We start from the raw sequence: 72,089 nt of genomic DNA on the forward strand, positions 1-72,089 counted from the left end.
TCTTCATCCACTTGTTTATCGAATATTAGGCTTATGTTTTGTTTGTTTAGTCACTAAGTCCTGTCCGACTCTTTGTGGCCCCATGGACTGCAACACGCCAGGCTTCTCTGGCCTTCACTGTCTTCTGCAGTTTGCTCAAACTCATGTCCATTGAGTCAGTGATGCCATCCAACCATCGCATCCTCTGTTGCCCTCTTCTTATCCTGCCCTCAGTCTTTCCCAGCATCAGGATTTTTTCCAATAGGTGGACTCTTCGTATCAGGTGGTGAAAGTATTAGAGCTTCAGCATCAGTCATTCCAATGAATATTCAGGGTTGATTTCCTTTAGGATTGACTGGTTGGTCTTCTTGATTCTCTTAGGCTTATGCCTGGCACAAAAATCTCATCTAGAATAAAAGCCAGCGTCTTCACCATTATTGACCTCTTTAACACTTTGATATCTACCAATTCTGTTCTTCCTCTTAACCTTATTAATAAATTTATATCACAACTAAAATTTCAGAATTATCTTCAACTCCTTATTTTTCATTCCTCTAACTCAACAATATATAGGATTACCTTACCATCTCTCGCACATAACTGATTCCCTCTCCTGACCCTTTTAAAATATTATCAACACTCAGTTTTCCTCTGCTGCCCCGTTCAATTCAGTTCAGGTAATTTTTACCTCTTTTTACATTTACCTCTCATTTTAGTCTCTTTCCTAGAATACTGAAGTTGTTTCCTGACTGGTCTCTTTGTTTCCAATCTTCCCTAATGTTTAGTCTATTATACTCATGATATAAGAATTTCCTTAGAAATCAAATTCCGTGGTTTTTTTTTTTTCAAGTTCCTTAAAACTCTGGATCCACCTGAAGTTCAAAACTATTTAATGACTAACAGGACATCAAGTTAAAGGTGACCTCTGTCATACACTGAGAATTCTCATCTACATGAGAATTCAAGATACATGAAAAAAATAAGTCTGAGAGGAGTATAATACTTATCATGTTCTAGTGAATGTACTGCATAGGACTTGGAAGAGCGTTATTTTATCTTAATGTATATATATTCATTTTAAAAATTATGAATTATTTTAATATGCTCTAAAAATGGGACTAGTCCATTAAAGTTATGGTTGCTTGGTGTTAGTCAGAGAGAAGCCTAAGTAAGAATAATGTCAGATATAAATCAATTTATAGAAAAATAATAATAACAAGGATAAACAAATATGCAAAAATTGGCAAAGTAATGTGAAAATTGACAAGTTTTGCATCTGATCTAGTAGTGACAGCTTGTAGAAAAGATGGAAAAAATAGGAGACAAAACTTGAAAGGCAAATGTATCAGGCCGATTTTAGTCTGTTTCTTCCACAATAGAGGAGCTCAAAACAGATAAAAATTAGTCTTAAAACAACAACCAGTTATTATTTAGCTGGTGATTCTGAGAGTCAATCAGTCAGTTCAGTTCAGTTGCTCACCAACTCTGCGACCCCATGAATCACAACACGCCAGGCCTGTCTACCACCAACTCCTGGAGTTCACTCAAACTCATGTCCATCGATTCAGTGATGCCATCCAGCCATCTCATTCTCTGTCATCCCCTTCTCCTTCTGCCCCCAATCCCTCCCAGCATCAGAGTCTTTTTCAGTGAGTCAGCTCTTCACATGAGGTAGCCAAAGTATTGGAGTTTCAGCTTTAGCATCAGTCCTTCCAATGAACACCCAGGACTGATCTCCTCTAGAATGGACTGGTTGGATCTCCTTGCAGTCCAAGGGACTCTCAAGAGTCTTCTCCAGCACCACAGTTCAAAACCATCAATTCTTCAGCCATCAGCTTTCTTCACAGTCCAACTCTCACATCCATGCATGACCACGGGAAAAACCATAGCCTTGACTAGATGGACCTTGGTTGGCAAAGTAATGTCTCTGCTTTTTAATATACTATCTAGGTTGGTCATAACTTTCCTTCCAAGGAGCAAGCGTCTTTTAATTTCATGGCTGCAATCAGCATCTGCAGTGATTTTGGAGCCCCCCCCCAAAAAAGTCTGACACTGCTTCCACTGTTTCCACATCTATTTCCCATGAAGTGATGGGACCAGCTGCCATGATCTTTGTTTTCTGAATGTTGAGCTTCAAGCCAACTTTTTCACTCTCCTCTTTCACTTTCATCAAGAGGCTTTTGAGTTCCTCTTCACTTTCTGCCATAAGGGTGGTGTCATCTGCATATTTGAGGTTATTGATATTTCTTCCAGTAATCTTGATTTCACCTTGTGCTTCTTTCAGCCCAGCATTTCTCATGATGTACTCTGCATATAAGTTAAATAAGCAGGGTGACAGTATACAGCCTTGACGTGCTCCTTTTCCTATTTGGAACCAGTTCATTGTTCCATGTCCAGTTCTAACTGTTGCTTAGTTTGTACTTTTTCTCTGCTGGTGGTTCTTCTGGCCTTGGCTGAGCTTGTTCACCTACCTATGACCATCACCTGGGCTGGCTGGGGCAGGGTGATCTAGGAAGGCATCCCCCAGAGAAGCTCATCTCTTCTGTCCTTGTCTCCATCTTCCTGCAGAGCAGGAAGTGGGCTTATTTAAGTGTGGGCTTATTCACTTGGAGAATAAAGGATCTCAGTGGAGAAGAAGCAGAAGCAAGGCCTTCAGGCTTAGAATTCATGCCTGGATGCTTTTGTGTTATCTATGTATGTAAAATACTGTCTTTATCTACACATCCTAGACAAATACTTAGGGTGTTTCCGTATCTTGGCTATTATAAATAATGCAGCAACAAACATGGGAATGTAGCTTATTTCCTTCAGATATATATTTAGTTATAAGATTGCTAGATCCCATGGTAGTTGTATTTTTAATTTTTAAAGAAATTACATATTGTTTTTCATAATGTCTGTGCCAGTTTACATTCCCAACAACAGTTTTGAAGGATTCTTTTTTCACCATCACCATCCCTACCTTCACTTGTTTTTTTATTTATAGAAGTCACTCTAATACATGTAATTTTGGCTTTGACTTGCATTTCTCTAATGATTAATGATGTTAAACACCTTTTCATGTACCTGTTGGACATTTGTATGCCTTCTTTAGAAAAATGCTTATTCAGTTTGTCCTGAAAAAGTTTTTGCTATTGAGCTGTGAGAGTTTTCTTACATATTTTGTGTATTAACGACTTATCAGATACATGGTTTGCCAATATATTCTTTTTTTCTCTAGGTTGACTTTTCATATTGTTGATAGTTTCATTTGCTATGTGGAGCTTTTTAGTTTGATGTAGTCCCATTTGCTTATTTTTGCTAGCTTTTCCTTTTTGATGGAGGAGGTACAAAGTCACATTTTAAAGGCTGTGGTCATAAGAAGAATGAAAGATTGTGTTCAAACACAACATGCTTATTTTAGGATGACTCATTCATTATAAACCATTAAATGTGAAATGTACTATAGAATTAATGGGGATCAGGAGGGATCCAAGGCACACTCACCATTGAGAAGATTAATATAATAATAGGCCAGGGAGAAATAATGTGAGACAGGAGCTGGGCCAGTGGGTGTGTAAAGGATGTTTGAGGTTTTGTGAAGGAGAATCCCAGGATTTGCCGGGGTAGTGTGATGAAGAGGCGTGTGGTGTGGTGCAGGGTGAGGATACACTGGATGATGATGCCAATTAGTTCAAATGAGAGATGGGAGCAAAGGCGCCTTGTTTGGGGTGGCTGGTAGGTGGAAGAGTTGAGATGCTCGTGTGTTATATATGTGGCTGTGTCCAGAAAGACGTTTAAATTTTGGATCTGGAGCTCAGGATACAATCAATAATAGAGACATTAAATTTGGGAGTTCTTAACCTTTTGGTAAGAACTTGCATGCATAGGAGTGAATGTGGCGTGGAAAGAGCATGTGTTTTGCACCCCAACCACACTGTACTTTGTGCACAGTGGTTACCAAACTGATACTTGTCTAACTATCAGCCGAAGGAAGGGCGGTCTCCTCCCTTTCTTCAACACTCAGGTCAGGCCATTCCATTTCTTTTTCTTTTTAAAAAAATATTTATTTGATTCCACTGGGTCTTACTTGCACCATGCAGCATCTTTGATCTGTGGCATGTAGGATCTAGTTCCCTGACCAGAGGTCAAACCTGGGCCTCCTGCATTGGGAGAGTGGCATCCATTGGACCACCAGGGATGTCCTAGGCCGTTCCATTTCTTGATGAGCTGATTGTAATGTAAGAATGATAAGAAAAGTCAATGAGGTGCAGAGCCTAATATATTGGATTTGGGGGGAACATCCACACTGTGGGTTCGTGAGCTATGCTCTTTTCTTCATGAATCTTACTAGTAGCCTTATCAGTGGGGGTACTCCTGTCCACCTTATAGATGAAGGGCCTGAGGATTACAGATTATTGGTGCTTCTGAATATTTTCCAGGTCCTAACCCACATGGAATTTGATACCAGTCGTCTAGACCATGGGAGGAAGTGAGGGGGGCTTAAGGTTATGGGTCCCCAGACCAATCAACCCATCCCTATGGCTGAGGACATCAATGCACATGTGTTGTAGTCATATGCCACCACAGCGGACCTCAGCCTACCAGCTGGGAAATCTGGGTTAAATAAATGGCCAGAGTAGCAGAGCTAATAAGTAACAAAACTATCAGAAGAATTCAGTTTTGCTTGACTCTGAAGTTGAGATTCTTTCCTCTATTTCATGCAATGATTCTGCCTGGGTTTTAAGATCGATAGACTATAAAAATAGTTTACCATTTGAGAGATAACTCGAGACTCTAAGCTAAGATGCATGATGTCTTTTGTTTTTTAATCCCTGAAGTCAGTTAAATATTATGGGATAGACAAACAATGATAATATTTCCTTTTCTTGCAATTTATATGGGTAAATTATTGAGAAAATAAGCCATTCATTTTCCTTGTACAGTATATGTATATGGACTTGTAGATACATCTTAGTGGCCAACATATGTGTTTTATGTTTTATTTCTGAAATAATCCTTTCCATTTCACAATATTCATTAATTTCATTGAAATAAACAAACCTTGGTTTAAAGAGATGAGGTGAATTACATGAACTATTATCAAACCAGGGATTTTTGATAGTTTTGAATCTCTGAATGACAGATTTGTGTCTTCTCCAGGGCCAAGCCTGACTTAAGCATCGGCTGAGTCTGGAAGGTGCTGGAAGGGGATGGCCACCCGTGAGTTACATCCTTACGTCTCTACCCTCAATACTTACTGCATTCTGTCGTGCCTTTGCAGATGTGTGGGAAAAGTATAGTTACTCTGTTTATAGTGACTTTCTTCCTTTTATAGAATGGTCATGATTCAGTAGAACAGAGAAACATGGCCTCAGACATGTTTGGAGTGGAAATTTGCTTTCTTTGTATGTTTGATTTGGAGCAAGTGACATAACTTTTCTGACTTTCATCTGTAAAGTGGGAAGTGGAATGCTCACCTCACAGACTTCCTGTGGGAATTAGATAAAGGTGATAGTTTTAAGTACTTGCATTAGCTCCTGGCTTACAGATCCCCTAGTCTAGTAGCAACGAGGATGCAGTGATGGAGGTGGTGACGGTGCAGGTGGCAACAGTGGTGGTGCAGGTGGCGTGCTGCGATGCTGGTCAGTGGCAGAGTCAGTGGGGGCAGTGATGCTGGCAGAGGTGCTGACATGACAGTGGGGTAGAGGTGCTGATGGAGAAGGCATGCATGGAGGGCGTCATGGTGGAGGTGGTAGTAGCTAGTGGAAGTGGAGGAGTTGCTAGAGTTCATGGAGGTTGTCATGGAGATGGGGGAGGTGGTGATGGAGGAGGCAGAGATGGAGTTGGTGGTGGCAGAAGAAGTGGATGTGGTTTGGGAGAAAGTGATGAACGCAGAGAAGGTGACAACAGTGGAATTTGTGGAAGCAGAGGTGGTGGTGGTCAAAGTGGAGGTACGCACGTTAACGGTGGAAGTGAGGGGAGGTGGAAGGTGGTGAGGTAATAGACGTGATGGTGGTGGTGTTGATAAGGGGTATTGATGCAGATAGAGGCGAGCTGGCAAACAGTGCCAGTGAGGGTGGTGGTTGCAGGGTGGTGAGAGTGGACATGGTGGTGACAGTGGGGAGGTGGTGGTGGAAACGGAAGTGGGGATGGTAGTGGTCGAAGAGTTGTTGGAGCTGCTACTGATAACAGTGGAGGCGGAAGTGAAGATGGTGGTGGATTGAAGACAAGGAAGACGGAGGTTCTGCAGAAGTGAAAGTGGCAGTGGGAGAGAGGATGATGGTGAAACTGATGGTCCTGCAGGAGGTATTGTTGGGAGTAAAGAGGGCAGAGATGGCAAAGCAGGGTGGTGATGCTTACAAGGATACTGGCAGCTGGCATGTGGCTAATATTCTTCTCTAAGAAACTGAGAACAAAAGATGGATATTGTCCATATCCTCGGGACAGCTGTTTCATCAGGTGAGGTTCAGTTGACACTGGATGAACAAATGGTATCTTTTCCCAGTTAACCTTGACAACCGGCATCATCTGAGAGTCAAGTCGATATTCCTTTTACTTTTGTGTTCTGCCACTAGCCTCTCAATTTAATTCCCTTCCTTTAAATTTACTGTTGGTTAGACAGTGAACTCTTTCTTGCGTGTAGGTCATGGTAAACTCAAATCCCTCTTGTAAGCACTTGTCTGCTTACCTGGCTCTCAGTGCATGAATTCCTATGGTAAGATGATTGATTAACTGAGCTAATGTGGTCTTTCGTTGAACCTTTCATCATCACTAGGGTGTGCTAGCTTGACCCATGGATGTGGACCATCCAGTGTGTCTGATCTTTGTTCTACCTGTATCTAAACCCACAGAAAACCCAGCCTTACAACTCCGAGTCCTGGCTTCTTGGTCCTTATGTTTAGTTGTTCTCTTTTGCTCTTAAAACTGTTGCTTCTTGGGCTGCCTGAGGCACTGATTTCTAGGTCAGTGATAAATCCCACTCAGTGAAGCCACATATATTTCCTCTACCACTTAGCAAACAGCATTTCTTGGACTGTGCCAGCCAGCCATGGGCTCTGTCACTGGCATCAGCAGAGCCCGCTCCTTTCTGGCAATCTGCTGCTTTTGCAGTTCAGAAGGCCATGGCCCCAGAGCCCCAGCACCGCGATCTTGCATGAATCCTGGGGACCTGCCAGGCTGCCCGGCATTTTGTCTGAGCAGTGTTTGTGCTTGCCTTTCACATTGGCAGGTCTGAGAATTTCCACTGCTGTTGATCCGCCTCACACAGCCACAAAACAGACCAGGACCTGTGTGGCTCTCCAGGCTGGGAGTGGCACTGCAAAACATTTCTGGTCCCAAACTGTGGCATGTGTGCCCTGCCAGGACCCAGGACGTTTTGGGAAGTGCCGTCCTTGTCCCAGTTAAAAGTGTTTTATTGTTCAGAGCCGGCTACTCGCTGTAGCTCTTCTTTCATCAGCCTAACTTTGTTAAGCATTATTGTACCCACTCATCTTCTCTTTCTGACAGCTCCTGGCCAACAGAATTACAAGTTCAAGCTATGGAAACAATGCATTTTATTTATTATACTCCTAAGATGTTTTCAATAACGCAGACAGCGCCTGTTTTGCCAAGTGGGTGTTGTGACTTTCCAGAGGTTTGGCTAGTAAGCAGTCTCCGGTGAACACACATGCTGTCCTCCAGCCCTGTGGTGGGTGTCCTTCACCTCAAATGGAGCCTCCCCCATTATCATCTTTGGCCTCCAGTGTAGACAGACAGAAATGCTTTGGACCAAGGCAACCAGCTCCGTATAGTAATGCCATCTAAGGTGATTCGTCCAGTCTGCGCTATGACTACTTCTGTCCTTCCCTTGGGAATAATCATAGCAGCTAATGTTTACCGAGCATTTACTAAGTGCCAGGCACTGGTCTGACAGCTTTATGCAGGTTCTCACATTTAGCCCTCCAACTATGGCAGGAGGCGGGCACTGGTCTTGCTTTTGTTTTGTAAGTGAGGAAGTAAGGCACAGAGAAGTTAAATGAGTTCCCTGAATCACACAGCTGGTAAGGGATGCCTTTGGGATTTGGATCTACTTAACCACTCCATCAGACTGTCTCCCAGGTTTGGTGACTGAACGAGAGAAAACAGGCAAATACAATACAAGTTAAATGATCAATGAGATCTGGTTATATGAGTAGAAGCATATCTCTTGGCTTTTCAGTCAAGGAAATGCATTTTTTCTCTTTTTTTGAGAAATGATAAAGGAGATTCTCTCTGCCACCAACCTTATTTGCAGGGCAAGGAATAGAGATGCAGATGTAGAAAATGAGCTTGGGCCTCAGGGCGGGGTGGGGCGGAAAGGATGGGACTCATTGACATCCATGCATACACACTACCATGCGTAAAATAGATGGTTAGTGGGAAGCTGCTGTGTAGCAGGGGCTCAGATGGGTTCTCTGTGATGACGTGAGGTGGGGGGGGAGCGGTGGGAGGGAGGTTCAAGAGGGAGGGGATATATGTATACATGTTGCCGATTCATGTTGTTGTACAGCAGAAACCAACACAACACTATAAAGCAGTTATACTCCAGTTAAAACATAACTTTAAAAATAAAAAGAAGACTAGTGAAAGTCTCCCTACCCTTTAGGGCACAGTGCATGCCGTGGCCACAGCTCCGGGCCTGCAGGCCGCCCAGGTGATGCTCTTTGCAGAGGCAGTGTCTCTTTGGTTGCCTGATTCTGCTCTGCTTGTTCCCCCTGAAAGACTGACAGTCTGTTTCCATGACGCTTTCCTCCTTTTTTCCGTTTCATGCCTTGTATGTTTCAACTTGTCCAGTTTGGGGTAGAGGGGTGGGGCGGGCATCAGATAAATTCACTTCTTGAATCACCTTGAAGATGCCTCTTGATAAGTTCTAAGGGGGAAAAAGAAAGATAACTTCTGAAATCCTTAGGTGGGGGCAGCTATGCACGAATTGATTTATTCAGAAGCCCAAACAGGTGTCTTGACCTCAGGTGGTCAAGGCAAGAAGTTGCCTCTCATGGTGGTTTCAACCAGGTGAAGGGAAGGGAAAGTTGGTGTAGAACAGGCCTTCCCACAGTTAACTTCTTGTTGGATGGATTTGAACAGAAAATTTCCACTGCTATCCAGGGAATGTATGTGAAATTGATTAACATTTCTAGGACAAACCGGGCAACTGTATTCAGTTCTGAGACGCTTTAGATCTTTGCAACAGGATACCTGGGAAGCATCTCAGAGAACACTGATGCTTTCAGAGACATTATCGGGGTGTTTGTGATGCCAAATCACCATTGGTATTCACGGCAAAGAGAGTGCAGCATTGTCGCTGGTCCAGGTCGCCTTACAGAAGGATATTATCCTCCGTCTAGCGTCCCCTAGACACTCACACACAGGAGAACGCCAGCATTTGAGTCACAGAGAGGAACTCTGAAGTTGGGTGACCTCAGTAAAGCTTGCAGGGACAAGGGAAAGGTGGAGCTATTCTCAGGTTAAGAGAAAACATCAAAAGTTTGCAAGAAACCTAAGACACAAAGAAGCCAGCTAAGAACTAGGTTTTATAATCTTGGAAAAAATATAGTGTATGTCTGTCTACATGGTGGCCAGTCAGTGTGTGAAACACTCTCTCTGCTGTTTTTTTTTTCCCCAAAAAACAGGTTTAAAAAAAAGAAAGAAAAGAAAAAAAGAAGGAAGAAATCTCCAACAGTAGCAGATTTGGGTCCACCTGAATCAGATGCTTGTTTGTGGGATTTGAGTCTGGCAGGAAGCCATCCTGGGGAGGTAACTGTCTGATATAAATGTGGCTGCCTTTCCATAGCTTCAGTCCTCAGAATGTTGGCTTTCTTTACTTTCTCCCTGCTGAGGACCAAGGAGAGGAAGGAGGTGGCCCCCACGCTGTTTCCAACGTCTTAGGACTGTCCTGGTTAGCGCTCTCATTAGGAAAATGTATATCTCTGATTGCCAAGGACATTAGAGTGATTTAACTCCATCTTCTCTACTGCACGGGGACACTGGTGCTTTGAATGAGAATTACAGAGAAATTCAAATTGAAGGCCTAGTCTCCTGACATTCCTAAATCTGTGCCATGTGGGTAAGGAAGGCAATTTTGCATGAAGTGTTTTTCCCCTAATATTCCAATCACACCTCTTAAATGACGCATTTGCTTATTGCCAGCCTGAGGCCGATGCTGTAAGAAAATAATAATAAAAAAAAAAAAACCTAGCTTTTTGCTTCATGACCCTCCATGGTGTCTAATATTATCATTGCTTTTCCCAGGACCTTGCACATGGCATGTGCTCTGTAGTTTTGCTTGGTTTGACATGAATTGGAGGACACATCATACTTGGTCTCACAGATTTCTGGTCATACTTTCGGGGAGTTTTGTGACATTCTTACCACCTATAAACTCAAAAGGTCTGCTAGATTGTAAGATAATGTACTGGAAAAGTGCACATTACTGTAGAGAAAAAGATATTCCTGGAAAAGTCCTTTCAGCTTTTGGAGTTGGAAGAAGAGAGCATGGTAAATGACTTTATGAAACTAAGATGTGGGACTCAAATGAAAATCTGAATTTCCTCTGTATGTGACTTTGCTAAAAAAATATTCATGTGAGAAAATAGAGTATCAAATATAATGCCTATTATAGATTAGGGAGGAGGCATTAGATGGTGTATGTCTTCAATTCTTACTGTGGGTGAGATGCCATGCTTTGATTGTGTGAGTAGACAAAACTGTGGCATCTGCCCTGCCCCTTGCCACTAATACCTGAGAGTAAAATGGAAATATATTTGGTGAAAATCAAACTTGTTCTCACTTACTATTCTGACAGAGAGTAATGAAGGAGGGAGGTGATTAGATCTGACGGTCAAAAGGGAAAGGGAACCTAATGAACGCCTTTAGGATTATTCTTTTTTCTTCCCTGCAGAGATTAGTGTCACCAGTACTTATTCTTCACACACGGGAGACTGAGCGAATGACAGAGTGCAAGGAGGCTGCGGCCTTAAACGTGAGCCTGGATCACCCCTTGGAGGCTGACTATATGCGTGGAGAGGGTTTGGCAAAAAGAAAGCACCTTTGAGCTTACTGTTTTTGTTTTTTACCAGAGAGGTTCATTCTGTGTCACCCATAACTGAGATATTAATTCCAGTGATATGCAAGTAATTTTTCAGCTTAAATAGAAATTTGGGTTGTCACATTAGAATAGAATACATTCTAGAGCCTCTGACATTCTGAAAAAGAATTTCAAGTAAACTAATCTTCATTACTGCTGACTATTCCAACAAGAAGCTAAAATGAGTTCCCAAACAAGGATGAAAATGTTATCCTTCAGCAAACCCATTGTTAGCAAATTTTCTTTAAATCCACAGTCTCTCAAGCTTTATTAGCTGTCTTTAGCAGTGCTATTTTCAAATAATTTATTCAATTGGCTTTGAGTAGAAATAAGCATTTATTCCTTTGGATTAAGATGATTATTCATCCTGTATTCCCTTGGCAGTTCCAAATGTAACTATTGTGTTGTAGTTTTCCCATCGACCATAAAAATGTCCCAGTTAGTCTAGTACTTTTTTTGTTCTCGTTGTTTCACACATGTTTAAGGCTCTGAATTTCACATCTGGAGGCAGCAGGGCAATCATTTCCTGGACCACACATTTCATTGGGTTTGACGGAGGGTGTTCAAAGATATGGGTGCCATTCTTAGACCGCTTATCTGGGGAGCTGGGGAGCAGGAGAGTGTGTAGTGAAGGATCAGCATGTCCACGCTAAGCTGAGCTGGAGATCTCTTAACAGCCATGGAGCTGAAGTGCTCTTCAGCAGTCCTGCCCTCCTTACCGCATAGAGTTGGATGTTATATACACACAGCAGAACTGCTCCAGTTCAAGACTCATTCTCAGATGTCCTAGAGCCGATTGGTAAACATAATTTAGTATTTGTAGGGGCATTCCAGGTGGTGTTAGTGGTAAAAGAATCAGCCTGCCAGTGCAGGAGACACAAGAGATGTGCGTTTGATCCATGGGTCAGAGAGATTTTCTGGAGAATCTAATTTAGCAAGTATTTGTTGAATATCTATTCTATTCCAGCCATTGGTCAAGGCCTGTGGAGGTATGAGAACAAAGCATTCCTTGTTGTGGAGTCTATATTCTGGTTGCGTGAAACACTCCATAAAGTCAATAAACAATTAGTGTAATATATGATGTTGAGTATTCACTTAGGTCCAGTTCAATGGTGAGTATTCACTAAGGTCCAGTTCAGTCGCTCAGTCATGTCCGACTCTTTGCGACCCCATGGACTGCAGCATGCCAGGCTTCCCTGTTCATCACCAACTCCCAGAGTTTGCTCAAACTCATGTCCATCGAGTCAGTGATGCCATCCAACCATCTCATCCTCTGTCATCCACTTCTCTTCCCGCCTTCAATCTTTCCCAGCATCAGAGTCTTTTCAAATGAGTCAGTTCTTCACATCACGTGGCCAAAGTATGGGAGTTTCAGCTTCAGCATCAGTCCTTCCAATGAATATTCAGGACTGATTTTCTTCAGGATGGACTGGTTGGATCTCCTTGCAGTCCAAGGGACTCTCAAGAGTCTTCTCCACCACCACAGTTCAAAAGCATCAATTCTTTGGCACTCAGTTTTCTTTATAGTCCAACTGTCACATCCGTACATGACTACTGGTAAAACCATAGCTTTGACTAGATGGACCTTTGTCAGCAAAGTAATGTTTCAGCTTCTAAATATGCTGTCTAGGTTGGTCATAGATTTTCTTCCAAGGAGCAAGCATCTACATTTCATGGTTGCAGTCACCATCTACAGTGCTTTTGGAGCCCAAGAAAATAAAGTCTGTCACTGTTTCCTTTGTTTCCCCATCTGTTTGTCATGAAGTGATGGGACCAGATGGCATGATCTTAGTTTTCTGAATGTTGAGTTCAAGAGGCTCTTTAGTTTTGCTTCACTTTCTGCCATAAGGTGGTGTCTTCTGCATATCTGATGTTATTGATATTTCTCCCGGCAATCTTGATTCCAGCTTGTGCTTCTTCCAGCCCAGAGTTTCTTATGATGTACTCTGCATATAAGTTAAATAAGCAGCGTGACAATATACATCCTTGATGTACTCCTTTTCCTATTTGGGACCAGTCTGTTGTTCCATGTCCAGTTCTAACTGTTGCTTCCTGACCTGCAGACAGATTTCTTAAGAGGCAGGTCAGGTGGTCTGGTATTCCCATTTCTTTTAGAATTTTCCACAGTTTGTTGTGATCAACACAGTTTAAGGCTTTGGCATAGTCAATAAAGCAGAAATAGATGTTTCTCTGGAACTCTCTTGCTTTCTCAATGATCCAGTGGATGTTGCCAATTTGATATCTGGTTCCTCTGCCTTTTCTAAATCCAGCTTGAACATCTGGAAGTTCACAGTTCACATACTGTTGAAGCCTGGCTTGGAGAATTTTGAGCATGACTTTACTAGCTTGTGAGATGAGTGCAAATGTGCAGTAGTTTGAGCATTCTTTGGCATTGCCTTTCTTTGGGATTGGAATGAAAACTGACCTTTTCCAGGCCTGTGGCCCCTGTTGAGTTTTCCAAATTTGCTGGCATATTCAGTGCAGCACTTTCACAGCGTCATCTTTTAGGATTTGAAATAGCTCAGCTGGAATTCCATCACTTCCACTAGCTTTGTTTGTAGTGATGCTTCCTAAGGCCCATTTGACTTCACATTCTAGGATGTCTGGCTCTAGGTGAGTGATCACAGCATTGTGGTTATCTGGTGAGTGTAATGCTGATGAGTATAATAAAAGAAAAAAGCTCAGTCAGAGTACAGGGCTGATATTAAGGGAAGAGCTCATTTAGACAGGATGGTTAGGAGAGACTTTTTCTATTGAGATGGCGTTTGAACTGAGACCTAACATCGTGAAGAAGGAATCCACATGGATCTATGAGAGAAGGGAGGGAAAGGATGAACTACTATAAAGTAGGGAACTTGACATCTTCCAGAAACAGCAAAGATGTTACCCTGTCTGGGCCAGACTGAGCGAGGAGAAGACAGGGAGAGATTCAGATCAGTGAGGCTGTGGGGTTAAGCTCATTTAGGGCCTTGTAGAAGTCAATGGGAAGTGTCCTAGAAGCCACTGCAGTAACTGGGTGACCAGAGCTGCCATTTACCAAGGAGTAGGCTCCAGGTGGAGGGACCCCGAGCTCTAGACCAGGTGAGCTTGAAGTGCTTCTATGCTTCCACCTGAAGTCTTAGAGAGGTATGTATTCTGTAAGTTTGGAGTTCAGAGAAGGAGTATGGGTTGAAATGGCTCTTTATAAGTCACCAATATGAAAATGGTAACAAAATCCAAGAGACTGGATGCAATCAAATAAATAATGAAATGATTAAATAAAGGAGACTTATTTGTGAGTTCTTTGTTAAGAACCTATGTATGGATTGATACAGGTTTATATCATGGGCTGAATTCTTTAGACTGTGAGGAGGATCACCACACTCATCCCTTGTGTAAAATCCAGTTTCCCTTGTCTACTTACTATGTCCTAATGAAGAAAAAAGAGGAAAGGTGATGTTTATACTCTCATATGATGATCAGAATGCTTTTCACTGTGGGGCAGGGTTCCTGTGCTAAAAGGCATGTACTCATAATTCAATTTTCTGTTTCACTACCTCTTTCCCGAATGGCTCATTCTGAAAGATTGGTCTGATTCTTTGAGGCCAGCTAGCTATATTTCCACTTTCTGCATGTTCTCCCATGTGGTAGCCTTGTCTTTGCAAAGGGGTTGACTTAACCTTCAGCAAGGTAGTGCAAGTCAGTCTAGTAAAGTGTCCTTTTCTAGTGTTCCATCTCGGGTAGTGGAGGCATTCCCACAACTGATTGGCTAATTTGAATTGTACACTCTTTGGGAAATCAGTATTTCTGGATTTAAGGAAGTGGAATAGAATCACTCATCTTGGCCAAGAATCTGAGTCTTTGATTGCATTTTTTCACCAGAAAACCATGCATTGAGCATCCTTGGCTGTATGCCCATGGCTCTTTTTTCCTGTTTTATCAATTGTTCCTTGTGTTTTGCTCCTTGGGGGCATCTCAGAGGGGAAGATGGATGAAGGGTAGAGTTTAGGTACCTAAATCTGAACAGAGTGCCTTTTTAAAGACCCTGCTAGCAAAGTGTGGTTTCCTGGGAATGAAGAAACACCTTGAAGTAATATGCATTTTATGGGTTCCTTTGACTTTCCTCTCTGCCTAGACAGGGATTGCGTTTTGTTTCCAAGTGTATTCCCAATGACTAACGTGATCCCTGGCATATGGGAAGCACTCTGTGAAGCTTGTTGAATGAGGAATGGAAATAGGGCCCCTGGCATCATCTATTTTCTCTGGAAGCAGGCAGGATCATGTTTTCACAATGAGCCATTCCTTCCTCCTTTCTTCCATAGCAGGAGAATTCACCTCACTGCCACTGATTTTGTTTCCAACTTCCTGAAGGTACCTGAGATTCTGAAGGTCATTTGTGCTTTGGCTTGGATATTGGAACAACCATATCAGGCAGCTTTCCATCTCTTCTTGAAATTCTGAAACGGGCTGTGATCCAATGTGGGATTATTTCCCTCTACTTCTTCAGGGGTCCCTGACCTCTGGGATCTAAATGCCTGGTGATCTGATGTGGAGCTTGTAATAATAATAGAAACAAAGTGTACAATCAAAGTAATATGATTAATCATCCCCAAACCATCCCCCTGCTCCCTGGCTCATTGATAAATTGCCTTCCACAACACTGATCCCTGGTGCCAAAAAGGTTGGGAACCACTGCGCTACTTCACCATCTAAACTGCCTGCACCTGCAGTGTGGTCGGCGTACTGCCCCAGGACCACCTGGGGATTCTAACGAAACCCCCCCAAACACACACATGGTCACATACTTCTTTTGGCAAGGGGAATTGGAGACCCATCTTCTTCCTGCTCACTCAGACCTTACCTCTCCTTAATGGCCCAAATCCAGTGAACTCCTAGCATGACTATCTCATAATACAGATGGGGCTTGGAAGCTGCGTGTCACTCACTCGGCACTAACTGTTTCCTTTCTTTGCTACTATACACTAATACACAGGCTCTCAAACATTAGCATTTACCAGAATCACCTGAAGGGCTTGTTATAACAGATTCCTGGGCCCCACCCCCCAAGTTTCTGGTTCAGTAGGTCTGGGGTGGAGCCTGAAAGTTCGCATTTTTAGCATGTTCTCAGGTGAGGTCGATGATTCTGATTCCAGGACAAGGTATAGGAAATGACGAGGCTGGTAGATCTTCATCCTGGCAGCACGTTGGAATCACCTGGGACAAATTCCAATCTCTGCAACGCTCAGGTCCCAGTTTAATCAGAATCGCTGAATGTGGAACCCACACATTGATCGTTGTAGGGGAAACCATCCTTTCCTTTCCTGGAATTACTACAGGTCTATAAAATAGACTCTTCTGCCTTCTTGGCAGTATTGGGGACAAATATGTCTCTGAGATGGTGTACTTTTAAAAGGCCAATAGACCACATTCCTTTATAACAGTGGTTCTCAAACTGTGGTCCCTGGAACAGTTTTTTTTTTTTTTCAGAATAACCTGGGACCCATTCCGGACAGATCTGATAATTCAGAAACTTGGGTTGTGGAGTCCAGCAGTCTATTTCACAGCTCTCTAGGTGATTCTGATGTGCCCTCAATATTGAGAACCACAGTTCTGTTAGATGAATAGGGAGGTTGATAGTTCAATCAGCCATTTTCATCCACAGCTGTACAGTAGAGTAAGCTGTGGAACTCTGACATCTGTACATTCTCCAACCTCAGATACTCTCATTGAATTGTCCCTGGAGGGCATCCCTTATTTTTAAAACACCACATTTGATTCTCTTGTGCAGCCAGGGTTGTGTAATGACTGATATAAATATTACTTTGTAACCAATTAACCTACTGTTTGCAGTGGCTGTGGTTCTATTCCCACATGAGCCAGTAGATCTTCTGGCTGACCAGATTTGTCATAAATGGATATGATGGTCAAAGTAACTACTATAGACTGAACGTTTGTGTCCTCTCAAAACTGAAATTGAAATCTCAGTCCCTGAGATGATGGGGCTGTAGGAGCTTTGGTAGTTGATTAAGTCAGGAGTGCAAAACCCACATGGATAGAGTTAGTGCCCTTGTGAAACAGATCCCGAGTTCCTCTGCCCCTTCTACCATGTGAGCTCAGAGAGAGATGATAGCCTCCATAAACCAAGCTCTCACCAGACACCGAATCTGCTCCCACCTTGATCTTGGACTTTCCAGTCTCCAGAAGTATGAGAAATAAATTTAGGTTGTTTACTAGACACTTAGTCTATGGTATTCAGTTATAGCAGCCTGAATGGACTAAGACAGTCACCAGCACCTTGCCCTGTGGAGACTTGGGGTGAAGTTGTATGGGAAGTGTCCTGTGTGGGGTATACACTGATAAACACTGAGAGTACGAGAAATGTGACGGAGTCTGAGGAATTACAAGACAGAAAGGGACAGAGGTCGTGATAAGTTAAAAGCAAAAATGGTCATACACCTATGCAATGTGTCTTTGCTGCTCTGAACACCAAGAGGTTGCTTTATTTTTTGGCCCTTGAACCTGAACAGACATGTGCCTTGAGTGGATCAATAGAATGCATCAGAAGTGACGTGGTGCCTGTCTTCTGATTAAACTCCCAAATACCTTGTGTGCATATATGTCTCTATTGAATGCTGTATGGTCAGGCCATTCAAGGTGGCTGCTCTCCTGCTCTCTGGATACTCCCTGCTTGAGCAGTCTCTGCTGCACTCACATGATTCTCCAATCCTCTGAATTATAGGCCTTAGTCCCCTGATAACTGAAGAGCCCACCTGATGTCAATTCCCCTACACAGAGTAGCATCCTACCCCCAAGTAGCTAAGACTTCTGCCTTGTGCTGCCCACTGTCTGCCACACACAGCAAGGGGCTGCTCTCAGACGCTTTGTTCAGTAAACCATGGATGTCTCTGTCACTGTCTCTGGGCTCTTTCTTTGGTCTTGAGACCTGGCATATACAAGGCTTGCAAGCCCGTGGAGTGCCGCCCAATAGACCCCCACTGCCATTATGAGAAAAAGTTCAGTGTAGGTTGCGGGACAATGAAAGACCACCTGGGACAGAGATGATCCCAGCTGAAGCCATCCTAGGTCAGCAACCTTCATCACTCCACCAGCTGATGTGGACACATGAGAGAGCCCAGATAAGAACAAGAGAACCAACCAGATGAACTTAGCCTAAATTGTTGACCAGCAGAACCGTGAACCAGGTAAGTGAGTATTGTTTCAAGTCACTAAATTTGGGGTAGTTTGTAAAGCACTAATGCCTAAATGATACAGATAGTCTAAAAAATAATCTGTGTTGTGCTCAGTTGTGTCTGACTGTTTGTGACCCCATGGTCTGTAGCTCACCAGGGGAATCCCACTTTCCATGGGATTCTCCTGGCAATGATACTGGAGGAGGTTGCCGTGCCCTTCTCCAGGGGATCTTCCTGACCCAGGAATCGAGCCCATATCTCCTGTAGGCAGGTTCTTTACCCACAGAATCACCTGGAAAGCTCCATCTAAGTGTTCTTAATCAGAACCTGTGAGCTTTAACATAAGGTTTCATTTCAGTTCAGTCGCTCAGTCATGTCTGAGTCTTTGCGACCCCATGAATCACAGCACACCAGGCCTCCCTGTCCATCACCAACTCCCAGAGTTCACTCAAACTCATGTCCATCGAGTTGGTGATTCCATCCAGCCATCTCATTCTCTGTCGTCCCTTCTACTCCTGCCCCCAATCCCTCCCAGCATCAGAGTCTTTTCCAGTAAGTCAACTCGTCACAGGAGGTGGCCAAAGTATTGCAGTTTCAGCTTTAGCATCAGTCCTTCCAATGAACACTCAGGATTGATCTCCTATGGAATGGACTGGTTGGACTCCTTGCAGTCCAAGGGACTCTCAAGAGTCTTCTCCAGCACCACAGTTCAAAAGCATCAATTCTTCGGTGATCAGCTTTCTTCACAGTCCATCTCTCACATCCATACATGACCATGGGAAAAACCATAGCCTTGACTTGATGGACCTTTGTTGGTAAAGTAATGTCTCTGTTTTTTAATATACTGTCTAGGCTGGTCATAACTTTCCTTCCAAGGAGTAAGCATCTTTTAATTTCATGGCTACAGTCAGCACCCGCAGTGATTTTGGAGCCCCCAAAAATAAAGTCTGACACTGTTTCTACTGTTTCCCCATCTATTTCCCATGAAGTGATGGGACCAGATGCCATGATCTTTGTTTTCTGAATGTTGAGCTTCAAGACAACCTTTTCACTCTCCTCTTTCACTTTCATCAAGAGGAATTCCCCAGGTCGGTAGGTGCCCAGTATGCGAATGGAGATCAATGGAGAAATAACTTCAGAAAGAATCAAGGGATGGAGCCAAAGCAAAACCAATACCAAGTTGTGGATGTGACTGGTGATAGAAGCAAGGTCCGATGCTGTAAAGAGCAATATTGCATAGGAACCTGGACTGTTAGATCCATGAATCAAGGCAAATTGGAACTGGTCAAACAGGAGATGGCAAGAGTGAATGTAGACATTCTAGGAATCAGTGAACTAAAATGGACTGGAATGGGTGAATTTAACTCAGATGACCATTATATCTGCTACTATGGGCAGGAATCCATTAGAAGAAATGGAGTAGCCATCATGGTCAACAAAAGAGTCCAAAATGCAGTACTTGGATGTAATCTCAAAATTGACAGAATGATCTCTGTTCGTTTCCAAGGCAAATCATTTAATATTACAGTAATCCAAGCCTATGCCCCAACCAGTAAAGCTGAAGAACCCGAAGTTGAACGGTTCTATGAAGACCTACAAGACCTTTTAGAACTAACACCCAAAAAAGATGTCCTTTTCATTATAGGGGACTGGAATGCAAAAGTGGGAAGTCAAGAAATACCTGGAGTAACAGGCAAATTTGGCCTTGGAGCATGGAATGAAGCAGGGCAAAGGCTAAGAGAGTTTTTCCAAGAGAACACACTGGTCATAGCAAACACCCTCTTCCAACAACACAAGAGAAGACTCTACACATGGACATCACCAGATGGCCAACACCAAAATCAAATTGATTATATTCTTTGCAACCAAAGATGGAGAAGCTCTATACAGTCAGGAAAAACAAGACCGAGAGCTGACTGTGGTTCAGATCATGAACTCCTTCTTTCCAAATTCAGACTTAAATTGAAGAAAGTAGGGAAAACCACTAGACCATTCAGATATGACCTAAATCAAATCCCTTATGATTATACAGTGGAAGTGAGAAATAGATTTAAGGAACTAGGTCTGATAGATAGAGTGCCTGATGAACTCTGGACGGAGGTTCGTGGCATTGTACAGGAGACAGGGACCAAGACTATCCCCATGGAAAACAAATGCAAAAAAGCGAAATGACTGTCTGAGGAGGCCTTACAAATAGCTGAGAAAAGAAGAGAAGTGAAAAGCAAAGGAGGAAAGGAAAGATATAAGCATCTGAATGTAGAGTTCCAAAGAATAGCAAGGAGAGATAAAAAAGCCTTCCTCAGTGATCATTGCAAAGAAATAGAGGAAAACAACAGAATAGAAAAAACAAGAGATCTCTTCAAGAAAATTCGAGATACCAAGGGAACATTTCATGCAAAGATGGGCTCGATAAATGACAGAAATGATATGGACATAACAGAAGCAGAAGATATTAAGAAGAGGTGGCAAGAATACACAGAAGAACTGTACAAAAAAAGATCTTCATGACCAAGATAATCACGGTGGCATGATCACTCACCTAGAGCCAGATATCTTGGAATGTGAAGTCAAGTGGGCCTTAGGAAGCATCACTACGAACAAAGCTAGTGGAGGTGATGGAATTCCAATTGAGCTATTTCAAATCCTGAAAGATGATGCTGTGAAAGTGCTGCACTCAATATGCCAGCAAATTTGGAGAACTCAACAGGGGCCACAGGACTGGAAAAGGTCAGTCTTCATTCCAATCCCAAAGAAAGGCAATGCCAAAGAATGCTCAAGCTACCACACAATTGCACTCATCTCACACGCTACTAAAGTCATGCTCAAAATTCTCTAAGCCAGGCTTCAGTAATATGTGAACTGTGAGCTCCCAGATGTTCAAGCGGGATTTAGAAAAGGCAGAGGAACCAGAGATCAAATCGCCAACATCCGCTGGATCATGGAGGAAGCAAGAGAGTTTCAGACAAACATTTATTTCTGCTTCATTGGCTATGCCAAAGCCTTTGACTGTGTGGATCACAATAAACTGTGGAACATTCTGAAAGAGATGGGAATACCAGACCACCTGACCTGCCTCTTGAGAAACCTGTATGCAGGTCAGGAAGCAACAGTTAGAACTGGACATGGAACAACAGACTGGTTCCAAATAGGAAAAGGAGTACATCAGGGTTGTATATTGTCACCCTGCTTATTTAACTTATATGCAGAGTACATCATGAGGAACGCTGGGCTGGAAGAAGCACAAGCTGGAATCAAGATTGCCGGGAGAAATATCAATAACCTCAGATATGCAGATGACACCGCCCTTATGGCAGAAAGTGAAGAGGAGCTAAAAAGCCTCTTGATGAAAGTGAAAGAGGAGAGTGAACATAAGGCTTAGTGGTTTACAAACAATTACATTTAAGGGAAGGCAGAGATGTGTACAGTGCCTGGAATTAGCATTCTTTCCTTTGGCAGCTTAGGATATGAAAATCAAATCCTTTGAAAAACACATATTCAACTAAGAATAAAAAATTATTTTTGTCAGGAAGGAAGGGGATCTTTTGTGATTCAGAGGAGATGGGAGACCAGTGTTTCTTTGGTAGCAGAAAGCCTGTGACACTGAGCAGGAGCGAAGAGTTATAACATTCAGTTGGTGAACTTCAGAGCTATATAAAGAGGGCCTATAACTTATTCAAAGAGGTCGTAAAATTTGTTGGGGATGGATATTAAATGAAAGAGTTTCATCAGTTTGCCTGGTCTCTTAATCTTCTCTTTAACTGTAGGATACCCCTCTTTGTATATTACAACAGTTGTTTTCTTCATCAATGCAGATTGATTGATTTTTCTGATAAAATCTGTAGCTCTCTTTTGGTTCTGAAAACAATTATCGATGGCCAAGCTCTACCCCACGTTCAAAATCCATAATCCTAAAATTAAACACACTCTTTAAAGTGCCTATGGAGAATGATAAATATGCAGAGTGCAACCAAGTCCTTTAAGGATGCTGAGAAGTGATTTTGGCCATTAATAGAAAAGGGCTGTGCTGTGCTAAGTCGCTTCAGTTGAGTCTGATGCTTTGTGATCTCATGGATTGTAGCTTGTGTGTCTCCTCTGTCCATGGGATTCTCCAGGCAAGAATATTGGAGTGGATTGCCATGCTCTTCTCCAGGGCATCTCTCCAACTCAGGGATGGAACCCGCATCTCTTATGTCTCCTGCATTGGCAGGCAGGTTCCTTACCACTAGCACAACCTGGGAAACTCCAGAAAAGGGCTACTAAGTGTACTAAGTGCCAAATATTTTATGTATGTCATTTTATTTACTTTTCAAAAATGCACTACAAAGCAGTCGCTGTTACCTTCATTTTCTAGATGAGGACACTAAAACGGAAGATTAGGAAGACAGTGAATCAGAGTACTCTGATTTCAAGCAACAACCAAATTCCAGTGTCTTAAGCAATATTAATAGTAGATCATGTAGTTGAAAAGCGGTGAGATAATACAAGCTTCAGGTTTAATCAGGGCTTTGGCTCCTTTGCTTTGAGATCCTTTAGCTATTCATCCTGTGCTGGCTTTATCTTTCAGGTGTCTCATCTTATGGTAGTTTTTGGAGCTTCAAGTTTCTGAACTGCATACCACACCACCCTTAGGAAAAGAAAACAATCAGTGTGTGAGAAGTTTAAGCTCTACTGGGCTAGAACAAACTTAGGTCACATGTCCACCTTTGATCAATCACTATGGCTATAAGAAAACCATATGCTAATTGGCTTAGGTTGGGCTGCCTCCGTGTCTAAAAGACACAGTGACAACAGGCTTATATTGACTGGTTTAAATGATCATGAATCACCCCATGAACCATGGTCAAGGCCATTCACATCCAAAACCCTTAGCTCCCGTGCAAATGGCAGAAGGAACAGAAACTGATATTACTCACCTTGACTAGTAAGTGGTAGGGAAAGCATTTGAACCCTTTTTTACTCCAAGTTCAACCCCATGTTCTTTCCTGAATGCCTACCCTGTCTTTATGCAGGAAGTAAGACTTGAACTAGCTGGGCCTTCAGGGTTGGGCCTAGGGAGGTGATCTGCTTTTGAGGTCTGGGAATGAAAAGCATGATTGTGTGTGAACTCAGAATTAACAGTATGGCCTGCGCCTCCCTCCATTGGTAGGGTTATTAGAAGACTAGCAGTCGTTTGTTCTACTATCCTGACAATTTAGGGAATTTTTATAAGCAGCGATTTTTGTAAAGGAGGGGTTAAAATGACTTCTTAGACACTGAGGATCCATCTATAACAATGCATGTTGGCAGAAGGGAGACAAAGCTACGATTCAGCTGCTAGGTCTTGGTGATGTCATAAACACTTATGACAGCAGTAGAACTTTAAGATTGAATTACCTTCTTTGTACCCACTGAAGGAGTGAGCCTTGCTGTGTATAACACATTGTGTAAGCTAAACAGTGTTTTTGTGGTTTTCACATGGTGCTTGGGAAGAAGGGAACTTGATCTGTGAACCCAGAAGATCATGAATCTGATATGCGGAAAGACAATTTAACCTCTCAAATTGCTTTGGTCTCTGATATGTATTTCTAAAATTAAATAAATTAATATGTGCTGACATTTCTCTAACTTAATCTTAAGGAATCACAGTTTGATTAATCTAATGAGGAGTTCCAAATTGAGCACTTCATTGTGTAACTAATAATGCTGTAGTTCAAGATCATAGACTCAGTTAATGATTCAAATCCATTAAAAAGTATTGGTTGAAGTGCTCATAGTAGGCAAGGGGATAGAATCAAATGTTTGTTTCTTTTTTCCTCTCTCTCTTAGCAATTGAACATTTTGTAGAAATATTACCAACTGAGTATTCCAGGTATACACATGGCCAGTTTATATAGGATTCAACTTTACAAGCCAAACATACCAGATTTGCAAATCAGAAAGACTGTGGACAATAGATAATGGATAATCCCTCCAAAGCCAAAGAGAAAATGGGGTTAACAGAATACATTATTGGAAAATATTAAATAAGCTTTTAAAAATCTTTTTACATTTTTTATACTCTTATTTTTAGTTGATATGGAAGTTTTACTTTAAGATTTATTTGTTTCTCTGTACATGTTTTTTTTCCAGGCAATTCAGGGTGACTAAGAAATTGAGTCACATTTTGCCTTAATTCATATACAGTTGCTGAGAACACACTTACTTCAATCATCAAAAAAAGATTAAAACTTGTTTCAGTTAAAGTTTTATAAATTGTTACTGAAAAAAAAATTTAAACCAGTGAAAGCCCTTTGGCATATCTGTGGTTGCTTACAATAGAACTGAATGTGAAATTAAACCCGAGTTAAGGACAATCCAAAGATTCACCAAGAGAACACCTGAAATACTGCTGACAAAATGCTCTTAAGTGTTGGCCACTCTTAGGTTAATGCTCAAGATTGAAAAATGCTATGTGCTTCATTAATTTAAATCACATACACATAATAAAATCGTATAAATAAAAGATTATCTATCTTCAAGGTTGCTATACTGAGTATTTAATGTTAGCAGATTCATTACTCTAGGGCTTGATACTATCAAAATAATTAAGATCTTTCCTTATATAAACTATTCTTTCTTTTTATAATTTTTGTCCGATTAATTCTTACATAATACAAATAAAAAGCATTTAACCTACTCAGATGTGCACAAGGATTTTGTTCCCCTAGTAACTTAGACATTAAAAGAAAAACATTGTTTGATCAATTCTTGCACCAATTTTGAGTAATGATATTCTAACATATTCATTCCAGAGATGGTTCAAATATGAAAATATGAAAGGCTTGCACCAAATATGAAATATGCCCCAAATATGAAAACAAGGAAAGGCTTTATTTTTTAAACAATCATTTATTGTTGGACATTTAGATTGTTTCTGATTTTAGTTGTAATCAATGCTGCTGCTGGTGCTGCTAAGTCGCTTCAGTTGTGTCCGACTCTGTGCAACCCCATAGACGGCAGCCCACCAGGCTCCCCCATCGTTGGGATTCTCCAGGCAAGAATATTGGAGTAATCAATACTCCTAAATAAATATTTGATACTTATTTTTATTAAAAAAAAAAAGGTAAGGCTTTTTAATGACAAGTTCTTGCTGTATTGACTTTCACCTTTTCAAGACTTGCGGCTTCTTCATATGTGACAACTCCCTTTCTGTTTACTTCCCCACAGTTTTTTTTTTTTTTTTTTTTCACCAAAGGTAGACTCTTGGCTTGGGGTGAACCAAACTGGCTAGCCTAAGCTTGGCTGCACAATGGTGCCAACCCAAATAGATAAAACCTGTGAATTTTTCCCCAGCCCACAACTCCTTATCTAGTGTGAATGGAATGCAGAGATTATTAATGATGTACTTTGAAGCCTCTTGCCCTGAGGGCACTGATTCAAATCCTGCCTATACCTAAGATGTAAGTCCTGAAAAAATGTTATTGCAGACTGAGGACTGAGCAGTCAATTATGTGAAATAAGTTGGTGGTTTGAGTCAAGAACTCAGTTGACCAGAGTCCAATTCACAAAAACCACTAATACAATTTATACCCTGTTGGCAGTGTCTTCAAGAGAGTGACTTAATGCCAAGTAGCTCAGTGGTCAACTTCTCCTCTGATATTGCTTGTGCAGCTCATACACAAAAAAACTTGCTTTTTGGTCAATTCTGATGTTCCTGCTTAGAAGAAATGAAAATGTTCACTTCTATGAAGTTGATTTTCAGAAGAGTTTCATTAAAATGAAGATGCGTTTTATAAAGCAACTCCTTGGCCTAGAGAGATTTGTGCCTGTAGGCTTTAAATAGAGCTCAGGTTTACACAACTATATAATAGATTTTGATAGATGATCAGATATTGGGCGTGGGGCAGAGAAAATAAAGCTACAGGTCTCTAGCTCAGCCGAAATCCAGTCTTCAAGCAACAATGAGAAATAATTATCTGTCTTTTAAAAGGTAATTTTGAATTTAGAATTTGATGGATGCTTGAAATTAAAAGAAAGAAATCAATATTTAATACAGCACAGCTGTGAGGGAGTTATTTTATTTTACAAAGTTTAAGTGCATCTGACTACCATCACATAAGAAACAGAACCGCGTGCAGAATTCAGTTTCTAAAATACTCCTGTTAATGCTTCCTTCCTCTCAACCACCTTCCTTTTCTTCTATTTTACCTTGCTCATTTAAAAATTGAAACAATTTTTCTTAAAAAAAAAAAAGAAAACTCCAATCCTGAGATCAGACCACATCTGGTGCTTGAAAGAGAGATTGAGGAAACACTTTCTATTTAAACTGCTGATTGAGGCCAAAGCAAACTGAGGTTCTACCTTCTGTAGTTCTACAGTTTTTTTGTTTGTTTGTTTTTAGAATTCAAGTTTATTCTTTATTTAATTTTTAAAACACTGCTATAGTCGAATACTACAAACAATAGCAAGCAGTGAGTATATTAGCATTAGAGTCCTTTGCTCAATCACTACTGCAAATAAAATGCCAGTGTGTTATTCACTGGTCCATTAAAAACTCTGACACTGAACACCTCAAGGTTGTCCCTGGGAGGTAGATGAGCCACCTGAGCTGTGTGGGGTGACACCGGGGCAGAGAGAGCAGTGCCTGCTGGAGCTGGGGACAGGGTGGCTGAGACGGGGTAGACAGAGTGCTGACAGGCGCAGGGTGGTAACTGCTCTGCGCAAACCTTTACTGAACAATCTTTTCTACACACACAGGCACACACACACACACCCCGAGTAACTCCTTTTGGTTTGTTCGCCTCTCACTTCAACCCCCTTCTGTTCTAAACTCCTAGCATCTCTATGCAGCACCTTGACTCCCAAGTACCTTACACCTAAGACAAGAGCAATATGTCAAGAATCCCATTGTCCCCAGGAAATGTAGCACAGCTATTCATGCAATCAATGGCTCCTACAAAACAGTCTACCGGAGAAGGAAACAGCAACCCACTGCAGTAATTTTGCCTGGAGAACCTCTACGGACAGTATGAAAAGGCAAAAAGATAATGACATTGGAAGATGAGGCCCCCAGGTGAGAAGGTGTCCAATATACTGCAGGGAAAAGTGGAGAGCAATAACTAATAGCTCCAGAAAGAATGACTCCGCTGGGCCAAGGCAGAAACAATGCTGAGCTGTGGATGTGTCTGGTGGTGAAGGTGAAGCCCACTGCTGGAAAGAACAGTATTGCATAGGAACTTGTGGTGTTGGAGAAGACTCGTAGAGTCCCTTGGAGCAAGATCAAACCAGTCAGTCCTACAGGAAATCAACCCTGAATATTCATTGAAAGGACTGACGCTGAGCTCCTTGGCAGGCAGATTCTTTTCCTCTGTATTACTGCATCGTAACTGCCCCACTTTTGAAGAAAGGAGGACAGAACAGCCACCACAGCCACAAGGAGTGTCCATCCAGAGGAGGCTGCCCTGATGGGGGCAAGGACCTTTGGCCCAGGAACAGACCCCTGAGATGATCTGGAGGAGAGGGAGCCGGAAGGCTCAGTCCCTCCCTCACTTCCCCCTTCGCCCCTTTTCCTCCAGGGCTCACTGGGCGAACTCAACTGGTGGGTGAGGGGCCATATATAGAGCAGAATATGGTCTGGAGCGGCAAATGTAAGACAGTTGCTAACAGATAGGAAATTTGACAGAACACTTCTACAGGAGTGGTTGTAGGCTCTTGTCTACTTCCATCTTCCGACTCTTCCAACCTGAAAGCCTAGTGCAGCATTTCCTTTTGCAATTCTCTTTCACCCAAAGTAGAAAGATTTCCAATTGCCTTTGTAAGAAGTGTTGATAAGGGGCCAGGAGATGTGGTGGAGAAAACTGCAGATTGTACCTACTTGGCAAATGAGACCAGAAATGAAATGAAAATCTAGAATATCACATTACCTTAAGATTTTAGAAATTAGGAAAATGTTCTAATAAGCAAATGCATAAATACAGAATGAATGATTGGGTTTCTTTTAAGTGGGCAAGAAAATCATTTTGCCATCATGGATCAAATACTGACTATGAGTTGGCACTGATGAGCGGTTGTTACCAAAGAGCGCAGAAGGCAGAAAGTTCTGGAATCTGTGTTGAGAAATACAAGTGGTTAAAAGGCATGTTTAAGTACTGGGTAAAGTTGAGAGAACTTGGAGAGCATCCAAATGTGAAACGAGTTGCTTTAGAAAATATGCCATTTGAGGTTGAGTTTTGAATTTCATATTATATCAGCTAACACCTGCTGCTGATTCTAGTTACCTACTTAGTAGACTGCGTGTGAAATGAACTAGTTTTAGAAACTTGGTCATTGAAGCAGATCAAGCTTTACAGGATAAATTTATATCTCTTCCCATACAGTTCCACTGTGCTTTTAATTCTAGGTACCTTGCATTTATGAACTTTTTTGGACTTATTTTAACACATATTTTGAGGTAATGGGAAATCAACTTGGTATCAGGCTGACATTAATAATTAAGGATGTATTGGATATAAGTCATCTAATACAAATTCTTACTAAAAAAATAGCTGCTTTTAATTTGCAAATATCTTTCACCTTCACTCAGTAAACCAGGTAGGCTTTGAGAGTCATCATAATCTATCGCACAAATTGTCTATTTTTATTTTGGAAGGCTTTAAAATTCACACTTTTCATCTAAGAGGCTATACTGAAATAACTTTATAGCCTCATCAAAACCTTTATATAGTAAAATGTATAATTTACTTTCAGCTAAACACCAGAAGTTTGTAGACATGCCGATTGGAAAGCATTACTCTTTACGAACACTGCTAAGAAGATGAGGATGGCAAAACCTCTCCAAGGTTCTTGACGCTAACTCAGCGAAGCATGATGGGCATTTCCTAAGTTCTATCTTATTTTTTTTTTTTTTTATGGGCAACACTATTACTGGGGTTGTCCCTATCTGCAAACTACTTTCAAGAATTATTAGTTATAAAACAAAAATAAAAGATTGAATCCACCCTCCATATGATGTTAAATAGTTGGTTTAATGGATTTTAAATGAGTTGTTTTGGAAGCATATTTAAAACACAATACCCAAAAAGTATATGTGGTACATCCACATCAAGCATTCACATTTTTCAAAGAAATGTCCACACTTTTTAACTCTATTGAAGCTATGTCCTATCAAATGTTGCCAGACTGAGATTTAAAACCCATGTGTTACAGAGATTTCCGTTAGGATGACATTCACATATTTCACTTATTTTTAACAATTCTCTATTGAAAAGAAATTAAGCACTAGCATTATTTACTATAGCCCTGAGCCAGACTACCATGTATATAACTGCTCTGGTGATAATGAGTTTAGTGCCAAGAAAATAGAGATATGAAAAATTCTAAAAAAGAAAATGCCTCAGTATGGGAGGAGACAAACGGCATAAAAGATCATCCAGCTACATGACAAAGTAGAACAGACTTATTTTTCCCCTGCAAACCTTACGTAATTTGTTGGCAGTTAAAATTTTGTAAATATGATGTGTTTTAAACTGCCATTCTAAAGATCTTTAAAATTTATCTTTCTTTAAGTGTATTGGTTACAGCAAAACACTATCCTAAAGAACCTCAATAGTATTTTATGGTAACTAGTGATGAGGAACTTTGATTTCTGAAGATGATTGATATTGATTTATAAACTTCTATACAAGTTTCAAAGATACATCTGGTGGACCTGTTCATGATATCACAGGGACTGGTTCTGCCCTTTCCCTACCCTTCCTTCTTCCAAAAGTTGCCTGGCTCTTTCTCTCAAGTTTTCCCTCTGTCTCTCTCTTTCTATCTCCCTCTCCGTTATTACTATCACTAGTTTTTCTTTGGTAAGATTTGTTCCAAATCTTCATCTATGCTTAAGAATAAAACCAATAATGACCCACGGAAAACAATCGGGGGAAAGGTATATATGTCTTGATTGTTGCTCTTGTTTATTAGCCCAGTCATGTCCAGCTCTTTTGTGACCGCATGGATTGTAGTCTACCAGGCTCCTCTGTCTATGGGGTTTTCCAGGCAAGAATACTGGAGGGTTTGCCATTTCCTTCTCCAGGGGATTGAACCCAAATCTCCTGGTTGGCAGGTGGATTCTTTACCCCTGAGCTACTGGGGAAGCCCAGGTCTTGATTGTGTAGATGCTAAATAATGCCAGTTATTTAATGCTGTTTTTTTTCCTGAATGCAGGATTATAGCTAACAATTGAGGTTGAAGTGATGGGACTCGTGCCAATGTATGCACAGACTGCTACAACTCTGTTCCCTGAGGTCCCTGAGCTGTCTCCTCAAGATCCAGGCGTCTCAGGAGATGCCTGTCTGTTTCCTCTGGAGCCACTGATTCAGGTCCAGTCAGACACCTACTTGGTTGTACACAGGGGGAAATGAAGATCTACCTAGTTGGGTAAGCCTCTCAAGGCAGACTCATGAAGGGAAACAACAGCCCACGACCATAAGAAGCAATTCCCCTAACGTGGCATAATTGGCAAAACACTTGTAGTTTGGTGATCCTTGTCCCAGCCTTTTGAAGTGATTATTATTAGCTTCATTTTATAAATGAGTGAGAATGAGTCTCTGAGCTATTATGTGACCTCACCAAGGTCACTTAGTTGCATAAATTTCAGCCACTCATTCATCATCAATATTGTCCATGGATATTTTAAATTTAATTTTGATTGGATTATAGTTACTTTACAATGTTGGGTTAGTTTCTGCTGTTCAGCAAAGTGAATCAACTGTACGTGTACATAGATCCCCTCTTTTTTGGATTTCCTTCCAATTTAGGGCACCGCAGCACATTATAAAGGAGATTAATCCTGGGTGTTCATCGGAAGGACTGATGCTAAAGCTGAAACTCCAATACTTTGGCCACCTCATGCGACGAGTTGACTCACTGGAAAAGACTCTGATGCTGGAAGGGATTGGGGGCGGGAGGAGAAGGGGATGACCGAGAATGAGATGGCTGGATGGCATCACCAACTCTGTGGACATGAGTGTGAGTGAACTCTGGGAGTTGGTGATGGACAGGGAGGCCTGGTGTGCTGTGATTCATGGGGTCGTGGAGAGTCGGACATGACTGAGCGACTGAACTGAACTGAACTGAACTGACTACTGAGTAGAGTTCCCTGAGCTGCACACTAGGTTCTCACAGTTAACAATTTTATACGTAGTATCAATAGTGTATCAGTTCAGTCGCTCAGTCATGTCCGACTCTCCGCGACCGCATGAATCACAGCACACCAGGCCTCCCTGTCCATCACCAACTCCCGGAGTTCACTCACACTCATATCCACAGAGTCGGTGATGCCATCCAGCCATCTCATTCTCTTGTCGTGCCCTTCTCCTCCCGCCCCCAATCCCTCCCAGCATCAGAGTCTTTTCCAGTGAGTCAACTCGTCGCATGAGGTGGCCAAAGTATTGGAGTTTCAGCTTTAGCATCAGTCCTTCTGATGAACACCCAGGATTGATCTCCTTTAGAATGGACTGGTTGGATCTCCTTGCAGTCCAAGGGACTCTCAAGAGTCTTCTCCAGCACCACAGTTCAAAAGCATCAATTCTTCGGCGATCAGCTTTCTTCACAGTCCAACTCTCACATCCATACATGACCATGGGAAAAACCGTAGCCTTGACTAGACAGACCTTTGTTGACAAAGTAATGTCTCTGCTTTTTAATATGCTGTCTAGGATGGTCATAATGTTCCTTCCAAGGAGCAAGCATCTTTTAATTTCATGGTGCAGTAACCATCTGCAGTGATTTTGGAACCCCCCCAAAATAAAGTCAGCCACTGTTTCCCCATCTATTTCCCATAAAGTGATGGGACCAGAGGCCATGATCTTAGTTTTCTGAATGTTGAGCTTTAAGCCAGTTTTTTCACCCTCCTCTTGCACTTTCATCAAGAGGCTCAATAGTGTATGTCAGTCCTAATCTTTCAGTTCCTCCTGCTTCCCCCTTTATCCCTTGGTGTCCACATGTTTATTCTCTACATCTGCATCTCTATTTTTTATGCAAATAAGTTCAGTGACACCATTTTTCTAGACTCCACATATATGCATTTTTTTTTTTACTCTTTGAAAAAAATTTTAAATTGAAGGATAATTGCTATACAGAATTTTGTGGTTTTCTGTCAGACATCAACATGAATCAGCCATGGGCACACCATGTCTCCTCCCTCCTGAGTCTCCCTCCCAGCTCCCTCCCCACCCCACCCTTGAGCCTGTCACAGAGCCCCTGTTTGATAGACTCCACATATATGCTTTAATGTACACTATTTGGTTTTCTTATCATTGAATTTTTAAAGAAATAAAAACTTGCTGTAAGGTAAAAACTACTTTTATCAGAATTTAGATCAAAAAAGAAACAAAAGCATTTAATTTAAAAGCAAAGCAAAGCAACCTTAGCATCTGCTTGGAGCATCACTTGGTTAAGCTCAAAGGAAAGTGGCCACACAAAAGCTGTCATATTCACAGGCGGCCTGATCCCAGATGGCATCATTGCTTTCCTGTAAGTCCCATCCTGATGAAGTTTTAATGAGTGATTTTTCATTCCACATTTACTCTGTGTGTGATCCTTTGGAATAATGTTAGGCATACGCTGGAACCCAGTGTAGTGTTTTTGATAACTTCAGCTTGTTTAATTAATTTCCTTTCTATGAATGTTCATATAACATCAAAAATATCCATGTGGAAAATTAAAAATTAAGCCAGATACCTGGATATGCCTAAATATGTAGATGTTTCGAGTGATAAACACCTGTGTTGAACACATATCCATGTAGATAATATTCATAGCCTGTGTGACTACTTGTGGTCCAATTTCATGCTATGGAATTAAAACATGATTATTTTTTGAACTAGACTCAAATATTAATGCTATCATAAAGGTAAAGCAGTGTGAGTTTCCTGAGCAACATTTTTTATTAAGTAGATAATTCAACTGAATGAAAATATGTGTGGATATATATATATACACACACATTTTCTCATGAGACTGAGTAAAGATGTTTTAACTTAAACTGGAAAACAAAATCACAGTTTTAAATATTTTTGCATTTTATAAATTGGTCTTTGTAAACAAAAAGTATCTTATTGATATCAATGAAACAGTATAATGAGTGATGGGATTTTTGCTCTCCATTTAAATATCTTATTAATACCCAGACATAAAACATCCTTGTTTGTTTCACATAGAAACGGTTAAGTTTACTTTGTTTGAAAAATGGGGAAATAAACTCCTGTTTCAGACTTCTCTTTGTTGTTCTAGCTGTGTGTCATTGACACTGGCATGACTTGTCATGGGAAGGGGTAATGAGGCAAGACTGGGATTGTAACAATTATTAACCTGCAAATCTGCTGTGGCAAAGTCAATTCCAGCTAGAGTGACATTTCTAAGTATCTCAGGAAATAGTACTCTTGTCTGAACTACTCACTTTATTAATTTGATTTGATGAATATGGGAGAGATTAATAACTTTTAAATATAAAGAGTGGCCAACTGTCATTAATTGTGCATTCTGCATGGATCCATGGATCGGACGCTGTATCTCCCTCCTGGCCCCCTGTCTCTTTGGTGGTAATTTATTTAGCTGGGAAAGCTTGGGTTTGGTGTAGCATCTGGTTTTCAGTGATATCCTGCTGGTCTTATCCAATTTTCCAGCTGGGAGCATGAGGCATAGGGAGGTCGGATGACTTGCCTAAAGGTCACCTGGTAGCTCAACTGGGATTATAACTCAGAATCTTTCTGATTTTCCCATCCTTTGCTCACTGGACCACAAAACTCCCTTGATCCCATCTTCTCAAGCTTGCCTGAACAGGAAGTAATGGTTAGGCCTGGAAAAAACAACCCCAAATTAAATACTGGCCATCATCTTCTTTAAAATGTATTTCAGACTTGCACTGATGTGACTCTAAGGAAATCTCTCTTTTTCATTCTAACACTGGAGGAGATTTCTATTCATGGGAATGTTGTTTTTCCCAGTGGTAACCTTGTGAAGGTTCATAGTTATTGCTCAGATGCTGATTGTGGTTGAAACATTTTGAGAATGCCAGTGACTTGATGCTTGTGGCAGGAGAATACAGTTACTTATATGTATAATTAGACTTGTTCATTTTACTCCCAACACATGGTACTTGCCTATTAAGTTAAAAAAAATCCACCTGGCTTATCCTATCTTAGAACTTCTAGACTTTCCATTCTCTCACCCTGGAAATTCTCCTCATAATTTTCTATGGCACTTTTTTTTTTTTTTTATCATTTAGATCTTAGCAGAAGTGGTACCTTCTCAGAGAGAGGTTTCTTTATCTATCCTCTTAATGTAATGGCTTTTTAAAAAGTCTGATGTCTCCATATTTTTCTTCATTGTATTTATTGCTGTTTACAACTTTTGTTAATTTTGTTTCCTTGAGTATCGGAGTCTAATCTGTCTTGATTATGTATTGGGCAATGTTGGATGTATGGAAAAAACTCAATAAACATTTGTTGAAAGAATGAGAAGCCATTCCTGATGAAAGAAGTGCTCTCTTCTCTTTTTTAAAAAATTATCATTCAAGGAGTTTCCAAAGGGAAAGCGCAAATGGAGATGACCCTTAGTCATCCACCCAGATCAGGTGAATTAACCCTGAAGGTCAACAGGATGACAGATGACAGCTGTCCCTGTCAGATCACCCTCTCATCTGTAGCTTCAACCTTGGAATTGCCCTCAGGCTTGGCTTGTGATCAGCAGAGGAAAATAGGTTATGTTATATTTATAGTCACATTTCATTTTTGATCTAAATTTGTACTTTTGCCAACTTTAATCACTCACCTTATTTACCCAGTTGATACTTAATGATGTGTGTTCAATTCCAAAAACCACATTCATATTGAAAGGCTGACCCATATACAGAATATTGAAAAAAACTATCTGACCCCTGAAAAGGAATTTCCAAGTTTTTGTATCAGTAGATAGACTGTGATGGAATCTCTGAGGGTGATGACTTTAAATAAATAAGGTGTGTAAAAACATTGCAGGTCAGTATTTTTAAGAATGCAGCCAGATACCTTTCCAGACTTGCTTGATGTATACTTATTCCTGACTTTTGAGAGGGAATGAAATTATATGGTACCCAAATTCTGCTGCAGGTGACTTTACATGTATGCTACTCTGCATTTATAACCTAGTATAAATACTCGGTATCTATAACCTAGATCATCACTTTATGGGAGAGGAAACAGGGCCACAGAGTGACTTTCCCAGAGAGGACCCGAGTTACTCTGTTTTTCCAGCGTGTGCCTAGCTGCAGGCATTAAGGAAGAGGGTTCAGGCACTTGTTTGCGCTGAGCTCTCTTCAGTTCAGTTCAGTCGCTCAGTCGTGTCCGACTCTTTGTGACCCCATGAATCACAGCACGCCAGGCCTCCCTGTCCATCACCAACTCCCGGAGTTCACTCACACTCATGTCCACAGAGTCGGTGATGCCATCCAGCCATCTCATTCTCTGTTGTCCCCTTCTCCTCCCGCCCCCAATCCCTCCCAGCATCAGAGTCTTTTCCAGTGAGTCAACTCGTCGCATGAGGTGGCCAAAGTATTGGAGTTTCAGCTTTAGCATCAGTCCTTCCAATGAACACCCAGGATTGATCTCCTTTAGAATGGACTGGTTGGATCTCCTTGCAGTACAAGGGACTCTCAAGAGTCTTCTCCAATGCCACAGTTCAAAGCATCAATTCTTCGGCGATCAGCTTTCTTCACAGTTCAACTCACATCCATACATGACCATGGGAAAAACCATTGCCTTGACTAGAGCTCTCTTAGGAAGTCATTTCTGGAGGATCTGGCCATTTTGCCAGCCACCACTATAACTCTGGATAGTAATTGCACAGTATTCTGTGTGGTTGGGTTGAAGACCTGAATGACAGGGGTCTCAGGCAGTGAGAAGTTTCCTTCTTACTTGACAAGGAGTACCCTGGGGACATTTTGAGGTTAATATGGGGGAGTTTTGGGCTTCCCTGGTAGCTCATCTGGTAAACAATTTGCCTGCAGTGCAGGAAACCTTGGTTCGATTGTTGGGTTGAGAAGATCTCCTGGAAAAGGGATAGGCTACCCACTCCAGTATTCTTGGGCTACCCTGGTGGCTTAGACGGTAAAGAATCTGACTGCAATGTGGGAGACCTGGGTTCGATCCCTGGGTTGGGAAGATCCCTTGGAGGAGAGAGTGGCAACCCACTCCAATATTCTTGCCTGGAGAATCCCCACGAACAGAGGAGCCTGACAGGTGGCAATCCATAGGGTTGCAGAGAGTCGGACACGACTGAGCGACTAAGCACAGAGTAGCACCTGGGGGAAATTTCAAGGTAACATAAGGTGTCTGTGTGACCATTATTTAGTGTCTTTTGTTACACTCATAAAACTACTGCTGTATTCCTTCACTGATTCGATTTCAACCTTTTGGCCATCTTGGCTGAGAGATGCCTAGTTTAGAGAGATGGACAAGCCACAGTTACCATCACATTAACTCTTCAACTCCTGTGATAATCTGTAACTACCTGAATGAGTAAGCTTGAGTCCCTCATTCATAGTACTATTAAAAAGAAACATTAACAAACTACTAGAACTGAGACAAACATTGAAAATGAACTTTTCCCTTGATCTGCACATTTTGGGACAGGTGTTCAGATTATTTCACATGGTTTCTCAGATAGACTGTATGCTTTTGTTCTAAAAGATATGGTGAAGAAATTACTGGGCTCTTGAATGGCCCAGTAATCATCTTGGCTTCCAAGATTCATTTTATTTTTATCACTGGAAAATAATTAGATTATATTTGAACTTTTTTCTAGAAAAGTCAAAAGTTGTTCATTAATATTGAGAAAATGGAATATGCATTTCTCTGTTTTGAGCGGACAGAAATGTGAACTTTTCCAGAACTGATATTAAAGACCTCCTAGTGTTCCAGGCCCTCAGAAAATCATATATTGGGATCATTAAACCAATGATGGGGAAACCTATCAGGGGATTGTTTCAAAACAGATGCGAATGCCTATATCTTGATAATAAACTCCATACACAATTCAAACAGAACACACTGATAAGTGTAATATAGCCACAAAAATTCTTGAGACCTTTCCCAGCATCATTACTTGGACTTCATACTTTGTAATTTCATTCTGAGAGATGAGTTTGCATGATACGTCAATCTTTTCATAATAAATTACCTTTTGGAAAAGGAATTGATAACTACTTGTAGAGCTGACAAGTATCTTTCCTTTTCCATTCAGATCAATAATTCTGTAGACTAGTTTCCTATTATTAATCATGCTGACATTAGAAGGAAACTCAGATGAAAGAGAGTTTGTGAACAGGGTACTGAATGACAGCCAAGTTGAACCATCAGGCACACATTTGGTCAGCTCCTAATGGATGATCTTTTGAAACACACTGTCTGCCTGACATCATGGGAAAAATCTTCTTTTTCTTTACTTTTTGAGTAAACAGTCTGATGCCCTGGGACATATCTTATGCCGCCTTCTCTTCTAAAGAACTTAACTTTCCTTTTTCAAAGAAGGAATGTTTTAGATCCATTTAAATTTATGAGAAATGATCATGGGGTACAATTGAAAAATAAAAATCTGCTGCTGGTCTGATTCCTTTTTACCTATTCATTCATTCAGTAATATTATGGATTATCTACTATGTGTAATTGTGAAACATAGGATATTGTGTTATTTCAATAGCAAACGATGATGTGTTAGGGGATTTTGGGGGGACATCATTCTATTTTGAATAGTTTTTAAAAATGTTAGTTGTTTATTGTTTGTGGCTGTGCTGGGTCTTTGTTGCTGTGTGTGGGTCTTGTTGCTGCGAGAGGGGCTCCTCTTCCTCGTGCTGTGCGGGCCTCTTGCTGCAGTGGCTTGTCCTGTTGTGGAGCATGGGCTCAAGGGCACACAAGCTTCAGTAGCTGCACGTGGGCTCAGTAGTTGTGGCTCATGGGCTCCAAAGTGCAAGCTCAGTAGCTGTGCCCCACGGCAAGTGGGATCTTCCCAGACCAGGGATAGAGCTGCTGCTGCTGCTAAGTCACTTCAGTCGTGTCCAACTCTGTGTGACCCCATAGATGGAAGCCCACCAGGCTCCCCCGTCCCTGGGATTCTCCAGGCAAGAACACTTGCAAGGTGGATTCTTAACCACTTGACCACCAGGGAAGCCCCATCATTCTTTCTTGAAAGCAGTAAAAAGTGAAAATGCAAGTGAAGTCGCTCAGTTGTGTCCAACTGTTTGTGACCCCATGGACTGTAGCCTACGAGGCTCCTCCATCCATGGGATTTTCCAGGAAAGAGTACTGGAGTGGTTGCCATTTCCTTCTCCAGGGAATCTTCCCAACCCAGGGATCAAACCCGGGTCTCCTGCATTGCAGGCAGACACTCTACTGTCTGAGCTACCAAGGAAGCCCATTCTTGAAAGCAGAACTAGCAACAATTATGGTGTAATTATATCTAGAATTTTGATTTGTAATGATGCTCCAAACTTGGCATCTCATGAAATGGAGTGGCCCTGAACAGCAATGATCTCTTCCAGGGGGGAAGAAGGTACAGATTTTTAAATGTCAAAATGACGATGATAACTGATACTCCTTTTTGCCTCAGATTCCCATAGAGAGAGGGCAGGGGAAAATGAATTGGCCACAAAACGTTATCCATTTCCATAGGCAAAAAAAAAAAAAAGTAGGACAGAGGTCTTTCACTTTTTAACTATCTTGAAATGTCAAGAGAGAGAAACATCTGAAGGGGATAGGAAAAGGGGGTGAGTAGGAGAGAAACTCAAACATTAATGGGGAATAGAATTTCTCTTGCACTGGCCACAATACATATGTTTGTTATAAAGCAAGAGGCGGGGAAGACATGCATGCCTGATGTTGAAGAAAAGCCTGTTTGTGCCTCATACACTGGAGAAATTGTTCGAGAACAGTTCATCCATGTGAAAATATGACCCATGTCATTTTGCCAGGGTCGTTAAGACACTGAGCTGCTGAGTAAGGCCTGACTGGGTAAATTCAAGATCCTGGGGGTATACATACTTCCTAGTGCCCAGTTTTTCTAAGATGAAAAAAAAAATGCCAGTGGAAATAAGGTTATGGTGTGCCACTTGCGTGGGCGAGACAGGGTCTACACGGGGTGGGGACCAGCCACTCTCAGACATGGCCCATTCTTTCAGATTCTGCCCCATTTTTGTAGTGGGCAGAATGAGAAAAAGAGAATAAACCCCCAGCACTGGTAGCCCGAAGAGAACAGTGGTATTTAGAGATGGGGAAAGGGAAAGGTTACACATCATTTTGAAATGAATTCCCATTCTCTTTTGACTATTATCATATTCATGTTTTTCAAACTCCTAGAATGTCTGGAGAAAAAATTGAGATCATTTGTTGTGAAAAGAAATGGCCTTATAGAAGAGCTCAGAAGACATGAAAGCTATATTTGAATGAACAAATATTCAAAAGTAGGCAGGAAATCTGGAATAATGGAGAAGATTTATTCCTTGGTAGAATTCTATGAAGTTTGAGGGCATCCTGCATGAAGCAATATAGCTCACTGGAAAATAAAAATGAAAAAAAAAAAAAAAGCCAAACATCTTTTAGCTGTTTCAGTTTTAACTAGGGTAGGACAAATAACCAATTTAATCTCAGTGTTAAATTTTTAAAAATTTTTTGACAATTCTGATTATTCTGGCTTATTTACAGTGTCCCAGTTTCTCTTATTCAAGAGAGCGACAGAGCAATCATATAATTCATTCAACAAATAGCAAATTCTTACTAATTTACAGTGGATCAGAACTTTAAATTCTCTGGCCTTAGTTGCTTTACCTATAATTTGATGGATTATAACTAGTTAATTTCCAAATTTTTTCTGTGGACTGTATTTGTGTTTCCCAGTTTTAATATTTCAATAAGTGTGGGTGTGAAAGTCATTCAGTCGTGTCCGAACTTTTGCGACCCCATGGACTCTACAGTCCATGGAATTCTCCAGACCAGAATACTGGAGTGGGTAGCCTTTCCCTTCTCCAGAGGATCTTCCCAACCCAGGGATCGAACCCAGGTCTCCCACATTGCAAGTGGATTCCTTACCAGCTGAGCCACAAGGGAAGCCCAAACAGAACTATTGCAGTAAAAGGGTTTATGATTCAGATATGGGTCTTGAAACTATTCATATTTCTAGAAAAACAAAATATAACAACCCCATTATGTTCTTTTTGCAGTGCCACCTGAATATGTGAAAGAAGAAAAATTCCTGGATTTCTTCTTATATTCTAGGAGTTGTTTTCTTTGGGGGGGGTGGGGATGGTTAATTTAATAGACACTGTGATTCATGGGGTCGCGGAGAGTCGGACACAACTGAGTGACTGAACTGAACTGAACTTTTTTAAAATCAGTAATAGAGCTGAGAATTGGGCAGCGTAGAGCTTACATTGAACCTATGTGGGCTATTCTGTTTTAGTGTGATGAGTTTCAGAATCTTCCCAAAATTAAAGGCAGAGAATTTATTTTAAAGGACTTCTTTGAAAGATATATATATATATATATAAAGCAAAGCCTCTTTACTTTAAGCTTCTTCAAGCCTGTTTCAAGTGCCTTAGATTAAGCAGCTTGAGATCTGCTAGTTATAAAAGTTTTTTTTTTTTTTTTCCAAGAAAGATGTGCTTTTCAAATTGGCAGGTACTTACAGAACTGTTACTCTGAGCAAAGGAGTGGAAACATGAGACCCTTGTAAAGATTTTACCGCCATTAGGAAGTTTCTTTTGAGACACTCATATCAGCTCACTGATAAAATATCATAAAATAACTGCCGTCTCCACCTTTTATAGGAGCAGCCCTTGAATTAGTCAGAGCTGCTGGGTTGTAATAAGGAAATGCGTGTTTAAAAAATGAATGAAAGGAAAAGATGACCTTCAGGTTACTCTGGTCTGTTGATGGGGTCAGGGGAAGGAATTCAGAACCCGAGGAGGACGGGGTGAGTCTGACTCTGGATGCGAAAGTTCACAAGTCTGCATTATAAATAATATATGTAGGAAATGAGTGTTTACTCCTCTCTAATATTGGCAAACTGGAAGGATAAGATGGCTTCCTTTTGACGCGAAAAAAGATCTAAATGTAAGATGCTATTTTAAACACCAAACAGCTGTTTCATCTTGAACTGAAAAGAACAAAGAAAACACCTTCAAGTCCACATAGGATATTTTGTGCTTTCCCTTGCATGTGTGTGTGTGTTTTCCCTCCTTTTTTTCACTTAGGATAATTGAAATGTCATTTTATCTTGGGATGTTTTCTTTACCGACCAGGGACTTGAAAAGTTAAAATATTGGAGAATTTCCTTTTCATCATTTTCAACATAAACAACTTTTCGTTGCTTCAATATGAAATGTTTTCTTTGTTAATCCAACAGAGATTAATGCCTGGAATGCTAAACTGTATACTTAAAGGAAAAATTATGATGGTCCATGGATAATATATTTTAGGCAAGACCAAGCAATAGGCTGGCATTATATTACAGTCTAAGAGGTTTTTCTTGCTCTGCAGAACAGTTGGAAACAGAAAGTGTAGCCTGAGTTACCGATTTAAAAGATTTTATTTATCCAGTTATTGCCTGGGAATCCTTGAATCACATTCACAAAAGAGTTTAAACATTTATGTTTGGATGATTCAGAAAATGAATTTCTGATTTGCAGAGCAAGCTTCTTGGGAATTTAACTCAAACCACCTCTTTGATTGATATTAAAAGATATATGTCTTTAAAAGTTTGAATTAATATATAAAGTCATTTGCCTTGGTTTGGGTTTTATGCTGAAAATTGCTCAGGCTGAATGCATAGAAAAAACTTTTACATATTCAGTAGATAGCAGGTTTATTTACTTCTTAATTCTTCATAGATATTTATATCTGCCCTCCAACTTTAATTTTTGGGAAAATAAAGAGTCATTAGAATATATTCTATTCTCCCAGATAAGAAACACGCGCATATATTTATTTCATTTTACCTGCTGGCAAACACACATTGAAAAGTTTAATTCTTTACTTATCTATCTCTAAAAGTCTGGCACATAAGCTTGTGGCTTTTTAATTTTATTTTTTAATTGAAAGGAACAACGTTAGCTTTTTTGGTTATGTGGTTGCAAAACGTATGTATGCTTCTTTATACTATTTCTAACTCTCTTTCTTTTTAACTCATGAGACAATTTTTTAAGCCCCTTTTCCTGGGGCTTAAAAATTCCTTCTAATTTTGTTTTTAAAATAAAAGATGAGTTTCTTTAACTTAAGAACAGGAAATTCTAGGTCAGAAACTGCTCTTTCTCTTCCTTTAGATAGAGATCTCAAAGGTACTAACTTCTTGTAAAAGTTTAAATGAAAAAAAAAGGAAGAAGAAAAAAATCTGTGCCAGACCTTCTTTTTTAATCCAGACTTGGTTATATAGCACATTAATAAATTGTCCTGTCAACCTTTAGGACATGGGTTCAACTCCAATTGGTTTAATGGTCACAAATGTTTCCTTAGAAGGATTCCGGATTTCTGGATGGAGGCAGAAATGCCAGGGATTCTCAGGGCAGGCTTGAGATCCCCCCACCCCCCACAGAAGGTGGTCCTGGGAGGTAATCACACCCTGCTGATGGGATTTGGCAGTTAAAATAGATGGAGGTCAGCCTGTCATTTTGTCTATTTAAATAAGTCACTTGTGATTAAGGATAAGCAGCATTTTTTTTTTTTTTTTTCTTTTTCTCTCTCTCTCACTTTTGGGTCCTTACAGGCTCTCATGTGTTTCTCTGATGTTTCTTTCCTTCTGGAGGACTTCTCTCTTTTATTCTCTCCTGCCTTTTACATGGAAAAATGCTTATGTCACCTCTGTCTTTCCCCCTTGGAAACATAGACTGGGGGACATGATAAATGATGATTTATCATTTTATTCCATTTAAATTTCAAAAATTGGTAGTCCAATCAAAACTCTTATTCTCTACCAGATGTTCTATGACATCTGGAGAGAAAAATGTGAGACAGTTGTCTCTGCTATTTCCCTCTTTGCTAAGAGAAGTCAGTAGCATCTGTGTTATGTAATTGAGTTCATGGTTATTTCTCCATCTGCTTGGGTACTTTGGTACATAAACTCATTTTTCTGCCTTTTGAAAAAATTAACTAATGTGTATCATTTTATGCAATCCATGAGGACTGTCTTTACTTTTAAGACTTTTTGTGACTATGAAATAGCAGGACCTTAAAAAAATTGTGCACTTTTTCATAAAAATATTTGGCTATTAACACAAAATGTGATCAGAGATACAGAAGTATTTGCATTCGCCAACTCGTTTACTGAAATTGTTTGTCAAATGTCATTCTGAAATACTGCTTCTCTTTCTTGGAGAATTTCATCCAGTGTTCTTCTACTGCTGCGAGCCCTGTGTAAGATTCTTCCTGCTGCCCAGGCCATTCACCAGGCACAGTGTGTGACGGGGGAAGGCTTTGCTGAGTGAGAGCAGATGTGACCCGAACCCCGCCATCTCTTGGGCACTCTCTCACACCCTCAGTCCACTTTCATCTCTAATCATCTCTGACACATCTGGCTTTGTGAAGGTTTAATTTGATGATATCCACTTCAGCTGCATCACATAGTTTTTGCTTTATGCCCTAGGGCAAAAACCTTAAAGGACTCAAAGTGTGCCTTGCCTGGAAGAGCCAGAGGATGACCCCTCAGGGGGCAGCCCTTAGCCAGTGGTGGACAGGAGCTAGTGCGTCCTGTGAGCAGGCTGTTCGGAGACCTTTTCTATCATCTCTTCAACCTTTGCCAGTGGGGTTGGGCCCCAGGTAGTCAGAGCAGTGATCAGTGGAACAGAATTTCCCAGTTTTCTGCTCCCATTCTTGGTATCATTTCCCTAAGTAAACTATTTGCATACAGGTTCTTGTCTGAGGTTCTGCTTTCTAGGGAAACCCAGCCTCCCATAAAATAACACAACAGATGTGGATGAACCTAGAATCTGTTATACAGAGTGAAGTCAGAAAAAGAAAAACAAATACAGTAAATTAACGCGTGTATGTGGAATCTAGAAAGGTGGTTCTAATGAACCTATTTACAGACATAGAGAGTGGACCTGTGGACTCAGGGGAAAGAGAGGGTGGGAGGAATTGAGAGAGTCGCAGTGACGTGTAAATTAGGTAGCTAGTGGGAAGCTGCTCTATAGCACAGGGAGCTCAGCTCTGTTCTCTCTGATGACCTAGATGGGCAGGATGGGCGCAGGGGAGGGAGGCTCACGAGGGAAGGGATGTATGTAATACATAGAGCTGATTCACACACAGCAGAAACTAGCATCACACTGTAAAGCAATTATACTCCGATTAAAACAACACAACACAATACCATGCAAAGCAAAACAAAATCCCAAGAGCTCCTCCTTCTAGCATGACTTGCTGCCTCATATCATGGTTATGTAGGTATAGTTCTTTGAAAAGTGGAAGTGTTAGTTGCTCATTCTTGTCTGACTCTTTGTGACCTGTGGACTGTAGACCGCCAGGCTTCTCTGTCCATGGGATTCTCCAGGCATGAATTCTGGAGTGGGTTGCCATTCCCTTCTCCAGGGAAGTCGTCCCAACATAGGGATGGAACCCATCTCCTGCATTGGTCAGTGGGTTCTTTACCACTAGCACCACCTCTCCTAATAAAAACGTTTGCCTTTGAAAGTTGGGACAAATGTGCTAAGTCCCGCTTTGATAGCAGCTGTCTTCCATGAGGGTAGAGCATGGAAAAAGAAGACACTTCTCCTGGGAACGAATCTGCAGTCTAGTGCTTCCATCTTTGGATATTTCACTATAAAGGCTTTTAAAAGTAGCCAAATGATGCTTCTCAAATTCACATAGAACTCCTCTATGTGTAAAAGTGCTATACACTTTCATTACAGGACATTGTAAATAACTTTTTACAGAAAAAATCCAGATGCTGTGAGAATCAAACAGGAAACCAGGAGGTGAAATGAATTGGGGAACGTTTTCTCCAAGAGAGCTCTTGAGAGAGGTTTAACAAGAGGTGAAAGTCCTAGGTTGACAGAGGCAAAATACAAAGGCATTTCATAGACAGAGAATGGGGAGAGAGAGAGAGCTCAGGATTCGAGAACATAACTAGGTAAATGTGGACACACAAACTTTTACTTTCCTGTGATCCTGCATAATTTAACATTCTGTGATAGGTAGATACAGTTTGGTGATTAAATAAACTGGAAAAATATTCATGTTACATTCAGACTTAAGAAGTTCATAGCATACGTTAAAGATCCCTAGGAAGTACTGCTATTTATAAAAATTAAACAACCCCTCAAAAAAACAAACTTGTGGAACTGAGCATTTCCTAAACTTCTATGACTATGAAATCTTTTGTAGGACACTATTCAGTCATCTTGAGGCACACTGATGTTCCACAGAATGGATCTTGGGAAATTCTGGAAGGGAGCAGTGCTGAGAAATAAAGTTGATGGGGTCTGGGGTGGCAGTGAACCTCACATAATACCTATATGTGTTTGGATTTAATAAGTCAATCAGGTGCCACAATCTCTGTCCTGAAGAAAAGAAATATGGCTCATTACAAAATAATTTAGCACACCAAGGTCACACTTTCAACTTCATATTGACATTATCAACATGCTGTTACCTTTACCATGTCCATTGTTGGGAAGGGAGAATAACAGAGGATTTTGTAGCCAGATGTATGTCTGCTTGCCGAGTCACTTCAATCGTGTCTGACTCTTTGCAACCCCATGGACTGTAGCCCATGAGGCTCCTCCTTCTGTGGGATTCTCTAGGCAAGAATACTGGAGTGGGTTGCCATACCTTCCTCTGAGGGCTCTTCCAACCTAGGGATTGAACCCATGTCTCCTGTGTCTCCTGCATTGCCCTGCAGGTTCTTTACTACTAGCGCCACCTGGGAAGCATTCAAATCCAATTTCTCTTCTTCCCATGTGACCCTGGCCCTGTGTCTCCATGCTTCTGTTCCATGACCTGTAATGAATATGGACACAGTGATAATGGTGCCTAATTCACAGGGTTGTTGGAAGGATTAGATGAGATAAAACATTAACGCATTTAGTAGAGTGTCTACTATGTGACCAGTAAGATATAACACATTTATTAATAGTACTGTGTAGTGGGAAATGTATAGGCTTGAGGACAGGCCTAAGTTCAAAGCCTGTCTTTATCACTGTCATAAAGCACCTCTGGGTTTACGAAGGGAACGACAGAGAACGAGATGGCTGGATGGCATCACCGACTCGATGGACATGAGTTTGAGTGAACTCCGGGATTTGGTGATGGACAGGGAGGCCTGGCGTGCTGTGATTCATGGGGTCGCAAAGAGTTGGACACGACTGACAGACTGAACTGAACTGAACTGATAATTGGAGACTTCACCCAGTGGGACACTGATAGAAAATATGTGATAACAAAGCTGAATGGCATGATAAATCATGCTCTGTGAAGTCAAAATGAAAATAGTTCTATTTTATCCTTGCTTAATGGAGAAGGAAATGGCAACCCACTCCAGTATTCTTGCCTGGAGAATCCCATGGACAAGAGGAGCTTGGTGAGCTACAGTCCATGGGGTCACAAAGAGTCAGACACGACTGAGTGACTCAACACACATCCTTGCTTAATAAACAGAGAAGCTAAAATCTAAGAAAGTTATTAGTCATTCATTTTGTTCTTATGGATTAAATTTAGACCTAGACTCACTGTTTAATGTTTACTATGTTTTTTAATTGAAAGATAGGATGGGAATAAAATACTAAAATTTTCTCTTTGGTGTCTGCATTGTCTCCTTAGGATTTTGTCCAGAGGCAGATTTAAATTTTCATTTAAAAGAAGACACTGTGAGGGAAACCTGGTGTGCTGCAGTCTAGGGGGTAGCAAAGAGTCAGACACGACTTAGAAACTAGACAACAACAACTTTGTAATAAAATATTTTATTCTGAGACATTTCCTAGTATAAATCTTAAATTTACAAAATGAGGACTGTTTTTCCATAGTGAGGTCAAGCAAAGATAGAATTCCCAACTTCCCTTTTATTTTCTTGTTTTTTTGGATTAATGCCTTATCAGGTTTTAATTCAGATGAATCCTAGGAGGATTAGTTAGTCAAATGACATGCAGCTTTTGATAGAGTTGTATGTAATATGCTCTTTCATATGAAATCTTTTGTGGGAATTTTTTTAAAGGAAACACTTAAGATTTATTTTATACTCCATTTGAATGTGCCACATAAGGGACATGACTATCAATACCTTTCTTAAAGGAGTATCCTCCCATGGGATGAATATTTTATAAAAATGGAGGCAGAATATATGGTTATTTTGTTATATTGGAGCACATTTCTCTAAAAGACCAAGGATGAATTAGCCAACTGCAGAAGCAAAACATACCTTAGTTTTAAAGTTTGATCATGAGTAGGTCCTCATCTCAAAATGCTTTTTGCCAGTGTATTGAGATTTTGAATTATTATAGCCCTAAAGGGACTAAAAGTAATTCCCCCTATCTGTGAGTTTTTTTAGAGTTTATGAAGCATTTTCATGCACTTCATGCTTGTTGAAGAGTTCCTTCACATTTCAGGGGATATGGGTATTTAACTAAAAACATCAAATGTGTGTGTTTTCCCAAGCTCCTGATTTATCCCTCCCTGCCATGTTTCCCCTTTGCTAACCATAAATTTGCTTTAGATATCAATAAGTCTACTTCTGTTTTGTAAATAAGCTCACTTGTTTTTTTTTTTTTAATTAGATTCTTCATATGAGTGATGTCATATGATATTTGTCTTTCTCTGACTTATTTCACTCTAGGTCCAAGACAGATAACCAACATGGACCTAATGTATAGCACAGGGAGCTATCCTAAATATTCTGTGATAACTCATATGAGAAAAGAATCTAAAAAAACATGAATATATGTATAGTATAACTGAATCACTTAGCTATATACCTGAAACTAACACATTATAAATCAACTATGTGCCAATAAAATTAAGATAAAAATCATCAAATGCAATGGCAAAACAGTCAACACATGTGCTTTATGAACCATAGGGGTGCCTAATTTCCCACTTTCACAGTTGTTTCTAATGCACAACTTCTATCCCCTGTAAACCAGGCAAATGGACACTACTGTGGATAGTTGGAACCTACTTGGACAAGAGAGATTTAAGGTTGCAAAGTAACACAGGGTGGGTTTAAAGTAGAATCCATTCCTTGCTGTTTTCCTACTTGCATATAGACTAATTTCTAAAAATCACTTGATTAGGATACAGAATGATTCTTAGAAAATTTGATGTCTTTTAATTTACTATATGTAATAAGCACATGAAAGAAGAAATTCTGGATTTCAAACTTAGCAATTTGCAAAAATTCCAAGTGTTTTTAGTCTATGTTGTTTTTTAAAACACACATACATATATATATGTGTATATATATATATATATATATAGAGAGAGAGACATACATACAAACACTCAAACAATAAGAAAGGAAAGGAAAAAAAAAATCTGGCAATTTCCTGTGATGGACAGATTAAAACTAACCAATTTGGGATGTTATTATACTTGGGAATTTTCAAAAGTAGGAGCCAGAGTCTCTAAAGATGAAAATTGGACCATCTTATTGATCTCTAAGGCAAATTTTGCTGCATATTTGTATTCTAAAATAAGAAAAATCTGTCTAGGTCAAGGAATGAGAATTCAAAATAGGTTGTTTCACTGTGCAAAACTTGATTTTTCAACCCCAATTTTACAAAGTTTTGTAATGGGCAGTATTACTATTTTCCCACTTAATGGTAGCAGGCATGGGCAAAATCTCTTTGAAAATGTGTATCTTATTTGATATTTATCTAAGATATTACATAACTTAGAGCTCCTTGACAAATATATTGAATCATATTGTCCTGACTTATTTGCTGAGAGAAAAATAAAAGTGGAGGAGCTTGGGAAGGGAAGGGAAAAAGCAGTCTTCAGTGACAGAACTGGCTTCTACTCTGGCAGAGAAACAATATCCTTAAAATCTGAGAAGGCAATTTTAAGTCTTATAATAATCAGCAAAAGAAAGAAGAGATCTAAAAATAGAGATGGATAATTAATGGTCTAAAAATAGACATGGCTAGCCATATGGAAGTCATTACACTCTGGAGGTTAAATGCTCTGAGGAAAATAAAAATCCAATCAAATATTATTGCATATTAAACTCACTACCTATAAACATAGTCTGTAAATACTTTATAGGGTTCAGCTTCATCTAAGACAATTTGGTACAAGAAAAATATAAAGGCACAGATTATCATTTCCTAATTCATCAAAGAGTTTTTCTTGGGAAGATGCTTTTGGCTCTAATTCAAAACGTCCCTTCTGGCTTAAGATGTGCCTGTCATGCTACTGACATCATGGGGATTGTGTCTTTCACAACATGAAAAATAGTGATTTTCAGATCACTTCTTATATTTATAATAAACAGTAATATTTCCAATATAAATAGTATTGCCCTAATAACAAGTAATTATGCAAAAAACAGACTGTCAACAGAGATGGCTCTAGTATGGGCCAGCATAGGCTAAAGGCTTCTATTTTTTTTAAGATTAAAGCCATCAGTGTGGCTTAATTGTCTCTGTTTTTATTGGTATTTTGGGAAGATTCGGAAACTCTATATGTTAAAGGGATGCTACAACCTCCTATCAAGGTTGTAGAGTGTCTAGGTCTTTTACAACTTTAACAGCTTCTATCCTTCTTGTTGCCTGGAAGGCTGTGGAGGAATCTAAAGTCTGCTTGTTATAGTTTAGAACTGGGTTTAAAAAAAATGGACATGTGGAGTGATTGGAGATGACTAAAATAGAAAGCAGCATACTAAATGGAAAGAACATAGGTGTGCTGTGTGAGGCAGAGACCCAAACTGGAGATCAGTCTCTGCCTTCTATCCTTTGTATGACCTTGGCCAAGAGATTTATTTGTCTGAACCTCGTGTATCTTATTTGCAAAATAAGAAAGATGTTTTCTTGTTATTTATGTTGGGTATTCTAAGTATCTTATATGTAAAATCTCTAGGCACCCAACGCTTTGGTACTCAGCAATGTTTTAATAAATGATAGTAGATTTCAATAATGATATCCATCAGTTCAGTCATAGTTAATAAGCTATGATGTTAACAAGACAGAGATAGCAAAATTAATCAAAACAAGAAACTTTATGGTTAAGAAAGATTGTGTTCTAATTTGCAGCCCTGCCATTCAAATTTCAGGAATGTCTCTTGATTCTCTCTATTTATTTTAAATGATTTTTGCTTTCTTAAATATGGCCATTCATTCAAGACCTATTTTGTTATTCTTTTGATATCAGAATACTCCTTTGTTGTAGTTCAGTTGCCCAGTCTTGACTGACCCTTGCGACTGCATGGACTGCAGCACGGCAGGCTTCCCTGTCCTTCACTGTCTCTTGGAGCTTGCTCAAAGTCATGTCCATTGAGCCGGTGATGCCATCCAGCTATCTCATCCCCTGGTGCCGCCTTCTCCTCTTGCCCTCAATCTTTCTCAAGAATCTTCTCCAGTACCGCAGAGCACTCTACACACTCATGTAATAGTTCTTACCTGTGTTTTGATTCTATTTTAGATCTTCATATGAACATGACTGCTTCTGATTTATAAATAAATGATAAAGCCTAAAGAATTGTAAAAATGGATGCAAAACTAAAATCTTCATAAAAGATCTTGCACGTTTCTTCTTTCTCAGGTAATTTATATTTTCTGTTGCCATTGTTCATAGGATTTTTCCAATAAACTTTCTAAATGGTTGCTATTTATGAATATGAAAGTATTAACTTCCATGAAATAATATGACTTTACTCAATAACCTTTTCAATTATATCTTTGAGTTTCATCTGTTGTTTAGTCAATTCATCTGAAAATTGTGATGATTTCTCCCCTCTTTTTTCAAATTGTATTTTATTTTTTCCTTATCTAACCAGATATAAAATAATTATAATGAGAAACTGAAGTAGAATGTTAAACGTTAGCAGTAAATATGGACATCTTTGTATTTTTCCTGACATTTTTGGGAATGTTTCTAGAGATTCCCTGTTAAGTATTGTGCCAGCTTTTGGACTGAAATAGTGCATTTTATTACATTTGGAAATTGTCCCATCTGTTGGTATTTTGTTGAGTTTTTTTATCAGAAGGGATTTTGAATTCTGGTAAATTTTTAGTAGCTTTTTTTTTAGTTTTTAGAACAATTACTATCACAGTTAAATTTTAATTTATTAAAAGTAGTTACTTAAAAAATCTAAACTGGATACATGAATACATATATTTTCTCATAGTATTCAACTTTTGAAAGTTTGTCTGTGTTTGAGAAATCTGTACAAAGTTATTTTGGATTATGTTTGAAAAATCTATATCAAGTTATTCTGGATGACATTTTTATTAAGTTGTAATGAAGCCTTTTTTTATTGACTATTTTATGAACAGAAACACTAAATAGATTATTTACTATATGAAATATATGTAGCTTGATAAAATGTATTATTGTCCCATTGTATTTTTCTCTTTTTGTGCTATTTTTTTTGGCTCAGTAATACATTTGTTGTTTTTGTTGTTTAGTTGCTAATTCGTGTCCGACTCTTTGTGACCCCATGCACTGTAGCCTGCCAGGCTCTTCTGTCCTTGGGATTTCCCAGACAAAAACACTGAAGTGGGTTGCCATTTCCTGCTTCAGGGGATCTTTTCCACCCAGGGATCGAACCCTTGTCGCCTGCATCGGCAGGTATATTCTTTACTGCTGAGCTACCAGGGAAGCCCCATTAATACATTTATGAAATTTAAAAAGAAAAATACTGAAGATATATAGGGAAAATCTCATTTCTACTTCTACACCCATCTTCTTAGCCCTTACCTTTCACCTTTCCACAGGTAACCACCAAAACACTCTTAGTTTTTGTGTGTCCTTGCAGAGTGTACATACAGGTACAGATAACTGTGAAAAAGGTACTTATTCTTGCATCATTGTTTTTACAATAGATAGAATAAGACACACATTGTCTGCACTTTATTTCTTTATCAGCAATATATCTTAAAGATCACTCCATCTCAATAGAGTAAAATTTCTCATTCTTTTTATTGTGCATTATATGGTATATCATAATTTTTATCATTCTTCCATTAGGGAATATTTAGAATGTCTCCAATATTTCTCAGGGGCAAACAATGTTGAAATGAATAAATTCCAAAAAATCAAAATCTGTATTAGTAAGACTGATAAACAAGCATTTTTTAATCTCGTTAGAGTGATTATAACTTGATGTAGTCATTCAGACAGTAATTTGAAGTATAGGATTTATTTGGCAAAAACAGAACTATGTTCAGCAACATGGACTTGAACATTATTTTTCATACAAAGTTAAAAGCACATTGTATTTCCATTCTGACCACTTGCTCAGAAAATCTGCCTGCGATGCAGGAGACTTGTGTTCAATTCCTGGGTTGGGAAGATCCCCTAGAGAAGGAAATGGCAACCCACTTGAGTATTCTTGCCTGGAGAATCCCGTAGACAAAGGAGCCTGGCGGCTACAGTCTGTCGGGTTACAGGGTTGGACATGACTGAGTAATTCTCTCACTCACTATGGAAGGTGTTTAGTGACTGCTAACAAAATTACAGATGTTTGTTCTCTTTAAAGCAGCAAATTCACTTCTGGGAAGAGATTCTCTTTTCTGTTTAGATTTCCATAGTTGTTGGTTTAAAAACAGGGAAGCGATTCCTGATTTAAAAGGCCTTATACTCTATTTGCAGGGTACTATGTTCTGAAGAGTTTAAAGAATAGAATAGGTGCTTACTAGGAGATCTGTATAGCCATCTACCAACCTTCTGCGACCCCTTTAAGCATCATTTTTTGTTTTTACTCATGTGCTATCATCAGAAATAGATTTCTGTCTTAGACTGAATAATTTTAGACCTACACACCTTGTGATTTCGAGTGCTTTCTCTCTGGTTCATACTCAGAACATTTCCATTATACTTCTCCCTTCTGCCAGCTCATTACCTGGCCTCACTTTTCTTTCTTTTCCTGCAGTAGAAACAGTAATTGAATTGGCAGAAAATTATCTAATCTTTTTGTATTTCCTTCCTCTATTCTTTTCTCAAAAGATCCCCTGTGAAAAGCTGAATAGACATTTTCTTCTCTTGGCATTCCCCTCCTTCATCCCTCTCCATTCTGTAATTTTCAAGTGTCATTTGTATACTAATTTATAATTAATTTTGTCATATCACATGCTAACACTCAAATAGACTAGAAGGGTTATCCTGAAAAGAATCTGATCCTCCCCTACAATTAACCCCTCTCCTAGTTTCATTTCCCAGAGGTAATCTCTTTTAAAATTTCTGTTCAAGTGTTACCCAGTATTTACTTTCATAACGTCAAATACTGCGGTCATACCGCCATTCTTGAACTATTAGCTTTAAATTTTCTATTTCTTTTCTTGTATGAAAGATAAGGATTTATCTCTTACATATCACTCTACTGTCCCCATTCCCTTCTTTTTGATAGCTATTTAATTTTATCTAATTCCACTGGCTAAGTACATATACCTTCAATTAATGGATTTGAACCTTTTTGCTTTTTCCATAATTATGCATATTTCTTTGATTCTATGTAAGATATGCTACTTTTTGGCTTTACTCTGTCTACCATCTTTCCCTACCACTATTGTTTCCTACTTTCTGAGAGGTAGTTGTCAAGTTTGATAACATTTATATTATATTCTGAAACAACAGTCAAATTTTCTTTAATTTTTATGTATGTTGAGTCTCACAGGTGAAAACCAACAACACTTAATTATGAAGTTATTCTTGTTCATGATAGAACCAAGTAATGAATTATAATTAAATTGCTCCTCTATTAGGACAAGGTCTTAAACTCGTTTGGAATTGCTATTTGGAGAATGTTTGTAGTGCCAAGAGGCAAAACAGCTCCCTGCCTTTTATGCTAAATTGGGTGCTCTAATCTATGCTTCTTCATGAAAAAAAATTTGTTTAATTAATTTGTTTGTTTTATTTGGAGGATAATTACTTTACAATATTGTGATGGTTTTTGCCATACATCAACCTGAATTGGCACAGGTATACATGTGATTCATGGGGTCACAAAGAGTCGGACACGACTGAGCGACTGAACTGAACTGAACTGAACTGATACATGTGTCTAGCCCATCCTGAAGCCCCCTCCCATCTCCCTCCCCACCTCATCCCTCTGGGTTGTCTCAGAGCACCAGCTTTGGTCGCCCTGCTTCATGCATTGAACTTGCACTGGTCATCTGTTTTACATATGGTATGCATAGGTTTCAACACTATTCTCACAAATCATCCCACCCTTCTTTTCTCCCACAGAGTCCAAAAGTCTGTTCTTTATGTCTGTGTCTCCTTTGCTGCATGTAGGAACATCAGCACCATCTTTCTAAATTCCATATTTATGCATTAATGTACAATATTTGTCTTTCTCTTTCTGACTTACTTCACTCTGTATAATAGGCTCCAGGTTCATACACCTCATTAGAACTGACTCAAATGTGTTCCATTTTTATAGCTGAGTAATATTCCAGTGAAAGAGGAGAGTGAAAAGGTTGGCTTGAAGCTCAACATTCAGAAAACAAAGATCATGGCATCTGGTCCCATCACTTCATGGGAAATAGATGGAAAAACAGTGGAAACAGTGTCAGACTTTATTTTTTGGGGCTCCAAAATCACTGCGGATGCTGATTGCAGCCATGAAATTAAAAAACGCTTACTCCTTGGAAGGAAAGTTATGACCAACCTTGATAGTAAATTAAAAAGCAGAGACATTACTTTGCCAACAAAGGTCCGTCTAGTCAAGGCTATGGTTTTTCCCATGGTCATGTATGGGTGTGAGAGTTGGACTGTGAAGAAAGCTGATCACCGAAGAATTGATGCTTTTGAACTGTGGTGCTGGAGAAGACTCTTGAGAGTCCCTTGTACTGCAAGGAGATCCAACAAGTCCATTCTAAAGGAGATCAATCCTGGGTGTTCATTGGAAAGACTGATGCTAAAACTGAAACTGCAATACTTTGGCCACCTCATGCGACGAGTTGACTCACTGGAAAAGACTCTGATGCTAGGAAAGGTTGGGGGTGGGAGGAGAAGGGGACGACAGAGAATGAGATGGCTGGATGGCATCACCGACTTTGTGGACATGAGTTTGAGTGAATCCCGGAGTTGGTGATGGACAGGGAGGCCTGGCGTGCTGTGATTCATGGGGTCGCGGAGAGTTGGACACGACTGAGCGACTGAACTGAACTGAACTGAATATTCCATTGTGTAGTACCACAATTTCCTTATCCATTCATCTGTTGAAGGACATCTAGGTTGCTTCCATGTCATAGCTATTGTAAATAGTGTGCAATGAGCATTGGGATACATGTGTCTCTTTCAGTTCTGGTTTCGTTAGGGTATATGCCCAGCAGTGGGACATGACAGTTCTATTTCTATTTTTTTTAAAGGAATCTCCACACTGTTCTCCATAGCAGCTGTACCAGTTTGCATTCCCACTAACAGTGTAAGAGGGCTCCCTTTTCTCCACACGCTCTCCAGTGCTTATTGCCTGTAGACTTTTTGATGATGGCCATTCTAACTAGTGTGAGATGAAACCTCATTGTGGTTTTCATTTGCATTTCTCTAATAATGAGTGATGTTGAGCATCTTTTCATGTGTTTATTAGCCACCTGTATGTCTTTTTTGGAGAAATGTCTGTTTAGGTCTTTTTCCAATTTTTGATTGGATTGTTCATTTTTCTTGTATTGAGCTGCATGAGCTACTTGTATATTTTGGAGAGTAATTCTTTGTCAGTTGTTTCATTTGCTATTATTTTCTCCAGTTCAGAGGGCTGTCTTTTCACGTTGCTTATAGTTTTTTTGTTGTTGCTGAAAAGTCTTTAAGTTTAATTAAGTCCCAATTGTTTATTTTTGTTTTTATTTCCATTACTTTAGGAGATGGATCATAGAGAATCTTGCTGTGATTTATGTCAGAGAGTGAAAAAATTTTAGCTAGCTTTAATTCTTAGACCAATAATTTCTTGCTTTTCATCTTATACTTATTGCCTGCCTTTGTTTTCTCATTGAAAAAATTATACTCCCTATCACACAACCTCTTTGAAAACTGAATTTAGAAACAACCTAAATGTTCATAACAGAAGATGTGATACATGTATACAGTAGAATATTACTTAACCACTTAAAAGAATGGAATAATGCCATTTGCAGCAACATGGATGGACCTAGAGACTGTCATGCTGAGTGAAATAAGTCAGACAGAAAGAAAAATGTATGATATCACTTATATGCAGAATCTAAAAGGAAATGATACAAATGAATTTATTTACAAAACAGAAACAGACTCACAGACTTAGAGAATGAAGATATTGATATCAGGGGGAAGGGTAGCAGGGAAGGTATAGTTAGGGAGTTTGGGATTGACATATACACACTGGTATATTTCATGATGGATAACCACCATGGGGGAAACAATGGAAACAGTGAGAGACTTTATTTTTGGGGGCTCCAAAATCACTGCAGATCGTGGCTGCAGACATGGAATTAAAAGACATTTGCTCCTTGGAAGAAAAGCTATGACCAAACTGGACAGCATATTAAAAAGCAGAGACATCACTTTGCCAACAAAGGTCCATCTAGTCAAAGCTATGGCTTTTCCAGTAGTCATGTATGGATGTGAAAGTTAAACTATAAAGAAAGCTGAGTGCTGAAGAATCGATGCTTTTGAACTGTGATGTTGGAGAAGACTCTTGAGAGTCCCTTGGACTGCACGGAGATCCAACCAGTCCCTCCTAAAGGAAATCAGTCCTGGATATTCATTGGAAGGACTGATGTTGAAGCTGAAACTCTAATACTTTGGCCACCTGATGTGAAGAACTGACTTACTGGAAAAGACCGTGATGCTGGGAAAGATTGAAGACGGGAAGAGAAGGGGACGACAGAGGATGAGATGGTGGAATGGCATCACTAACTCGATGCACATGAGTTTGAATAAGCTCTGGGAGTTGGTGCTGGACAGGGAAGCCTGGTGTGCTGTAGTCCATGGGGTTGCAAAGAGTTGGATGTAGCTGAGTGACTGAACTGAACCACCAAGGACTTACTATACAGCACAGGGAGCTCTGCTTAATATTATGTAACAACCTGAGTGGGAAAATAATTTGTAAAAGACTAGAAACATGTGTATTTATAACTGAATCACTTTTTCTGTACACCTGAAATCATCACAACGTTGTTAATCAACTATCCTCTAACATAGAATAAAAACTTTAAAAGAAATCTGTCTTCTCCAGGAAGCATGTCCACTGTGATACAACTGAGGCCATCTCTCACGGTACAAGATAAATGTCTTCATAGTTAATATGATAAATCTATATAGTGATTATGATTACCACTAGATGCTTTTACTTAGACATAGTGCTAGTTTTGATAATTATATTTTGTGTTTCCTCAGGTGGTCACTGCATCCAAATGCTCTTGAATAACTGTTTGTTCACCTCTTGGGCTACCTATTCTTTATTCCACTCTGACTGATGCTAAGGCTGAAACTCCAATACTTTGGCCACCTCATGCGAAGAGTTGACTCGCTGGAAAAGACTCTGATGCTGGGAAGGACTGGGGGTGGGAGGAGAAGGGGACAACAGAGAATGAGATGGCTGGATGGCATCACCGACTCGATGGAGGTGAGTTTGAGTGAACTCCAGGAGTTGGTGATGGACAGGGAGGCATGGCGTGCTGTGATTCATGGGGTCGCAAAGAGTCGATCACGACTGAGTGACTGAACTGAACTGAACTGAATGCTTACAACAGTTTGAAGTTTCCTGTGGATTGCAGTTTCCATTATTGAAAATCCAGCTTCTGAATAAGACCTACATCTTGGGTTATTCTATAGTCATCTTCATTCATTCTTCAGGGAAATGGCCAACTAGGAGTATATTACTGGAATCACTGGCTCAGGGATTCCAACTGTATTTCCTGGATCGATCACAGATACCTCCGCCCCTCCCAACTCTATAGAATCTTAGTGTCTTGTTCTTGTCCTGGGGCATCTCTTAGATTCCTTTCTCTTGTACTTTATGTACCTTTCTGATATTTATTTCTTTATCTTCCCAATACCACCTTGGTTGAAGCCTTTATCTCCTCCTTAGCCTTAGGTTTAGCTCCTAACTGACCTCCTGCTTTCAGAGGTCTCATCCAAACCCACACTGGCAAAGCTTTCCTTGGGTCCTAAGATATCCAATGATTCTTTATATCTAGCACCTGCATTTCAAACTCTTAACTTTAGCATTTAAATTCCTCTATGATCTAACCACATGTTCCCAAATGCCCCTAAACAATAACAAGCCTAATCTAATCCCCTAATAATAGCTTAAAATTCTTTAAGAGTTTTCAATTCTTTGAATACATATTGTCTTCTCACCAACTTCACTTATGCTGGTCTCTCTTTTTGGAATGCCCATTTCCAGTATCTGCATGATTAATTTCTCCTCAATTTTGAAATCTTTTCCAAATTTAATTAGAGCCAATGAGTTTCTCTGATGCCTTAAAGTTGAAATGTATCTCTTTGTCCATGCCTTTTTCCAGAACTTCCTTAACATCAGTTCTTCACTTTTAAGAGTCTCTTGCCTTGCACTGATCTTTTTATGTTATTCTCCAAACTAGATGTGTCTTCTTTGAGAAAAGGCATGTGCTATGCATATTTTTTGTCCCTCAATGAATTCATTATTGTGGGAACTCCAGAAATAGGTTGACTACAAAATTGAATCTGTAACATGAAATCAGTCATTCTCATGGACCTGTCTTATTTGGAGGAAGCATTGCACAAATATATGGAATTGTTCTGAGATGTAGTTTGGTTTTATTTTTTCATGAGCAGATAAGAGACTATGCAGATGGTATTCAGGATTGATTTCAAATAAATAGATGGGGCTGAAGACTGATTGAGCTTCCCATTTTTAGTGGAACATGATGTAGGATGTTTCATTTTTGCCCGGGGAAATTAAGACAAATGAAAGAGCCGACTGAAAAAACGTCAAAATATATTTTATAGCCATGTGTAAATTCAGACATGAAAGCATTTAGTCATTCATATTACAGGCTGAAAAGTCTTCCTGGCCTGGCTTTAGAAGAAGAAATTGTATGTCTTAATTATCTGTGGGCCCTATTAAAACTGCAAGCTTGTTCGTCTCTGCTGTGTGTACTGAAAACCACTTCTCACAGCTCCATAAATAATAATGGCATAATGATCAAGAGATGTGCACTTAGAAGTTTTAGGAGAAAATAGCCTATGGAACGGGGGATATTTATATATGGGAAAAGGAAATTTCCCTCACCTGCCAACATGACTTAACTATATAAGCAGATAGCAATTTGCATCTTTCAGGGAGTTTGGAAAGTTCACATGTTGGCATTGCAGTTATATTCCTGCAGTAATGAAAATGAGGTCAAGATTATCTGAAAAGATTTTATAAAATGTCAAATTGTGGTAAAAATGTAAGGGTAACACTAAGGTGGTTAGTTAGTGGTGGTAGAGGGAAGAAAAGTGAAAGTGAAGTAACTCAGTCATGTCCAACTCTTTGCGACCGTGTGGACTATAGCCCACCAGGATCCTCCGTCCATGGGATTCTCCAGGCAAGAATATTGGAGTGGGTTGCCATTTCCTTCTCCAAGGGATCTTCCTGACCCAGGGATTGAACCCAGGTCTCCTGCATTGCAGACAGATGCTTTAACCTCTGAGCCACCAGGGAAACCCAGAGGGAAGAAAGGAATGGGTAAATATAAATTTAAGACTAGTATAGATTAAAATTAGCATATCAGGTAAGGATCATCCATTCCAGTTGTTTTATTTTGTAGGTGAAGGGATAACTGAAAGTGAAAGTCATTCAGTCGTGTCCGACTCTCTGCGACAGTCCATGGAATTCTCTAGGCCAGAATACTGGAGTGGGTAGACTTTTCCTTCTCTAGGGGATCTTCCCAATCCAGGGATCGAACCCAGGTCTCCTGAACTCCAGGCGGATTCTTTACCAGCCAACCACAAGGAAAGCAGGAAATAAAGTCACTGCCTCTACTGTTTTATCATCCTCCTTATACTATATATTTGTGAAAGGTAGACTTTGTGTACTTGATCCCTCTTGCCTTGGAAACATAAAGGGAGGAAGGAGGTGGGAGGGGGGTTCAGGAGGGGGAACTTATGTAAACCCAGGGCGAATTCATATCAATGTATGGCAAAACCAACCAATATAATATTGTAAAATAATTTGCCTCCAATAAAAAATAAATTAATTACAAAAAAAAACCATTTTTCTATTCCCAATAACTTTGTAAAACAAATAGTTCTGCTCTTTCTTTTAATCACAGGGGCGGTGAGAACAAAAATATTGTCATTAAAACAGTTATGTGCTTCATCTCTATCAGGAGCTGGTACAATGTCAGGTGCCTTCAACCTGGTGAGTATAGGACCTGAGAGGGTCTATACACAGAATTCAGGGGATCTGTGAATAGAAATCACATTTCTATTCTCACTAAGTTCTATCCAGAATAGAAAATTTCTTTCAGTAATGAATGTGAGCAACAACTTGTAGTACTGGGATATAAATATCTTCATGTTTCATGACAGTGGTTACAATACGTTAAAATCTCATATGTTTTTGTCACCACTTTGAAAACGTAGTAGCTAATAGATGCATTTAACTTAATAGCTACATATTAATTCATTAATTTAAAAAAAAAACTGTGTGTTTTACTCTATCACAAATCTTTGTGTTTCACCGCATTCATACAATTGATTTCCTTGTATTCCTATGTATATTTTCTGATGTTTTAAAAAATACTTTGAAAAGAGTCCATAGGCTTCCTCAGATTTTCAAAACTCAGGGCACAAAAAGAATTTTGAACTCCTAACAGAGAAGGCAATGGTGACCCACTCTAGTACTCTTGCCTGGAAAATCCTGTGGACGGAGGAGCCTGCTAGGCTGCAGTCCGTGGGGTCTCGAAGAGTTGGACACGACTGAGCGACTTCACTTTCACTTTTCACTTTCATGCACTGGAGAAGGAACTGGCAACCCACTCCAGTGTTCTTGCCTGGAGAATCCCAGGGACGGGGGAGCCTGGTGGGCGGCCGTCTATGGGGTCGCACGGAGTCGGACACGACTGAAGTGATGTAGCAGCAGCATACTGAATAACAGCTTCATAGGTTTAGGTTTTGTTTAGAAGTTAATCTTTGTTTCTTTTCAAGGGTGTAGTTTTGAAACTAGTTTTAACAATGTTTTCATTGTAATTCAATCTATCATGCTCATTAACATTGATTTTCTATTTTAGCCTCCATTAGAAAGAGAGATTAAGTTTGAGTTTCTTGTAGGAATTTTTACTGCCACTTTTAAAATGATTAGAATGGAAAGATCATATTTTTTAAGAATAAATTTAATGTCTTTTCAATAAATTTTCAATAAATTTGATGTCTTTTCAAAATGGGCCTTAAAATGAGATTCCAAAATTTCTAATACTGGAATTGTTCTCATACTTCACCAATTATTGAGACAAGAGTGGATAAAATAAAGACTTCAAACAATACCACTCTTAACCTGGAATAAAACATGTGGAGACATATGCATTTTCTCCACTTTATCCCTAAGTAGATTAATTTGTGACTGATTGTGAATTATGCAAAATGACTCATATATCGAAAAGTTCCCTAAAATGACATGCTGTCGTTCGGACACAGAATGCTTCTTTTCTTTATTTTAAAAAAAAAAAAAAAGAGACTGAGGAATTGTTGCCAAAGGGAATTAGGATTTAATCTTAGCAAATAATATCCAGGATACTATGAATTAAACATGAAATGATTTAAAATTTAAGAATTATCTCACAAAAAGCATTTCTCATTTTGGCTGAATTTTTAACAACTTGCCTGGTTTTATCTATACCTTTCTAGAGATCAAATGTCGGGGCCTGGAAATTGGGGCCAGATGGTACTAGCCAAGTTGAAATATGCATATGCAGCAACACTTATCACTCTACTGGCTTTTTACCCCTGTTGTGTGTGCAGGTTGGGTGTGAGATCTTATACAAATTTTCCCGAGGCAATCCTTTGTAAAGGCACCGTGTAGCTGTCAGGGCTTCAGTTCTTTACATTTCAGTTTCAAAAAAACTTTAAAGTGTTTTTTTTTTCCCCCTGAGGTCACTGCTGATCATCTAAATATGTGGTAGTGGTGACACAGTAGTGGCAAAGTGATCACACATCATTACATAGTGCACACATGATTATTTATGCCTTCTCAACCACAGTGTAAGTTACAAGCAATTATTTTTCCGTCTCCTCCATGTAATTACACTGTAATCTACTGGGACATGTAATTGCATGGACGGCTTCTGCACTGAATTACGCAGCTCTCAGGGACCATGTGAGACCCCTGGAGCCTTTTACCAGCTAGTAGCTGGGCGGTCTTTTTGTGCAAACCTGGTGGCCTGAATATAAGAGCTATACTGGAGGGAGATTTGCAACCCAGATGTGGTGTAGGGCCACCAGGTAAAGTGCCTATGGGAGGGAGAGCCTGTGTATTTGACATCCAGCCTCAGCAGATGGCCTCTTGATTTCCTATCCTCAGATTATGAAATGTCTCTGGGAGAAAAGGCAGCCTATGTGGAAGCAAAATTTTTATTGGTGGGAAATTTCTTTAGGATTTAGGGATCTTTTATCAATACTTGCCATTGTTAGACTCTATGCGTTTAATGAATGTTCAGTGCTTTAAAATATACACAGTTTTATGGAAATGTGTGTGCTCAAAGAAAATGATAAATTGCTTGACAAAATGCAAAATAAATATACCATCATCCAAGAGAAAAAGGAAATGCTTTTTCTTTCTACCCCTCTTCTTTCCTTTTTCCTTCCTTTCTCCCTCTGTCACTCATTTTTTTCTTTTTTTTTCTCCCTCATTCTCTCTATAAGGTACAAACGTGAAAGCAGCACATTAAGTAAATAATCAGATTTTGTGATAATTTGCTACTATTTCTACTGTGTTTATCTAAGAAAGAGCAATTTTTAATTGTTTACCTATTGATTTATCAGGGTGCCTTCTCAGACAGGCTCTGAGAAGCCATAGTTGGTCCAAGGGGGAATCAGGAAAATCCCCAAAGAGGCTGTGCTAGAGCTTGGCTCCTCTAGGAAGAAAGCAGGCATTAGATGGGCGTGATCCTCTATCTTTGTCTCACTGGCCTCCCAGGAAAGGTCAGGCTTTCCTCAACTTCACTGCTGGGCTTGACGATTATCCAGCTTGGTGTGTGGCATGTGCAGAGGCCTGTTGTGTGTCTCTTGTGGGTACACGTATTTCACAGCATGCTAGGATTCTTATAAGATGAAGTTGTTGGGGACAAGTGTATCTGCAGCTAAATGGAAATTTTCTGGCAGAAGTCTGCAGAATCAGAGCTAAAGCAACAATGTTGGATTGAATCCTGTGATCAAAAAGGCAAAATCTTTGCTTGATTAGTCTTTAACAAGAACTTTCAATTAAGTGTGTAGTTATATTATTCATCACTAGATCTTCCAAATGCATGTGAATTCTGGAGTCATTTTCCTTGAAGTAATTTGAATAAAAGAAGTATTTGAAGAATTTTAAAATTGAAAATGTGTCTCTCAAGTGGATCTTTCCCGACCCCTAACTTTATTGAGATAAACCAACAGTTTTTAAATAAGGAATAATTAAATAAGGAATAATCTATCATCTATCACATTTTTTTCTCCAGAAAACAAAGCTTTATTCAGCAAATATAATTTTTACTATTTTACTCATGTATATATAGATTAATATTTTTCTAATCTATTCATATGCACTCTAGTATAGTTTTATGATTTATATATTTGAGAATGAGCATACATAAGTAGCTTAGGGCTTCCCAGGTGGCTCAGTTAGTAAAGAATCTGCCTGCGATACAGGAGACCTTCTGCAGGAGACCTGGGTTTGAGCCCTGGATTGAGGAGATTCCCTGGAGGAGGGCATGGCAACCCACTCCAGTATTCTTGCCTGGAAAATCCCATGGACAGAGTAACCTGGCAGGCTACAGCACATGGCGTGGTAAAGAGTCAGACACAACTGAGCAAGGTAATGCATACATAGGTAGACCCATAGATAGGTGGATATATAGATATATAAATACAGTGGAATGACTGATTTTCATTGCTGAACATTTATAGGTGCAACTCTAAAAGTGTATACATCAAAAAATCCTCTGAAATAAATGAACACTCAATGTGTATCCTCACATTTAGATACTTGGATGATTCAGTTCAGTTCAGTCTCTCAGTTGTGTTCGACTCTCTGCAGTCCCATGGATTGCAGCACACCATGTGCTTGTCCATTACCAGCTCCCAGAATTTACTCAAACTCATGTCCATTGAGACTTGGATGATTAGTTGTCACCAATAGTACTAAACATGTGGTTGGCATTACCTTCAGTTCAGTTCAGTTCAGTTGCTCAGTCGTATCTGACTCCTTACAAACCTTTAATTTCTTGTTTAATGGTTTCCTTAGAGTCACTCACTAATAAGTCATGTGTTTTAAATGATTGCAAATTTGATTTGTTTCACTTTTGGCTCTCCACCACAGTGACACACACTTGAGGGGTAGAGGCTATAGTTAATTTTTTGTTGCCTATGAAAATGCTACTTTGTCTCCCATTGACCAAGATGCTAAATTTTCCTTAGGTTGTCATGGATTTTTGGCTTTGCAAAATATTTTGAGATTTCAGAATTTTTTTTTTAATTTCACTGCCACATTCAGGGACCTCCAGTGAAATAAATGAAAGATTTAGATGAATCTGCTTGTAGTTTTGTGTGGTATATAAAGGTCAGTGTTCAAAGGGCAACCCCTTACCATGGGGAATGCAAGTACACTCTAATTAGAAGAGGAGGCAAAGCGCTCTCTGTCTGTATGAATACCACTAAGGACCGAGATAAATGAGGGTTTTTTTTTTTCCCCTAAAATCATACTATCCAGTAACTATATCACTATTGTAATTTGTGGAATTTATTGAGTTGTCAACAGAAGAAAGACGTTTAAAACATTTGCCTATTAACTGATAGCTTCAAAAATCTTAGCTGCACAACTCTTCTGCTAACAGTGAGCAGTTTATTTGCTTGCCCATCATAGGTTCATTCCTAATTTTATTAAAGCTTTCAACTATAAGAACTTGAATTCAGTGTACAATAAATCCACTTTCTAAATTTGTGTGAGGTTTCTCATGTGTCCTCTTAGAGTTAGACTTCATGTTACTATCACTTGGTTCTTGCCTGGGAAAATCCTGTGGACAAAGGAGACTGGAGGGCTATAGTCCATGGGGTCCCAAAGAGTCGGACATGACTGAGTGACTGAGCACAGACATCATTTGGTTATAATAGCCCAAACCAAAGTGACAGTAAAGGAAAACTGAAGGTGCCCTAAACAGTCAACAGAAGGCTGGGCATATCTCGGGGAAGCTGCCTAGTAGGAAGTATAGAAGACCTGTGGTCCAAACCTCAGCTGTCCTGAGCAGGAGCTACCAGCCACCCCATGGTAAGTGAGTGCTTGAAAGGCAGTGGGTCCAAATTGAGATGGATGCAAATTGAGAAGTTTTCACTGTTAAATGCACATCTATTTTGAAGATTTAGTATGAAAGTAAGAATGTATGCTGCTGCTGCTGCTGCTATTACATTAATAATTTTTAAGACATAACTTGTTGGAATGGTAATACTTTGGACATATCGGCTAAATCAACTGTAATATTAAACATAATTTCATCTGATTATTGTTACTTTTTAAATGTGGCTACTGGAAAATATCAAACCACATACATGTCTTGCATTATATTTCTATTGAACAGTGCTGTCTAGAAGTTAAATCAATGGGCTTTATTGGAAGCCCTTGATTCTCTTGCCAGCGCAATTTGGCTTTGGATGATACATAGAATCATAAAAGCCCTCAGTTTCTTCATCTGTGAAATGGGGATAATAACACTTCTCACTTACTGACGTCATAGGGAAGGAACTATAATATTTAATGACCCAGAGCTTGTAAATGTTGAGCTCTTTGGATCTTCTAGAGTGAAACTAGTTTTTTTTTTTTCTTTTTTAAATTCCCTGAGGACTAGACTATGTGAATAAACAAATAGAGTGCATGGGAAAACACCCACACACTCACATAGCTCTGGTCCATTTTCCCTTTGGTGAATTTATAGAGGCTACAGACAGCAGGGGAAGAAAAAAAAGAATCATGTTCTTAAAAATGCCAAATGGACTGCTGTCAGGCGTGTCTAAACTTCATATAGCCTAAATATCTGTAACTCTAAAAGTGTCCATGCTGGACTGATAATTTTTGAAGCTGTGGGAACATGGGGCATGGAATTTTATTATATGTTTATGTGTGTATGTGTATTTATGTGTGTGTGTATATGCATTTGAAATGTTCACAATTAAAATGTTTTGAATAAATAACTAATGACCATTCTGCCCTATCTCATCTCTTGAAAATTTTAAAAATTTCCTTTATGCTTTCCATGACATTGTTGTAGGCTGATGCTCTCCTTCACAATAATTTTACATTTGCAACCATTCTGCCAAAGGAATATTTTTGCCCTGAGCTCAAGGTTAGATGAAACCTTTCTTTTCCTTATGACTTCAGAGCAAAATGATCCCAACATAAGCAGGAATAAATGAACCAGGATGAGTCAATGAAAAACTCATCCTTCTTCTTCCTCCCTAACTTCGTACTGTTTTAATAGTTAATAATTTAATTCTCTTGATGTCTCTTTCTCCCAGTGGAATCAAAGTCTTTTTTTCCCTACCCCCAATCTCAGAACTGATGGTGTGGGTACGAGGGATGCTTGTTTTTAAGCACCACGGAATTTTTTGTTGTCAAGATGGACTCAGATTCTTCCTGAAACACAGGAAACATGAAATATTTTCATCCTCTGAAGAAGCAGCCTCCTGACCCGCTGGAGCCAGTGCAGTCATGCTGAGTGGTCTACGTTTTCCTGTTCCTTTGCTTTGTACAATGTGGAAGTCTTGTTTGATGTCTAAATATGAGGATGCTGGAAATTTGGCATGCCAAAGCTTGACTTTATATCCGTAATTTTCACATCCTTTATTAAGAACTACACACTTGAGCATTGTGGTAGGCTTTGGTGGGGGGTTGGTAAATAGATGTCAGCAATTATATTTATGTATCTACTTCAGGTGTATAGCAAAAATGTCCTTCAAAGGATGACTGCATTAGGCTAGGGGAGGATATTGTGTGTGTATGTGTGTTTGATTGAAACTAGAACAATAACTTGAAATATCAGTTATTAGCCAAGGTCTCTGATAAAACCCAGGAGACAATCTTCTTGTTTCCTTTATCATTATGTAGGCAAGTAACTTTTATCCCCATTTTATCAATACAAATAAAAATTCTAAAGCCTGGGAAATTAAATAACATGATTAAGCCGCACAGGTCATTGAGGGTAGGAGTGAGTGGAGGGGAAGAATACCAAATGTACCTTGGAGAGAATTAGTCACTTAAGAAGAGTAGTCCTTTGAAGTGGAGAATGATAGCTATTGATTGAAATCATCCTTTGCCTCATCTTTTGAAGGAATGATGGTGTCTTAGAGAATTTAAACTGAACAAGTGTTTCACTGAGTGGGAAAACTCAGGGCCTTAAGCAGTTCCCAATAGGCATCTTGGAGCTGCAACAGCCTGGAGATCCAAGGTTTGAGCAGGGGGCTTGAAAGGCCAACCATGGGTACCAGTCTAGCTGCTCTGCCTGGAGGGGCAACGTGAAGGGGAGTTGAGCCTGATGAGGGGAGCTGTGCCTGGAGCAGTAGGCTTGGGTCAAGGGGAAACACATGCTCATGAAGCACAGTAACACCAAGTCCCCCAGAATCCCACAGCAGAGGAGCCAGTGTAGACACACGTGTGAGCACAGGTGACAGGCTGCCTGGTTGGATGACCGCTTTGCAGGGCCCTAGAGGAAAGGCTGGGGATGATAGCCAACCATTGTGTCTGCTTGTGATGACTGAAACGGCTGAGATGAATGCAAGGTTGGAAAATAGCAAAGAGAACAGAAGTACCTTAAGGAGTGGGAGGGAGTGCTCCAAACTTCCGGGGATGGTTTTACAGAAAAAGGTACTTCAGTTTGCTGTCTCCTGAGAGCCGAACCTGAGGTAATGATCTCGGTGCATTTTGGTTTAATTGGGAGCACGTCCCAAGAGGCATCAGGGAGTCAGGGATGAGGGAGAGCTACCACAATGGTGTCTTATCAAGGATCCCCTGTGGACAGTGGGACTTGGGTCCACTGGGACTTCCTGAAAAACAAGCACAATGCCTTCCAAAACTGTCCACTTAAAAGACAGGAAACTGGAGTACTTATCCACTGGCTCCTGTCTGCACTGGTGGAGAGTTCCCTCCAGGGACTATGCATGCACATGGGGGCTGCACAGGGAAGCTTGTGGGCCAGAGAACGGAAAGATGCCTGCTGGATTTCTTGAGCTGGAGCCGCGTGGTGTGACATAGATCTGGATGCACTTGGAAGTCTCCAGGGAAGGTTCAGCTACTACTGGTGCTGAGCTGAAGGATACAGTCATGGAGGCATTTGCGAGTGGAAACTGTGACTCTAGGTTAATAAAAGAATAAAAAGCCAAAGAGACATGGAGAAGATCATTTGCTAAGCTCCATGGTATAAAAGAGCAAGACTGATTTTAGAAATTTAAGGAAGTCTGTGATGTTGACTAGAAAGTGGTGAGTCAAGATAAAGTTGGGTATTCTACACAGAAGACAAACCATAGAGACAAGAGTAATTTTATGGAGTTACAATTTTACATTTTTCGAGCCCAGCATCTAGGTCAATAGTGTCCAAAGTGGACTTTCCTTTAAAAAAAAAATTATGTGGACATTTTTAAAGGTTTTATTGAATTTGTTATAACATTGCTTCTGTATTATGTTGCGGTATTTTGGCTGCGAGGCATGTGGGATCTTAGCTTCCCGAGCAGGGATCAAACCCATGCTCCCTGCATTAGAAGGCGAAGTCTTAACCACTGGACTGTTAAGTCCTTTCTTAATTATGTATTTTTTATCCTAAAAAGGAAAGAAAATTGAACTTGATAACTGTTTAGTACATGGCTGGGCCATAGCACTGGCATTCAGTCCTGGTAACACAGAACATGGAATACATGGTGTGGGAGGAAGCGTGTAGAAAGCATGGGAATGCCTCCTCAAACCAGGCAATGCGGTGGTAGCAACACCACCTCGGTTGCTTTCATAGCCTGTTGCAATGTGTTGTTAGTTAAGTGCAGCTGGTTGGATAGAATCATGGACTTAATTAAGGGGTGTTCACTGAACTTCTCACAAAATGGACAAGGGCATTAAAGAAGATTCTTGAAAAGAACCGTCACCTTGAAGATAATACCAGTTAAGCAATGATAAGAAAACAGAAATGCCAGCAGCAATGACTTTATCCTGTCCTTACAGCAATTGCTTCATCCATCCTGTCATGTGATAACAAACAGTGAAATAATAAGAAGTAGGCCCAAAAAAGAAAGCAGAAAAATAGAAATAATTAAGAAGACTTGGGACTTCCCTGGTGGTCCAGTGGTTAAGACATCGCCTTTCAATGCAGGGGCTGTGGATTTGATCCCTGGTCAGCGAGTTAAGATTTCACATACCGCATGGCCAAAAAAACCAAAACATAAAACAGAACCAGCATTGTAACAAATTCAATAAAGACTTTTACAAAATCTTTAAAAAAGAACACTACTTGAAGTGTAGGCTTAAAACCATTGCTACTAAAAATATAGTCCAGGTCACACCTCAAGAAGACACTGTTTCCTGAGAGGTTAGCTATTGTAAAATAATTTTCATTAGTATGCTTTTTGAAAATAGTATACTGTTTCATATTCTTTTTTATATTTCTACTTCTTGCCTTTTTTTTTTTTTTACCACACATAGGGAGTATTAGTAGAGTATATGTATATAATGTATAGACAGAATCTATATACATATATATTTAAATATGCATGTGCTATTGAGAAAGGATAAAATTCTCTCCCCTCATTATCAGACTCTGAAACAAGGACCAGGGCAGGTAACTTGCTTGGGAGGTGATTTCAGGAAAGTCACAAGAGGGTGAGGAAGTGACACAGGGAAGAGAGAAATGCCAATAATGGGTGTGAGTACAGTGGACAGCTAGTGCTCAGTTCAGTTTGGGACCATCTAAGAATCACATGAATGCACCCTAGAATTGCCCACTGAGAGCGAGGATTGTTGGGGTAATTTCCACTGATTGATATCCCTCATTTGTTGAGCTTTACCCACGGAAGCATTTAATTGCTGGATTTTCCAATTTGCCCCTCCATGAGGGTCATGAGGTCCCTCTGTCCAAGGATGGAGGACTCTGGAGAAGGCCCCATGCAGTGATAAGAGGATGCAAGCACCCATGGGGGCAGCTGTCAACATGCTGGGTGTTATTTCCTAAGTCATGGGTGGAAACAGAGTCGGGGTAAGTGGATCTAAGGCAGGACATTGGGAGCATCAGTTATTATCTCCATCATAAATATTTGAAGATTGGTGTTCTAGGTAAAGGGAGGAGATACATGCTAGATGGAGATGTTCAGAATTGAGGTTCAGAAAGATCCCCTGGGCAGCAGTGTGATAGTGAATGTTTTGGAGGAATAGGAGATAGGAGACTGGAAGACCTGTCTTCCTGATGTTGCAGTAATCCAAGTGACCAGCCAAGATGGATCTGAGGAGTAAAGTCTAGAGGTGTGTTTGGCCTAAGTATAAAGATCTTGGTGGCTGATTTGATGTTAGAGAGTGAAAGAAGGAACCATAGGTTGATCCCCAGACTTTGCCTTGAGTTACTGGATTGATAAAGACCAAGAAGAATAGAAGAGAGGGAAAGGGAGGTGGTGTCATGATCTGTCTGGGCAGCTTCAGTGTCACGTGTCTGAGGGATAGCTAGCTAGCAGAGAGGTAGACAGGGCGTTCTGGAATCCAAGAGGGAGAGAGTTCAGTGAAAAACACTTTGGGAAGTATGTTAAAAGCACTTCCAGAAAAGTATCTAGGCAGCATCACTAGATTAGAAAAAGCATGTGCAGATGTTTAGAAGAGTGTCTCTTAAGATTAATGAGCATATAGACTACCGCGTGATCCTGCTAAAATGAAGATCTTGGCTTAGGGTATCTGCGGTGAGGCAGGAGAGTCTGCATTTCTAACCAGCCCCAAGGTGATACTGATGCTGGTGGCTTTGGACCACATGGTGAGTAGCAGAGATTTAAAGCATGAGATGAAAGAAGGTTCTAGAAGTCTGACCATTTATTTATTTTTTTTTTTTACTGTTTGCCATATTTATTTTTTTTTTTTTAGTTTATTTTTTTTTTATTTCTAAAAAAGAATTTTATTAAAAAAGCACAAATGCAAAGAAATGAACAGAGGAAAATTTATGCGTCGAACCTGGACTGGTCACTTATGATAATATACATGCTACAATTCCATTCTCTCCAATCATTCCACCTTCACCCTCTCCCACAGAGTCCCAAATGGAGAACATAAAGTAATACTCCCTGATATCTGCACTCATAACATTCGACAGATAATAATAAGGAAAATTTGTCTATGGATTCACCATGGAATACTTGCTAAGGATGGCTCAGTGACCAAAGTCAGTGCAGATGTTCTTGAGTGTAGGCAGGATAAAATGTATATAGATATAGCTGGGCAAAAAGAGGTGGGTAGGTTTCAGAGGAGTAATTCTCTGAAGCCTTATTCAATTTCTTGCTTAGGAAAGTAGGAGTCAATGGAAAAAGTTGATTTTCTCTAATAAAGTATATTTAAGAGAT

This window comes from Moschus berezovskii, chromosome 15, assembly GCF_049115385.1.
Source record: "Moschus berezovskii isolate FMDL1 chromosome 15, NW_MosBer_1.0, whole genome shotgun sequence".
Lineage (NCBI taxonomy): Eukaryota > Metazoa > Chordata > Mammalia > Artiodactyla > Moschidae > Moschus > Moschus berezovskii.